A 72,089-nucleotide genomic window follows, 5' to 3' on the forward strand; every position below is an offset into this window, starting at 1 on the left:
ACCCCAATCGACTGAGAGAATGGGGACATGATGAACAGAACACTTTTCATCCTGTTGGAAGTTCAACAAGGTGTTGGTAGCACAAAGACCCTGACTCATGGCTTGGTCCTCCAGTGAGGGTTTCATCTCTCAGTTGCTGTTCCTTTTTAACATTTATACTGCTGCACATACACACTAATGAAGAGGATTTCAGTGCATTTCATCACACAAAAAGGACTTGAAGTCAGAGATCTAGGACAACCTAAAATGGAGAGGTAAAATACTCAGTTTTCTGTAATGCAATTCATCCCAGAGTATGGCACAAAATTTGCTAAGGCAGCCTCCCAAAAACATGGTCCCTCATCTGAAATACTTAGTTAGATTAAAGGTCTGTTTCAGTCATTAATTTATCTGTAATTGTAGGTCTCTTTAGCTTTTAGCAATGTTCTACAGACTCTTTCAGGCCATCAAAAAGACACTTACAACAGGCTTCAGAGTGAACTGACAGAAGTCCACTGCAATGCAGTCATCTCTGCAGAGCAGTGACAAGAAGCAACACATGGCATTTTGCACAGCTGAGTAGCAAAAAGTACTCCTCAAGGGCATCGGGGCAACCTCAGTTCTCAAACTACTGTAGGATCTCAGAGAGCACAGAGGGTGAAAAAAAAATGTTAGCAAGGCTGCCACTGGTCTGAGACAAAGCAAAATTTTCATCCAACAACAGATCCAGGCCATCTAAAAATCTCCCAGCAAGTGAAACAAATTGTGTTTTACTTTTGTAACAGAAATGCAGACCTAAACTAATTTTGCTATGAACTGAACTTGTACTTCCAGCTAATCAAAATATTTCTAACCTGTTCCTTAGATGTTAATACCATTTCTGCTGAAAAACACAGTGATTGCTCTGTTTTTCTAATGCATGTATCCCAAGGTTCACACGTCCATCTGTTAAGTACTTCCATGTATTTGTATTAGAGGATTCTGTGTGTGTAGGTGATAAGAGAAATTCTACAGGTAGTTTTATTGCTGTTGGAGCAAGTAATCGTCTTTTCCTTAAAACCCTTGGCATGATATATCACAAAGATTGTTTTGTTTACTACTGAGTATCCGTAACAGCAAGGCTTGATGCTCTTTTTTTTTTTTCAGGCATATCAAGTTCTGATTTAATTGCTGTGAGCAGCTAAAAACACGCTCATATTAATGGATAAAAATCATAAGGTGATGAGTTACTCCATATTAATGAATGCACGGTCTTGTGAAACAGATGATAATGCCTTAGGAGCTTGAGAAAGTTGGTTAGAACAAGCAAATAAGCACAGAAGATACTTTGGTTCATGAATATTCTTACAAAGAAATACAGCTCATAGGACTGCAACTACATGGTAAAACACAACAGTGATTCCAGGATGACCTTAGTTTTGGCCAACAAAATCCCGTGAAGGCCTTGGGGACATGCGCATAAGTAGCACAGCACAGTAGCAGAGAAAGGAGGGGAAGGAGATCTGGCTGTTGGAGAATAAGGAAAGGTCTCCACTGCCCAGGAGGCAGCAGAAAAGCTTCTTCTCAGTCTTTCAGTAAAAAGGTTACTTGCTGCAAGAGAGATTTAAACAACTGTGGGAAGACAGGGGAAGGATGTCTGGCACAGATGACCACATTCTGGTTTTGAAGTTATTCTTCTTGCATGAGAAACTGTGCAATTTGAGGGAAAAATCTCTGAACCTATAATATTGAGAACCACTTAGTATCTGCACACTCACGCCAGCAGATGAGAAACTCGTTCCTCCTGGTGTCTTGGGAAGAACTGCCTCAGCAAGCTCTCCAGCAGTGAAGAGTCTGGCTTGCCACAGACACAGCTCTAGCTCTATAGGGACAGGACATGATAAACTTTCCCATGAAAAAAAAAACACCAGCAGAGCTTCACAGGAAATCAAGAAAAAGATCAGGAGCTTGGGAGTTGAATGGATGCAGCAGGAGTGGTCCTTTCTCCTGGCAAGCACAGAACATGAAGGGAGCACAGGAAAACTCTGTGCTCCTCTTGACGGAGCAGTGAATCAAAGCTAACAAGGGAAGACAAAATTCAATCAAAACATGTGCTGGTGCCTGCATCATTATTGTCCTAAGCTATCTCATGCTTTGCCAAAACCCTTTACCCTTGTCTCCAGGAGCTTCACACAGATAACACACAAATAAAAATTCCTGGATAGACAAATATCCACATTGTCCTTGGGTGACTTTTAAAATATGCCTTTTGTGCAAAGAAACTAACATTTTCTAAAGCTTTTTGGACTCATTCCTTCTGCAAACATAGAATACCTACTATGCTTTGTAGTTCCACTAGCTTGGTTAATGTTTTTTCATAAGGAATTCTAGCAGGAACCACCATTAGAGAAGGAACTTAGTTCTTTGAACTGCTCTAAATAATATAAGTTTCACTTTCATCCCAAGAAGCGTTAAGGATGCACAAAAACACACAGGGAATTTTGTGCTAGCACCACTGATTATATTACTTTCAAAAGAGAAATAAAATCTTACCCTGAAGCTTAGAATTATTAGAGTGAACAGCCAGAATCTATTATACTATAGAAATATCACACAGAGAGCATTCATGAAAGAATTCGCCAGACAACTTGCTATGGTACGAAATTGTTCATTTTGTACACATTGTCTCATTACTTACTTTCCTCCTTATTAATGATGAAGTCATAATATGAGGGTAAATTAAAAGTCTTTCTGCTGTAACAGAGGAAAAAAATAATCCCAAAATCATCTGGGTTAGGTTTTAGTTACACTGCACGCTCACAACAGATTTAATCTGGTGTAGGTGCAGGTTCCTGGTTGAGAGGTGGTCCCCTTCCTTCATGCCAACGTTAGTTCCCCCCTAGATGGGGCATGAGCCAGACTGAGAAACCGATGTGGTTAAAAGTTGTTTTTTTGTCCTCGACCTCCTACTCCTGGGCTAGTTTGCGGCCGTCAGATTCCTTCACCCAGTCCCTGTCAGTACAACAGATGCCACAGGACTGTGCAGCTAATAAGAAGCCTTTTACTGGGAGCCCACAGGTAGGTACAATGGCATCAAGGGATCCAGAAACTAAACACAGTCTTCCCAAGCCTGGGGAAATCAGTGAAGGAAGCTGCTCATACCACTGCAACTTGGAGAGCGCCCTGTGAGTGTCAGTACTCATCTGCTGCCTCCACCACAACGTGCCACCTTGGAAGAGGCTGGACCAGACCTCTCAAAGGCACCAAAGTGCACTCCAGCATTTCCAAGGTGTCACTCATTTTCATGCTCTGCAAGCCCCCTTTTGTCCCGCTTAACATCTCTTCATTCAGCCAGATCCTAACCCAATGCTGTTAACTTTATTTTTTAATAAGTTGCATTAAAAATGTTACAGCTAGCATGAAATGCACTTCACCATCAGCCTCTCTGGGCAATCCTGCCCCAAGGACTGTGTATCACTCTGCTCTGTCTGAGCTCCTCATCACATTTCAAAGGAACATTTTCATTAGTTCCTGGGTGACTCAGGAACCTAATTCCTGTTTTAAAAGCAACTTGGGAACTAAAATTTCAGCTAAAGTCCCAGGAAATTGACTCTCAGTCACTTTGACACTTCTCCATGCATTCCCCAATGGTTTTGTTCTTAATTTGTCTAGAATATAATAGAAGCAAATTAGGCACTAAGGAATTGCGCCTTATAGAGACACATTCTTATGGAGACTACGTAAAAACAAAACAGGCTTCAAATTTTGTATTCCTCTAGGAAAAATAAATCCTACATAGCACCTTTAAGGAGTCTTTTTAGGCTCAGCCTAAGAAACGTAGTGTCTTTACTCATGCTGTAGGGTCTGAGAGCACTTGCTAGGCACCAGTGCATGCCGTAGATACAACTGGACAAGGTATACACGGACAGTATCCCTCTCTCCATTTTAATGGTAGGGAAAGCCAGACAATCAGGTTGAAAATGAGACCCAAAACACTCCAGTCAGCCCTCCAGGCAAGCCATGTTACAGCCGATGTCCACTCAGAAGCATAGATACAGCTTTGGCAAATGCAGTACAGAATTCTTTTAACAATTATTAGATCGATTACTTCTTTATCCTCTTTACAACTTACCGTATTTGAAGCTAGGAGTAAATCTTCCCATTGTCAACTGTATTTTAAAGCATGAAAAAATACCTTTACATGTGTTTCAGCCTGCTTTGCTCTTTGGCAGTTTTACTATCTGTGTATCTCATTGTTCAAAAAAAAAAAAAAAAAAAAAAGCTTGGATCTAAAGAAAAACCACACACACAAAAAAAAAAATCTGAACATGAAGTATTCCTTCTTTCCACCTCCATTTAGTGAATGGTAGCTAACACTTTTTTTTTTTTTTTTTTTTTTGGTAATTAGCTGAACATGCATCAACTGCTCCAAAGCCTACTGAAGTCAGTGGATTTTTTGCACCAACTTTGATGGGTTCAGATCAGCCTCAGAGCACTTAAATTCACGTTGTATTTTCAATTCTCTCCTGCCCAGGTGCTTCACATGTGGAGATGAGCTGAAATAGAAGTAAGCCCATTAACTGTTCTTCTTCCAGACCTCCTCAATACAGTCAGAACTTTGTCGTGATTTTAAATACCACATTTGTGGCCCTGATCTACTTTTTTATTCTTACTTAACCTTTTGGATGTGCCTGAGTTCACACAGTCAGGGACCTGCTCTTCAAAGATAAACAAATTGTTGGAGAACTAAGCAATACGGGAAATTCACGTGCTTTGCTACTGAATTAAAGGGTGGTAGGCCGAAAAAGTCATTAGTTTTAGTGACCACAGTGGGTTTTATATAGAAGAAAGGTTTCATTCCCTAAATTGGCTCACATGTTATTGCTAATGAATGTCTAACAAAGATTCTTCTCTATAAAATGTGATCATTTTACACAGGAGATTTATCAGTCGAGTTCTTGGAGAGATTGAGGCATTGGAGTCTTTTAAAAGTCCATTTTTTAAGTCTCTACTCCACATATTGCTTTTATGACCTAAAAAGCAAAGGGACTCCACATGCAGTAGGGTTCAATTGAAATTATTGTTGGAACATAGGAATACAACAGTAGGACTGTATTCATCACAAGAGTTACACTTTTTGTTGCGAGAGCTCAAGAAAAGTCCATAAGGATCAGAGTTGCAAGCCAGCTCTTTCATTTGCTCGTTCTTTGTGCCACACTTTGTCTCTCCCCCTCTGCCGGCAAGAGGGTCACTTCGTGCAGGCAGCCTTCTCCCGTGCTTGCCCTGCAAAAAGTTTGCTGGCAATTTGTTCAAAGGTTTCCCCCATCTTGTTAAAATATGAACATACATACAGCCAGGCTGCCGTCCAGGAGCTGGAGCTGCGTGAGCCACGAGGCGCAGGCAGGCCTGCACGTGGGAAGGGGGAACTCACATCACCCATTTTGGTGCTTGAGGTGGGCACGACCTGCAGTCAGGCTGCTCAGCTCCCTCTGTGATCAGCACAGAGAGGTGGGTAGCTCAGAGGGGCAACTCATAGCACATACATCAGATGCCTAATGTTAGTTGAGACAACTGTCCTTTTAATGTAAAATAAGTAAAGGAAATCTTTTCCTTGACTGAAGACCAAATAAGCCTCTAAAAACCTCTTGGCGGGCCACATCAGTGCACACTTCAGCATTATCCAACAATAACAAACACACATACATGCACATAAAAGAGAGACCATGTGGCCACAAGCCATATGAAGTGAAGCACTAGGCCATATCAGACCTCCTGCTGTATGCTTTGTGTTGAGGCAGGAGAGGTATAAATGCCTTGCTCCTCGTACAGTGTATTACAGCACTGTAGCGAAGGAGTCTTGGGCATTAACAAAAGGTTTGTGCTTCCACTCAATAACAGTGACAGAGTGAGAAAAGAGGAAAAGTAGTAGACAAAAAGAAACCATACTTGGATGCTAAATATTTGCAGTTGTGCTCACTCAGGACTAGCACCTCTATACTTTCAAAGCTGCACTGTGGAAGTCAGCATTTCACAATTGCTGCAGTTGTTAGACAAAAGGTATTGGGGCATGTGATTTGTGTTCCATGGAACACTGAAATTTAGGTTTGAACATCTGCATGGTCTTTAACAGCAATCCCATCAACTGCACAGATTCCCAATGTGCAAGTCTCTACACACAATTACCATGCAGTTGTGTAGAAACAGAGTGGGCACTGGCTCAGTGCTGCAGTGGTTGGTCAGACAGCTCAGTCTGCACATGCAGGTTGGGGTAATATAGGACAAGCACAGCCCCAGCTACATAAGATGACAAGAGAAGAACCTGTAGCTAAGAGGGAGTCTTCCCGCGGCATCCTAGTGCACATGAACCATTGCTGGGGGGACAGCAGCTCCCACTTCACCCCTCTAGCTGCTGCTCAGCTCCTCATCTCACTTGCTTCACAGACAAGGTAAGGAAGGATCACAGAACAACACAGGTAGGATGCCCAGCTGCATTCAACGTGTAAAAGGCATGGCCCTACAAACATGAAGACCCAGGTACGTAAGGAGCTGGCCAGAGAAGTGTATGTAAGGTGATGTGCATGGGACTTTTTAGATGGTCATAACTCCTGCGTCTATACCCCCCACCCCACCCCATTTAAGTGCATTATTGGTATTTGTGCTTTGCACAAAAATAAATAAATAAATAAAAATTGACTGTCATCATTGTGGTCTTTAGCTATGTCACTACTAGCAACTGAAATGTGCTCAGGACTGCTCAGTGGCATGGAGGTCCACCAGCACAAGGCAGCCTGTATCTGTTGTCACCCTCCAGAGCCACACATCACTATCATAAAGAGCAGTCTTCAGCAAAATGATAGTCCATTCTGCCTCTTAACTTGCTGCTGTTTGCTTTGGGACTGTAAGTTTTGTTGGATACCATTAACAGGTCTTTGGATTACAGGAAGAGGAGCTAAGAGCAGAAAGCAGTTTAGTTTCAGAAACCTGTTCCAGACTGTATCCATTAAGGCCATAAGACAGAAGAGAAAAGGGGCTGTTGCTCATGAACACATTCTAAACTCTCCGCTTTTTTGAAACAACTCTGCAATCATTATCTTGGCTCTGGCCCCCTCTCATTTAACCTCATCTGCCTGACTTTAAATTCATGGAACAGATTTGTGCTGCCTTGGACTCCCTGCAGTTGGCTGCTGTAGTATTCTTGAACTTAAACAAAAAAAAAAAAAAGCCCACATTTGATACCATTAATCATATTGCCATATGTAATAAATTGGCTGCCGGTGGTACATTGCCTCCAAGTGTCACATGGTTCCAATCACAGCTCTGCCAACTGAAAGTGGTTGCTGGAAACTCTGACTCTTCCTCTCAGGCGCTCCTACCGCGGGGTCTGTGGGGCTCTGTCCCGTTTGTACCACACATTAATGACCTGCTGGCTGCCTAGCAGCACAAAGGCCAAGAGTTACAAGTACGCACATGTTTGTAAGTGCCGCTATACATAAGCAATAACCTGTTTGATATCAGAGTCACATCATTACAAAGTCAGCTTTCTGACAGCATTTGCGAGGTTTGAAGGCTAATTCAGTACATCTCTAATTTGCAGCTTAAGTATCTGCCAGAATGAAAGGTGGGGAAGTGGGGGGAAAGTATTAAATTTAGCTGTGTAAAATAATTCAGGGAACAAGAGCACTGCTCTTATGATTCGGCTTTTGCAACTGTCAGGGCTCTTGTCAAGTCACAGCTGGAATGCTGCAGATTTACAAGAACAATAGAATTATTTGGGGGAGGAGGTGGGGAGAAAGGAATAACATGCTATTTGTAGCACTTCAGCTAACACTTGGACACAGGTTCTCTGGATCTTTTAAAGTAAGCACAGACACTGTTTTTAAAAAAAAAAAAAAACAAACAAAAAAACAAACAAAAAAAAAAAAAAAAAAAAAAACAAAAAAAAACACTTTTGATCCTTTACCAAAGTTTGCCTTGAATCTTTTCTCAGAGCAGCAAAAATAATCTATTGACTTTAGAGCTGGAACCAGAAAAACAGCACTGTTTTTGACCATTGTGAAGTGTCTTTCTACACGGCAGTTGGACATTGGTGAAGGGAAAGGAGGCTACTGTAATGAAATAATTGATGATGTATTATATTAGAGCTCCAGTTGTGGAGCTGGGCCCCACTGCAATAATTATCATGAAAAGGCAGAACAAAGACAGCTCCTGATCATGGGAGGTCTCGCTCTGGTCTCTTAAGCTCACTGACTCAGTTCTCCTCCTTCAAACCTTACTACTGCCTACTCTTACTTGAAGAAAATACACAGATACTTCTGTAGCTGTAGGCAAGGAGTAAAAGAACACCATGGGGACACCTGCTCTCACAGACCTTCAGTCAGGCCAAGAAAAGGAAGCCCTGTAAATCCAAACAAAGAAATGAAAACTAAAATACAGAGAATCAGCAGTCCTCTTTGGTGTCCAGTCTCAAAACCTCTTGGCTAGACCAAGGAAGGGTGCCAGCAGCACTGAAGATGCTGTGACGTGGAAGTTGGTAGACACTAGTAGCACATACACCAGATCCCTGATGCATTCCTATACCAAGAGCTATCTCACTTTCTGTTACTGTTTCTCATTATTCAACCTAGCTAGACTAACACATATAATGATCTTTGTGTACACACAATGCATAAAGACAACTTACAACACCTACACTGGAAGAAGCTGGTGGTTTATAGCTCAACATCATGAGAAGCCCTGGACTCGATATCTGGTATTTTATCACTGGACTTCAGCCCTGGAGTCCTTGGCATCTTTTACATATGTAAACAGAAATATAACAGAGGACCAAACTGGAAAGGAGCATAAGAATTCAAACTCACAAACAAGAAATATTAGCTACTCTTATCCACTTTATGAGGGAGTTTTATTTTCCTGATTGCTCCTCAGCTTTACTTGATTTATTTTTCTTCAAAGAGATTTCAGGTTAATGCCTTGCAGGCTTTTCTTTCCTAGGAAGTTACTCTGAGAGGACTTTTTCCACAAAAGTCTTGATCTTTCAGACCTTTATACCTGCATTTAACTCAACATGTAAAAATCCCAGTTGTAGGATCATTTGTGAAAAGAGACAAGCATGCACAAAAATGCTTATAGGATCTGAGATTCACAAGGAAAAACTGTATAGTTGTCAAGTTGAAAATGCACAATACTGAATCATGCTGTCAAGAAGCTGACACCTCTACAATGCTTGGTATCTTACTACCCACCAGTGACAATTTTTTTTATTTTTTTATTTTTTTAAATGTTTCATGAGCCTCTCTCATGAACAAATGCTCTTGGAAGTAGACTACATGAGACATTGCCACAATGACTTCACAAACATATCACTTTCTGAAATGTATACAATCACGGGCATTATTTTAGATGTATCCATAGATGCCTTACACTATTTCAGCTATAACAACCAGATGACAGTGTTATTTCTGCATTGTACCCTGTAGTACCTTTACCGGGCAAGCTTGTCAGGTGAATTGAGCTATGCACGTTTACTATACTGTTTTAACGCAATGCAGACCAAAATAGAAGACAGAAGCTTCTTCTCAGTTGAAGCAACACTATTTTTTTGGTCTAGACTCACAGGCCTTAAGGGAATTGAAAGCAGCAGCTCTGAGCATTGCTGGAAACCCCTAATTCCCAAGGAGCACACACATTACATTAGGAAGAAACAAGCAACCACTGCGATGTCAGTTAGCCCAAAGTTTCTGCTTACCAAATGCCTTACTAAGAGTTACACACAGAATCTCACTCTAGTTCAATTAATAGCCTTAAAATAATTAATCTGGAAAAAAAAAAACAACAATACACAGTTTATAATTGTATGCAAATATTCCAGAAAGGTGAGCAGGCATCACTCAAAAGGAATGATACTTAACTGGGGAGGAAGAACAGGGAAGAAAAGGTAATTTTTACTTTCACTGTTCCCAAGAATCAATGTATAGAATTAGTCTTTTTTTTGTTGTTTTTTTTTTTTGGGGGGAGAGGTATGGGGAGGGTAAGAGGTGGTATATAGATCCCAGGGAATAAATGCTTAGATCTTGTAGACTCTGCCACGATCTAACTAAAGCAGCAGCCCATTCCTGACATGGTCAGGAATGTTACAGCAGAAGTTACAGCAGAAGCTGCCCCATCCACTCTAGTATAACTTTACATCATACATAAAGTTTCTCACATGTATAGGGCCTCTGCCGTACAATGAGGACACTGACACAACAAATAATTTTAAACACACGTTTAATTTTAAGCTCAGGGCAGGTTAAATGAAGTCAACAAGCCTTCCCTACAGGTTAGGTATACTGGATTGTTTGGTATGTGGTATTAGGACTACTTGTGTCCTAACTGCGTGGACAAGTAGTCCACGCAGACAGCCAACACCACTTTATTGCTGCTCCTATTATCCAAAGCAGAAGAGGTACACTTAACCTGCAGAAGTTTAACCACACCAGAAGCAATACAGTGCAAGTATATAACATTATTAAAGACATAATTGTAGCAAAAGCTATCCAAATCCAGTAAACTGTCATAAAAAAAAAGCTACATAATCCTCCACCCAGCAATATAGAGAAAGAAAAGCAGTACCAAAAAAGTCTTGTTTCAAAGATCTAGTTTTTAATTATATCCATTATATCGAATCTGTTCCTCATAAAGAGCTCCAACTCTGAGACATAACCAAGCTCTGACAACAGGATAAATTTCCAACTAACATGACTAATCACTAGTCAGGTACCCACCTTTCAGTAACCACACATTGTAGCTTTACTATTAGGCTAGGCTGCATTTCTCAAGTCCACCTGTTGACTAAATAAAGACAAGAGTTCTACACTGAGAAACCTAGGTCCCTAGATCTTGTGTTCAGCTACACGCTATCTCACAAACACAACAGAAAAAAATAGATGTTTATTTCAAGGATATTATTCATTTCACATGAACAGTTAACCCCAGCTAGTGGGTCTGTTTTTTGTTACATCTCCCCCCCCATTTTTAAGTAGGATATGCCCTAGTTGTTTCACATTATTCATATATAAACAGCTATGTACGACAGCAAAATATATGCATTAGATTAGAATTTTTAAGATGTAGATCAATAAAAATAAAAACAAACAAAAAACTACACTAAACCCTCTAGGCCTCTATAGAGTAAATTAAAGCACTTAGTGAAAGGAAATACTAGCATATACAAGGGCTTTGAATTTCAAATATTCTTCAAGAAGTTATTAAAATGAGACTCTACTGCTGAGAAAGAGACAAAATACAGCCATATTTCTTGGTATATCCCTTACAATTGCAAAAGAAATAGTCATTACATTAGCTTAGACTCAAAGTCATTTTCCCACTTTTAATGCCTTATGATTATTATAGGTTTCTAAACTCCCCAAGAAGGCAGCAACTCATATGAAGGATCTATTTTCATTCCAGTTTTTGTCTTTTTAGCTGTCTGCCAATCTAAGAGAAATATACTGGGCTTTACCCTATTTGAACCTTCATGGTTTTAATGCAGGGTTTAGCCTGTATTGCTATAAACTGTGTACATGAAGACTAGCATTTGCATTTCCATCAGATTTGGATCCCAAATCACAAACACGTGTACTGAAGCTCAGAGCTCTTCAAAATAGCTTTCTACTTGCTGGTCAAAAGTCTGAGCAGAATATTCCTTTTGCTTATTTAAGGGAACTAGCGAATACTCCTCTGCAAAAGTTGTGATAACATCATCACTGGTAACATCTGCCTGGGGGCTGGCTGTCCCAGAGTCATCAGAGCCTTCATCCGTTGAGAAAAATTCCTCTCTCTTCGAGGAGCTCACGCCATCTTCCTCAGCTGGGAAATTGTGTTGTGACAGATGCCTTCCAGAAGCATGATTTGTTGAGCAGGCCTGCTCGGTACAGTCTCTGACCCAACATCGTGGTGGTTCACGCTGCACCCGATGGTTGTCAAGCCCTGCCAGCAGCTGCACAGTCTTTCCACTCTCTGTCACTGCATGAATTAGAAACAGCCCCAAGGGACGTTCACCAGCGGAGTGCGTGCTGGTAGGTGGGGCACGGCGTGTAAATCTGCAAGCTATGGAAGGCAGGAACAGAAAGACCAAGCTAAAGAAACCCATCAAACACCCAAAACCAAGAAAGAAAGTCCCCTATAACACCTCATCGCTAAATACTTTAAGTCTCTCATACCATTTCCACCCCACACCTTTGATAAGGTGTACTGATTACCCCAAGACTAATATGATCTGTGCATGGTTAGAAAGTGAAGCCTTCAAGGTGCCATTTCAATGGCCCCTGCTGCCTGCCACCCGGAGTTCTCATATCCTTGGGACCTTGTTTCAGTTGTGTTACATGTATGCCCATGGACAAAAATTCAGCTTCAGCAGAACCCAACTGGAGCTCAAGTCAGATTAAACTCATCCTCCTCCCTCCCAGTACAACCACCCCCTTCTTGCTAGTCACCTTCCATGGCCCTGGTTTCAGCTATTTCTTTCCATGCTGAAGTCATCTGCCTGCATCTGCTTTGGGATCTATCTGGCTCGGATCTATCATGCTGCTGGCTCTGGCTATCTGCTTCAGCAAGAACAGGGAAATCTCTCGAGTCATCCTGATGAAACATTTTGTTGGGTTCCACCTAAAGCCAACAGCAAAGCAGCAATGAAAACAGGGAACCAGTGAAGAACTCTTAAAAGACAATGGGAAGCAGATTCCAAAAACTGTAAAAGCCAAACTTATCTTTAATCTAGCAAGATAAAAAGGAAGCCACAGCGATGAGTCTTACCTTATAGTTCACCCCTAACTTTTGCACAAAAAAAAGACCTTCTTTCTTCCTTATTCCTCACTGGGAACAAAATGGCAACTTTACCACCTTCCGCAGGCAGGGGGAGTGGGACCAGAAGAAAGAAGCAAACCCCTGCAGGCGGAGCTAACACAGCACATGATCATTTCAATCAGCAAAGCTCTTCCAGGCCTGGCTAAATGAGAAGCGCACAAAAGCTGTGTGTGATAATTGGGCTTTAAAGGAGTCCAGCATGGAAAAGTTTCTTCAGTCCTCAGAGAAGCAAAGGAAAGGCGAATTTTTCCCTTGGCTGAGCCATGATTGGCATAGAGAAAAGAGAGGGACGGAATAAATAGTTTATATGCATTTGTAATAGGCTAACATGTTTTATCATACTGTGTAATAAGGCTTTCTTTCATTTTTTATCATTATGTGTTTCAGTTTTATCATTTATGTGTATTTATCTGCTCCAACAACCAAATAGGTACTTTTCCCTCTCTTCCTAAATCTGTATCCCAGATTTTTCTTCCTTCTGGACTGCGTGACCCTTGTATTGCCCCTCTTAGGTCCAACTGGATGGTAGATTTTCACTAGCTTAAGTGTTTCTTAAGCTTGTTTTAGCACTCTGTGAATTCCTCTGGTGCTTTTTATAATCCTTTGAGGACCATGACACATAACTGGGAAAAAAAAAAAAAAAAAAAAAAAGGCCTAAAGTAAAGAGGCAGCAAACAATTTTTTGCACTACTTTCCATGTCCTAGGTGCTACACATGTATGAAGAAAAAAGGCAGCTCTGAAAGAAAGGAGTTAAGCAGAGAAGGCTCATCCGATTTTATATTTTTTATTTTATATTTGTTTTAAACAAACGTCACTTTGTGTTTGAATGTGCAAAGCTACCGATGTCTATGAATAGCAGCCTCTTTGTACAAAGACCCACAGAATGAGATATAGTCCAAAGTGTATGTGTGGGGGTGTGCTTTCTAAAAGTACTGAAAGCTTGATGAACTTCTTCCAGCCAGACGCTGGCTGCTTTGATATTTATGATTATAATCATCACCTTACAACAAAACAATGGTAAACCCTGGGTTAGAAATGCAACTGCACTAGTAAATCTCGTGTTTTCTCCTTGTCATGTTTCAGAAGTAGCTAATGAGAAGCAGACTTTCTAAATGACTTGCACCAGACCACAGTAAGCTTGCTCAGTTTCTGGCTTCCGCTACGTACGTGTTCAGCAATAAAATGCTTCTTTCCCTTCCTGATCTGTCAAAGGCAAGGGCATCATATCATGAGTTAGCGCTGGGGGAGTGGGGGAGGGCAAGGAATGGTGGCCCAGAAGTTGAGGTGGGCGAATGCTTGATGATCCAGCTCATATGACCTAATAGACTGTGTCACTGCCTTTGGGAAATACAAGCCTCTTGACACATGCCCTTGGCTGGAAGGTCAGAACAGAAAAGCCCAAGCTCAGAAAATGAAGCCCTCCAGCTGAGAAAAATAATCCAACCCTGGATTGGCAAAAGCACTTCCCCCCACACACACACTTTTTTTTTTTTTTCTTCCCAAATTTTCTGACTTGACATGTTGCTGTAGTGCTCTTCACATCTGATTAAATTAGTCACATTGCATTATGCTGAATCAAACGTGACGAGTTGCAATGGAATGTGAACAGTGTACAAAGATGCACTGGCATCACAGAGCTGCTACCTGCTTCTGCCTCACATTGCTGCGTTAGCAGCAGGTAAGGCAGGCATACAGGCTCCAAATCCTTCCTTGCTTTTAAGTCATGCTTTTGCAGCTCATCACTAGGTTCTGTGTTTACTTAACGTTGCAACAAACTAGTAATCAGCTACTCCTACTCTAAGAAACTCCATTGTTTCTCCTGCAAGTCCCCCACGCCTTCTTGTGATAATAGAGAAGGATGTGTCTAGTCAGGATTCAATCTATCTCTTACAAGCATTCTAGATACAGTAACTAAAAGAATATTAGCAAAATGCTGAATGTATAGACAATTGCAGCCTACAGAGAACAGGGAAGAGGCATCATTTTATTGCTTATGTGCATATTCTGAGTATTGGTCATACACCAGGAATTACTCCATCAGGAAACTCTAAACTGTAGCTCACTGACTAAACACCTCCTGACAATCTCTTATCAGCACAGCTCTTGGTGGGTTCTGCAAGGAATTAAAGCTACTATGCCGATGTAGAGCACAGAGAAACTGTTAATGTCACACTTCACCTTTCTTGGGGTAAATGCCCACTGCCATGCATGGCAAGGTAGACAGATGGAAAGCTCAACCTAATTTAATCTGGACTGGACTGTTCCAAATACACAGTCCAATCTGTATTCATTGTGAACTTGATGTTTTATCTGGGATTCTTGTAGGACAACTTGAAAGAGGTAAGAACAGCATTATGAAGAGGGTCAGATGAACTATCTACCTGCCCAAGAGCTCCTAGCTCATTGCCCTTTTTTTTCTGTGTTCCCTAGATGTCAGTAACAGTACCCAGTATACAGCAAATGACTGAGTCCTCCTATGAAAGTACTACATATGCTATCAGTAATGCCATATGGTTGAGTAATCCACACTAAAAGACCAGAAAAGGGATGTGCAGAGGAGGGGAGAACATCTGTATTATTGTCTCCACCATAACCTGAGCTAGAATTTAAGAGACATCAGTCAAACCATTTACACTAAACCTTCCAATATCCTCCTGGCTACATAGATTATTCTTTGCAACATATTTTTCATAGATTAGATAATGAAATATATTTGATAAACTATGGAGACCTCTTTGTCTTAGTAATCTGAGAATATAAGTTTTTATGCTATAATTGCAAATCACAAACTTTTTCTCTCAAGGAGTACTGTGCTTTTCTTACAGTGCTGGAGGTCCTTGGCTGAGGAGCTTTGGTGAGCCACGGTGTAGCAGAAAGCTCTCCCTACTTGGACAAGGTTCCTGTGACTGAAGGAGTTTAACTGAATGGATGAAATGGGGACTTGCACAAACCAAGACCATGATGTTCTCTACATGAAGCTGAAGAAGTAGGTTGGTGTAGCTGTGAGGCTTCAGTAATGTGGTGTCAGTGAGTCTGATCATAGTACATGCACTGACTACCTTGTGTTCTTTGGGGTAGCAATGTACTCTTCTTTTTTTTTCTCACACTATTCATCTTTCTTTTCCCGAGGAGAGATGGACAATTTTTGACAACACTCGTAGTGTGCATCTTACAGTGGAAGTCCTATTGCCTAAGGTTTCTGGGTACTATATTGTCAGATAAGCACACAGCTACTATATAGCTGTGAGAACAGTGTGGAGGCTTTATTTTATATTCACATCTCTTAACCACAACTTACTTGTTCTGTTTTTCAGATGTTTTCATATCCAAAATTTTTCAATCCAAACTAGAACCCAAATTCATGTTTCAAATGCCCTGTGACAATTTTCAGAATTCCTTTTCTCCCAGTTTCTAATATTAATTTAAGCCAGGTGTCCACAATAAGTGGGAAAAATATGTAATTGTACTTAATAACAGATTTGTATGTAAAAATGTGAGTTTGGCTTGAGAGCATGCTGTCTAGCTAAGAACTTAAAATATCAGGATGCCTAGTCCTACAGACCTGTTGATTTCCAAGGAGTCAAGCCCACTAAATAATTCTAGATCTGGACCTGCTCTCCTTTGACTTATTTATAGCAAAAGCTGTAGCTGACATGGGATATGTTTTTTTTTACTTGTCCCATTCCCTGCAATTGGCTAGTTTTGAATCATTTCCAGTGTGTGGTCCAGAAAAGGAGGACCAGTCCCATTCATAGCTTGCCCTGGCTTCCCTTTTCTGTCTTTCTATCTTTTCTTCTCATTCAATTCATACATATTTAGCAGATGAAATGAATACCAAAAGTCTACTGTGTTGTAATTAATGCACATATGTAAAATCAGTGCCTGCATTGCTGACCTTTCCATTTGTCTAGGTTTGGCTGGGTATAAAAGAAGTTGCTAACACAATTTTCCATTGGTAATGAAGTGTTTATGACTGTACTGAATTGTAACACCTTCTGTTTTCTGGTGGACAAACGGAGTAAGGAGGATGCTGATTGCCAGAGCAGCTCTGGATCTGAGCTACCCAGGGCAGTGCATCTCCAGAGGTTTGAGTCAGTTCCAGGACAGATAAGTTGTACTCTCAGCACTCCCTGTTCTGGACTCTGGAAACTTGAGGGGGAAAAAAAAAAAAAAAAAAAAAAAAAAAAAAAAAAAAAACACCATCAAATACTTGGTTATATACTTGTACTTGCAGTATATCTGCTGGGGAGCAAAATGTTGATGTTTGAAGCAGGCTGGAGAGGACATGTCCCCACAAGAGTATTGAAGGAGGAGAGATTGCATATAACAGTGTTTTTGGTTTTAGAAAATACTGTTATCAGCTCCCTGTGCAGAGCAAGGCCCAGTTTAAGGCTGCTGAAAAGGGAGCAATCCAGAGCTGCCAATCACTGCTACTGTAACGTGCTCTCTAGCTCAGACATAAGCTTCCTACAAACCATGCAGAGCTTTCACTGGAGTCACGAACAGTACAAAAGGAACTGCAAGATGGAGAGCATACCTCAGGTTGATCTTGAACTAGAAACACTATTGCCTTCCTCCTAGGCCATGGATGAAATGGATGAACTTACCAGACAGCATCATCAAAATGCAATACGTCCCTAGTTACCCCCTTACCTACTTACCTTTTTACTGGGTATAGCCATGGATGGGGTTAGTCCTATACAGTAATACAGGCAGACCTTTCCCAAGGCTTAGGAAGAAAGATTGCACATAGGTGGACCAGCTGGACTTTGGCTGGTCACAACTCCACAGGAACCTGGCATTTGAGCAGCTGCAGTCTGAGCTGGTTTGGGATGCTGTAATTCACACCAGAGATTATGCTGGCTCCAATCCAGGCCAAAATTTGTGAGGAGCAAAGCCAAGACGCAGCCTCTGTTATTCTCCTACTTCATGAGATACATCCGTACTCACTGACTAGGCAGCAAAGATGAGGAAATTTAACACTGTAGTAGCCATAAAACTCAGATTTTAAATGCCATTCAGACATTTGCTTTGCCTAGAGACTGGTATGTGTATTTCAGCACTGGGGAAAATAGAGGAATTACCATTTAATGCTGAAACCACTGGAGTGGAAAAGCCACGATGTCCCTCTTCTTCATGCCCTTGGTGCAGTCTGGTAAGCAGGGTACTCCCCAAATGTTTTCAGAAATGTGGGCACTCACCAAACCTGAGGCTGTTTGGGTGTTTTCAGACACTACCAACCCTTGTGCAGCGGAGGCACATATAGGCAAGCCTCTACCTTTGTAGGCAAGGTTTCCAAAGGAAGATTTCCAAAAAATGTGTAAAGTAGGACCGCTGTAAAAACAGATAGGGAAACTAATGTTTGGTCATCCCTGAACTAGGAGAGGATTGCTGCCTACTGGAGGGCTGGGCTGCATGGGCTGTGGGTAAGCCTAGCTAATATAGGGCCAGAAATTTAGCAGTGCAGACATCCTGGACTTCCTGAAGCCAAGAAGAAAGGAGGGAGAGAGCAGCTCTTCCAGGAGACACTTCAAGCCCCACTAGGATGTGGATTGCTGTCTGGGGGTTGTCTCTCTGTCCTGGCTCCGTGCTGGTGACTGCTGCATGACAGGTTTGGTGAATACAAGCCTCTGGGCTCAGACAAGCTAACAAGTTACTGCAAGGTAAGGAGGGACTATTAGGAAATAATCTCAGTGAATTTATATTTCACCCAGGTGTGTATACTTCTGGTGCTTGTCTTCCCTGGGAGCTGCCTGATGTCTGACAGCCTCCCTGGGAGCCACTGTAAGGACAAGTAAGGGTTAGCACCAGCTCTGTAGGGGTGCAGAAGCAGAGGCAATGGCAACTAGGGATAGCACAGGGCCACAGGGTGCACCAGAGGTGGATAGAGGATTAACAAGTGGGACCGACTGTTTATTCCTCCTCCTTAACTGGTAGAGGTTCTTCTGAACCCATCATTCAAAACAAAAGCAGGGCAGGCAGATGCTTTGTGAATACAGTAAAGGAGTGCCTGAGGGATCCCCTTCAGCTCCCCAGCCTCCACCACTGCTTGCCCCAGCCAAGCCCATGGGACTGACATCCAAGCATGCACAAAGACAGCTCCAGAAAGGAGACAAATACTAGCATACGGCCTCGATGTCTTGGCACAGCCCTTTCCTAAGGCAGAGGAGAGAGACTGAGGAGAGGAAATCTGGGTCAGAAGAGCTTCTCCCGGTGCTTAGTGGAGCCTCTCAGCTGCCTCTGCATGCTGGCAGCCCTTCACCTGTTATCTTACACTTCATACCTATGAGGTACATAATAGCTTTGTTAGTAGATATTCAGCCAATATGTGGGGACGTTCTTCAGCTTCTCACAGCTAAGCATTGAAACAGAGTGCAAGCTAATCTGCCAGATATGGAATTTGCATATACACAGACTTTAATATCAAGTGAGATGCACTTTGTGTGAACTCTGTAGCTCTTATACAGCATTTTCAATTAATATCTGTTCACTGGTTTTAATAGGTTTCTCCCATGATGTTTACAAGACTGTATGGCCTCTCTCTTTTGACTAATTAACACATCTTTAAATTCCTTTGACTACAGCTTTTCATTGTTTCGTGAGCAATACTTTGATTTCTCAGGCTTTAGATCCAACTATTTGGGGGGAGGGATCACATGTTCATTAAAAAATAATCTTTAATATGTTGTCTTCTCATAGTAAAGCTACGCAGCAAGTCTTCAGTATGCCATTCGGTATTTTAAAAGCTGCCATTTTATTCGTGCTTTAATTTTAATCATGTCACTTCACTTCATGTGGGGAAACAGGGATAAATGATTTTGCCAAAGAGACGATGACTCCACCTTTACTGCATTGGTCTGATTCTGCTGATAAGAAGTATACAGGACCATGGAAACCAGTTACCTTTGTCCCAGATGCCTGAGCACTACTTTGTGATGGAAACAATTCTTCCATGAAACCTACAGGAAAAACAAGACAAAAACAGCAAGAACAGCAAAACAAACAAACAACAAACAAACAAACAAAAAAAAACAACAGGAAAACATCCTGTACCATCTACCACAGCTTGTGTCAGCAGAGTTGCTGAAGAATGATGGAGACTCAGTTTTCCATACCAGAAAACCTACTCACAGCCTTTACATAAACACTAAATTAACATTCGATGCCCTCCAAACAGAGCTACCTGCTCCACAGTTACAGATAAAAGCAATGCCTAATTTTCTTCGCCAGGCATCCTCAATACTGACCACATCTCTGATTTTTTCATAGTGTACCTGTGTTCTCCACAGAGTGACAGTTCTGGAACCACGTGGTCAACTGTGAACTTCTGTCTCTTTTTAATTCCTCACTTCAGCACCCCTATGCTATGTTAAAAGCTTATCCAAAAGAGTTGTCAATTAAAGTAGATAGCATAGATCTCTGTAAGAGGAGATCTTTGCTTTAAGGAGCAATAAAAACTTAATTTAAAAAAAAAAAAAAAAAAACCAATCACAATTGGTATCTGATTTAGCAGCCTTTGCAGTGAATTAATAAGTTCACAGCATACAGCTATTTTTTCAGGTGGACATCACTGACACTTGGGGGTCATATTTTTCATATTTTCTTTGCTATCAAAACACTAAGAAATTTCTTTTTAAAAAAAAAGAAAAAATAAAGCTGACACTCCAGAGAGAGTGAAGAGGACAATCAGTCTCTTCTAATCCTTGTGTGGCCTTTTGAGTTTAAAAATGTGCAACAGAGTGGTCCCAGAATCTTCAAAAACAGACTCACATATCAATATTCACAGCTAAGTATATTAGTACTGGGTAAATTGAAATAGATTCTGAAAGAATCTGTTTTACAATACACTAAACATTACAATGCATTAAGTATCAGAGTGCTTACACATGAAGGTAAAAAAGCAACAACAACAAAACCCACTAGCTAACACTTTTTCATTGTTTTATTTCCATAGTGAAATTTACCTCCCCACATGGAGAAATAAAGAAAATAGTAATATAGCTCCCTAAATATAGTTTTCATAATGACCTTATAATAAGCAAAGCTGGTGGCCGCATGTGTTATATAGTTCTATTAAAAATAAAAATGTGGCTGCTTATTAAGTTGCCATACCCAGACATTTTTTGCTGAATTTCTCAATACCAGGTGTCTACCCAAGCTGACTGGTTTTAAAAATCTATTTCAAAAATTTTCAGCCATTTTCTAAACTAAATTAGAAAACCAGTAAAGATATTGTTCTTCCAAAATTTAAAATTTTGGTAGCAGTATCTCTGATACTTTTTAAGGCTACTTTCTAAGGCCTTAAGCTTCAAAACAGAGATCTGATATTTGGCAGGGAGTGACCTTTCCAATCAGAGGTAATTTACCATGCAAACCCTTCAAAACACAGTGAAGCGCCAAGCTTCTGAAGAATTTAGGAGCTTCATGTCTCAAGATCTGGTCCCCGCTAGGCATGGTCCAGCCAGAGACCAAGCAGTATTTTCTTGAAGTTTGCAGATTCCTGGCACGGATGGGCTGGGGCTGGGTCAAGACTCAACATGAGCTCCCAGAGGCTCTTTCCTTCCATGTTCATGGTGGAGTCCCGGCAAGGTGCCAGCAGCCTGGCTCAGCGATAGTTGTCCTCGTTTTCCTGTCCCATTGGGAATATCAGAGCACTCAGAGCCATTGATGATCCTAACAAGAATAGTGCTTTGAACATACAGAGTGTTATGTATAATATATGTGTACATAATCACATGTATGCACACTATATAAAACATTTATATATTATAACCTTTGTATGTGTATACACAGTTGCTGATTGTTCAGAAAAATCAGATTCTTGACACCTCACATTCAGTATTTGAAATTCCTGAATACTTTTGATCTTCATTTGTGTGCACTTGTATTCACTATTCATAAAGCACTGTCAATAGCATTTCCCTATTTTATTTCAGATCCTTTAGTAATTTTCAGATATCATAAACTCCTTAAAATAAATTCCTTAATGTTCATGGCCATCCAGTACTTTAGCAAGGAGTACCATAGAAGCATCCACAAGGAGATGAAGAATTTTCTCTTCAGAAAGAGATTTGCGTTGAGAGTTACAAAAAACATGTGGCCACACACCAAATAGCTAAAAGACAGCACTGTATAGCCGTTCATTCCTTCAGGCACTGAATCCAGCAAAGATTCTGTGGAAGAAATAGAATTTGATCAGCTAACGAAGTATCTTATTTAAACATGATATTGATGCAATGTCAATCTGCATTCTGGATTTGAGATCTTATGAGTGCTTGCTTTTTCATCTATAAAATACCTTGTATTTTATAACATTATTTTAATTTTGTGCATGTGATACAGTCCAAAGCATGAAGGATCACTTCGGCAAGCAAGCACTGCCATTCATCTGTACTGTAGAATTAATTTCATTCTGTGTCTGCTGAAAACAAACTGTGATGAACATTCTCTTTTAAAGCATGCCAGTGTAAAATGACATTTAACATAGGAGATAACTACAATTTAAAAAAAAAAAAAAAAAAGAAAGAAAAATAAAAAGAATCATGGAAGAAATGAACAAAAGAAACAGTATGCCCAAGGAAGTACTAATTTAGCCTAGCAGAGGGCTGAGAAGAGCTATTGAACAATTTCATTATCACATTCTTTTCAAAGAAGGAAGACTCCTGCTTTCCTATTTCATGATAATTGGATGAAGAAATGTGGGTGGGAGCACAATTCATTGCAGAATTTGATGAATTATTTACTAATTAAGGAGAGAAACAGGATAGTATGAGCTATATTACTTTGATATGAATGTTCATTTTATTATATTATTTATACACATGCGATTGTTGCTTTTATTAACTAAGAGGTTAATCACTTGAATGGGATGCTTTGCATTCTTTACAATTACATACACCAGCAAATTGGCTAATTTTATGTGAAAAAAAAAATAACCTAGCAATTTTTCTAGTACTTATCTGTATGGTGCAGTTTAATAACATTTTTGCACTGTGTAAAATGAATAAACCAGCTGGTCTCATGTTTTGGCAGCAGCACTGCACATTGCAATGTGGCACACACAGGCCCAGGAGCCCTCTTTAGGGCTTAGGCACACTGCAGAGGTGATGACACACAACTCCCAGAGGGGTGGAAGATGAACCTGATGATACAGTGAGACTCCAGACAGGCTGCTTACCAGGCAGGCTTGAGGATGACTTCAAAGGTGGCTGCCTCATTTTTTCAGCAGCTGGGAGTGCCATTTTGTTCTAGGGGTATTGTTTCTGCAGAGAACTAATCACTGTCTAGACTGGATGAAATCAAACCCGTGCTGCTGTATGTATTGCACCCTGGTAGGGCGGCAGACCCAGGGAATCCCTCCTGCACTCAGCAGTCGAGTTTCTGGAGCTGAAGGACTGCTTGCTGCTACAAAGCTTCAATGTCTCCATGTGCAGAGCGCTGTTGCCATTCATTAAGTTGTCCTCGAGCCTTTTGCTCCATACCCTCACCCTGACAAATGTTGCTAAACCCTTTGATGACAGCTCCACTCTCGGTCTGCTCCCCAAAAGCACATCCAGTTGCTCAGGCTTTTGCAGAATGCCAGGAGTTTGTGGGATTGATGCTGTTCAGACAGAATCAAAATAGAGGAGCATGTGCCTGAAGGAAAATGATTTTTCATCTGGACAAGTCTTCATATCTAGATCACCTCACCAGAACTGCAGAGGAGCCTGTACTCTAGCAGTCCATACCATTTATATATATTTTTCTTTATATACATACAGATTGTTAAAAAATAACTGAACATATGGTCTCCAGACAGAAACACCTACCTCTATTAAAAATATATAAAAATATGAAGGACCCTGTTCAGAGTCCTCGTTCACATGCTCCACCCTTTCTTCCCTGATGCATGTAAAGCCATTGATATGTAAACTTCAGTTGCTAGTCATTAAAAAAAAAAAAAAAAAAAAAAAAAAAAAAAAAAAGTAAAACTGCATGGTTTGGATCGGTGATGTAATAAGTCATTTAATGATTTTCATTGATTTAATGGAAAAATATACCTTATTGTTCACTAGAGATGGGGGATGGGAGGTTAATATACATTTTGTTTTAGATATGAATCATTTTGGGAACATTAATGGATTTTTTTTTTTCCAATTGTAACCACATGGGGTTTTATTAAATTTTAAAATGAAAATGAAAAAAAAAAAAAAAAAAAAAAAAAAAAAAAGCAGATGGGGCAGCCCAGCCATGTACCTTATTGTTCACATCTTCATAGCACCACGGTGCAGCCAAACCAAGCCTTCAGGACTTCAGGAAGGCCCAGGCCCAGTGGTGAAATAGGCCCCGCTCCAGGAGCAGACATTTTCTCCCTTTTGTCAGACTCTTCCCTTCTCAAGGCAGCATAGGAGAGCTCTGTCTGGCACACTTGTCTTATGTGGGCATCTTTCCTTTGAAACATGTAACCGGGACACAGCTGAAAATTACCCAGGAGCTGTCAACAGCTGAATGCAGGAAAAATAAATAAATAAATATTTTTTAACTTGCCCCAGGCTGAGATGACTGAATTTTCGCACTGTTTGCTAGCCATATTCTGAAGAAGACATGGGTCAAACATCCAGTGTGCCCAGAACACAGAAACTAAGGGGTGAGGAGATAATGGTGATAGTAGGAGAGAAGCACATTCTGTGTTGCCTGGTCAGCCACGGAAGAAAGCTCCTTTATAGCACAGAGGCATGACAGAACTCCTAATTGTTATTAGGCTTGGCTGAAAAAGAAATCAGTGTCAGAGGATATCTCTGTACTTTGAAAGAGCTGTGAACTGACCGAGTACACACGTAAGAACAAGAAATAAAAAAAATTCTTATGGAGCAGAAGTGGAAAACCTTCCTATTTTGCAATATCTAAATGTGCTAAGGAAAAACGTAAGCATTGATTATATTAGGAATATCTTTCATGGAGCTGTGGATGTGAAATTAAAAGAACTTATTCAAATGAATTTTCCTCTACCTTGCTGAAATGCTACATTTCAAAAAGATCACATGAAAAAGTCCATCAAAACTGACATCTCTCCCCTAAACATTTACTCATTAACAAATCCATCTTCTTCCCTTTTAAAATGAAAATCCACCCTTCAGAAATTTTTTTACTTGCCCCTACTTTTCTGTCACCAAAAAAATGAGCCCCTGGCCTGGGCTAGGAAGCAGACCTGTGTGCGTGGGGCAGGGGCCCCCCCAGGAACGGGCACCACCAAGCAGGAGAGCCAGGGAGGTCTCATCCCCTCAGGCACCTCCGCTGATGTTTTGCACAACCTGCTCTCGGGTTTTGGGGGCAGCAGCAGCCTGACCTTTCCTTCCCGGAGACTCAGCGTGTGGTATTGCAGCACAGGGGCAGAAAGTTGTGGGGGGTGGGAGGTGTTTGTTTCGGAGCTGTGCCCCCAATATGCAAGGATCCAGCCATGTAACTCCATTTTTGTGGTCTTATTCAGCTCAAGGCTCCTCTTAAAAAGGAGTGAGGAAAGTACCAATATGGGCTAAGGCACTCTGCAAAGAGGAAAATCAAGAAGGCACAGTTTTCTGAAGGATGTGCTCACACACTGTGAATCCTGAGGATGCCATCTCACTTTTTTTCCATCTCTCCCAGCTTTAAGAGTCTTGCATCTGCCTGTGTAAGTGCTGCATTGGTCAAACGAACCCTCTGTGACACTTTGGTGTGGCTGGGCCAGCTATATCTGCACTTCTTAAAATGAAAATTTAATAAAAGCCCATATGGTTATAATTAAAGAAAAACCCATTTACATTTTAAAATGCACACATTTTATTGAAAACAGCTTACATAAACACATCTGGAACACAGCTTTAGATAAAAAGCATATGCAGGGTCTGATCCTGTTATTGCTTATGCTGGAGTAAGTAAAAAATGACTCCATCAAAGTCAGTTCACAGGTGTAAGGCCAACGGGAGATCAGAATCTGACCTAGGGCCTTTCGTTTCAACAAACAGAATATTGCCAAGTTTTACTTCGATCTCACAACTTGGAAGAGAAGGGAACCAAAAGTTTATAGCCCATGTGAAGAGTTATTGTATTACGAATGACTGAAGTTTATAGAAAAATTGTTTCCAATGGTTAGAGCCGGGGTTCCACTCTCCACAAAAGCAGACTGAGAAGCAGGCACTGACCTCTCTGCTCCAGCAGGTTTTTATTGAGAAGTCTGTACTTCTAGGCAACGTCCAGATTCCTTCCATGCTCTGCTACAAGCAGTCCATCTCCCATCCTACCTTTCAGAGTCAAAAAAAAAAGTAGCTGCAAATGATCATATGGGCTCTCAAAGTGCATTTTCATATAAAGTGTCTATTTTGCCGTACATTTTTCCAAGGGCTTCCTTTCTGTTTCAGGGATTTGGTCCACGCACAGATGAATGATACATATAAATAAAATGCCTGAAGCTCTGCAGATTAAGAACCGTTACAGAGGGCCTGGGTATTTGCAATATTTACTGGCAAACAGGCAATACAGTCTCACATCTCTGATCAGAACAGGACTTCAGCAGTGACAGACAAAGCAGGCAGATGGGTACACTGATTTGCAATAGCAGGTAGCTCAGGATTAAATGTAGTCCCCTTTTTAGGAAAATTCCAAAAAAAAAAAAAAAGTCAACCAAAACATTAGGAGAGGAAGTTAAACCTGCAGCATATAGCATTATGGGACACAGCACATTCAAGACAAATGTAGTCCTTCTTAATTTTTGTCAGGTATATGCTCTGCGTCTGGCAGGGCAGTAAATTAAAAACACTTCACTGAGGTAATGGCAGATAATTTATTCGTCTTTTACACAGTTTTTAGTTTCCAGATATGGGATAAATGGCCTTCCCTTTGCAGCCAATGCTCTCTCTTTTCCAGTGGGATTGGTCTCTCTACTGACCAGGGGTCTCTAAGATGCCAGATTTATAATTTCATAAGAGTGTAAAAATAAAAGCCTTGTAACGCTAAGTGGGCTATATGTTTTGTTTTGTGAGTATCTCTGTGTGTGTGTGCACATCACTGTGCTGAGCCAGGCTTGGTCTGTGCCATGGTGTGGCCAAGAGGACAACATGTACTTACAACATTTGTACTTGTGCACTTCATTTAATCCACTGTTAGGCTGCTGTAATTTCTGGGGTAGAATGTGGCAGCCAGCTAGCAGTCCACTACTACATTATGGACACTGGAGAGAAACCCTGTACCTCATATTAAAAGCTCAGGGTGAATATGAAGGTGGAAAGAGTTAGTTACTCAGACTGAAATTTGGTCCCGAGACTGAGGCTACCACCTCCACCTTTAGAAGCATGCCATGGGATCCTTAATGACCACAGATGGTCAAGACCTCAGTTTTATGTCTCATCTTAGACAGACAGAGCAGCCTTTATAGATCTAGATGCAACTAACTGCTGGCAAAAGCTGAAACTTTTACATTTAATGAAGCTGAGGATCTAAGAGCAAATAGCAACTATTGAACTTGTTATGGGCAAACCCAGAGTCTGATTAAGTCCATGGAGCATTCACTAAAAAAAGGAAGCCCATTGTGGTTTACTTGTCAACTCTCCTTTACTGTTAAGAAAATCACTAAGTTTTGCGTGGGCTGTGGACACAAAAATAATAAAAAAGAAAAGGAAAAAAAAAAGAAAAAGAAAAAAGGCATCTGTTCTGCATACCAGGACTGAAGACTGTGCACTTACAGCAAAACCTGTAAGCTACATCGGGAATAAGCTCCTGTGGGACTGAGTATCTCAGCTGGATACTCACCTGACAGAAACACAGTTCAAAACAAGATATTTGGCTTCTGCAGTGCGATCACCTTGATACTGTCATTAAAACAGCGTAGCATGCCCTAGGAGCCCTCCAGGGCAGGAGTCGTAGGCTAGAAGCTACAAGGTGAGGGATGACTTTCAAGAGTCCCTCTGCCAAAGGAGTAACACATCCTTCCCCTGAGATCTGTGAGATAACTTTCATGCTACAACAATAACATGTGTTACCTTAAACAGCTTTAGAGGGCAGGGCTGTATGGCAAGTCTGACAATGCATACAGACAATCCAGGGGAAGAAATGAGGGTTTATTTTTTAGGCTCATTTCCTGACCCCCTTCCCTTCCCCTCCCCTCACCACCCCCACCCACACCCCACCCTCCCTGCAAAAAGATAAATCACCATCCTGCTTCAGGTTGAGATTTTTAATGTATTTATTTTTGCATTTATTTTAATAATATTGGGCAGGGTTGGCATAATATTGGGGTTTTCTTCTGAACTGGGCCTGGCTGTATTGACTACAGCCCCCCTAAGCTTGCACGGTTTGCAGGCCACTCCACAGCTCTGTGATGTTTTTGTGCTTTGCAGTCATTTTCTGCTGCTCCTCTGCCAAGCTCTGCAATTAACTGGAATGTACAAACATTTCTCCTGGGTTTGACGGGAGCAGAGACCTGTCTGTATACTGAAGGTCATGTGAGAAGTTTCGGCAGGGTGCACTGTCTGAAGCGACAGCCTCATGACATCCCCCTTGCAACCCAGTGTGCTCATTCTAGATGTTTTTTGACCAGTTTGGCTGCTCTCAGTGTTTATTTTGGAGCTGGAAACTATACCCAAAAGGCGAGCGGTGTTTTTGCTGCCCAGTGGGAGGCTGAGCCTGCGAATCGGATCTGATCTGACTCACCACTGTAGGAGAGAAAACAAGCACATCCTGAGGCTCAATCCAAGTGTGGAGTCCTTACCTAAGCCCCCAGCCCCAGGGGGCTCCAGAACCTAGGGTCTGGCAATCCTTGAGTGTCTGAAGAGCTATCCAGAGATTTTTCCTATGCGATCAGAGTTTCAGCAAGGGCACTTCCTATAGCAATTGGGAAAGATAAGGATTACTTGGATTTTGTATATTACATGTAGTCTGAAGCAGTTTTCTTTGTAAGCAGAGTGTTTCCCTTATATTTTATTTCACTTACAGTTCTGGTTTATAAACCTTTTTAATTTTCCTTATGCATGAAAGCATATATTGGAGGTTGTGCAGTGTATATTGACTGATCTTACAGGTCATTTAAAAGGTAAGATACTAGGAATTATTCATATCTAAGTCTTGCCTGTGTAAGGGCAAAATAATTCCAGTGGAAGATGTTGATACTGTCTCATAGCAAAGGAACTACTCAGGGTTGTGCATCTTGGCCATCAGGCCCTGGCAAGGAGGGCTAAGTTTGAAAAGCTCAGCTTTACCATCTGTGCACTTCTGCCCTATCTACCAACAGCCTAAAAATAACTTCTCTGTCTTTGTTAAAGCAATCACACATCTACATACAAAAGTAACTATAAAATGTTAGGCATATTATTACTGTTGAGCACATATAATGTTGACTTTGAAAGTGAAGTCTATTCACTTTTCACCATTCAGAAAGATGATATCAAGAAAAAAAAATTATAGGGATTAACCGAGGATAACATGAAAGCTATGAAGTGGTCTCCAAGGGAAGTGCTGCTCTTTCCCCTCAGTTACGGACAAAGGAGAATGACAAGCACAATGAGATTAACAGAAAGTCTTATTTTAATGCTGGAGACATAAGATAAAGACTCACCTTAAAACAAACCAAATCAAAACAAAACAAAAACCAACAATAGCAACAACAATAACAAAAAATGCACTCTAGCCATCAGGATGAATAAAATGCTGAATTCATAAAAAATAACAGTTCCCAAACAGGAAAAAAAAATCAACCCTATTTTTTTTAATTGAAATTTTTAGTTTTCTGCTGTTCTGAACATGGAAGCTCAGAGGCTATGTGTAAACAGACAAGTTTTCCGCATGTAATTAAGAGGGTAGGTTGGTTCCAAAATGTGATATGACAGACATGGTGTATTGTGGAATACTGCACAGGGTCTATTTTGTCTTTCTAAAAACTGAAAAACTGTACAGTATAGCGCTGAACTAGTTTTGCTCGTCCCTCTGATGGATACAAAGTGCAAAAGTGGTATCCATATGGCCCTATGGAAGTATAACATCACATTCTTCTAGCTTATACAAGTTTAATGGCACTGAATTAGCATGGGCTGCCCTTTGGTGCTAATTCTTTCTGCACTCAGGGGGTTAAAGGAGCTTCATACTATCCAGATGTTCAGTGGCTCCTGCAAATGAAAGATTAGCAATTTTTGCAACTGCTGCTCTTTCTTCTGCTCCCTTTTTAAAGCTGATATTTTCCTTAAGAACTTGCTTAGTATCTGAGTCAGAGGAATCTCTTCCCTGAGGTAAATCAATCAATAGGTTGCACAAGAAAAGGAACAAAATGTAGAGGAGGCAGGCCTGAGTTGTATTAATTTGTTTACAAGAATTGCCTTCTAGGGACCAATATATTTGTCCCAGGGTTTCATTTTCCTCTGTGAAATAGAAATCAAACACAGCATTATTTCAGGGTTCAAAAATAATAATAATGAAGAGGTGCCAAAATTTCTGCCCCTCCCCACCTTTGAATGCCCTTTTTAAAGCTAGTGAAAAAGTGTCCCTTTTAATTTTTCAGATTAGACTACAGGTAAGCGATGCAGGTATAAGAAACAGCTGTCCTAGCTCCTGTATGCCACCAACAAGGATTCCTGGACACAAATAGGAAAACTGGCCAAAAAGAATTCCAATAAATGAATGCCAGTTTAACATCTACTAAGTCTCTTTTGTATACATAGGTTTACTCAGGCTCCTGCAGCTGCAAGAGCTGTTCAAGCATAGAGTAAGTAGAGTTCCAATGAGACAAAACCTTCTGCCTCAGCTGGCATTTAACAACCTGCTTTCTTGTTGCAGCTCAGCCAGAATTTTTCTAGCCTTAACAGAATTGCTAGATTTTACATCTTGCTCTAGTATGTACTTTTCCAGTGCTCCAGTTATCACACAGGAAGTGATGAATTGTCTGAAGTGGAAGGCAGTGTCAGGTGTGTGTTACAAGCACCATGACTCTGCTTCATGAAAGCTCCCTAATGATCTGAGCATGAAGACACACACCACACTGCTCTTGCTGCTCCTCCTTGGCCTTTCATGGGAGCCAGAAACGTACTGTGCCTGAGAACAACCTCCTTCTTGTAGAGCTCCACCAGCCTCCATGAATAAACCAGAGATATACTAGCACCTTGTATTTGTAAAGCCAACATAGGGGTATGCTGGTAAATAGTTATCTTAATAGTTATCCCTGCCCATTGCTCCAAAACAGTGAGCATCCCAGACCTCATAATCCCCTTGCCTATGAGGCACACAGAACAATTTGGGAGCAATCAGTAAGGTAGAAGATAAAAGACACTTTGAGGTAAAGGGTTCTTCCAGAGCAGAGGACTTGGGTATGGACTTCCAAAGATTTCAGAGTGTGCCAGAGGAGTTGCATCTCTGCAGCCCGAGGCACAGAGCTGGTTGTAATTGGTTCAAGCCTTGGACCATGTGCAGGGTGGACTGTGACACATAAAACAATAGGTGACATGTGCACTTCTTACCCAGTACTGCCCCAGGAGGGGTATTTATTTGCATGGAGGCAGTTGTGTGCTGGGGACTCAAGGTTGTAGTGAAACTGAGCTGCAGAACAAGGTAAAGAGGTAAAATGCTGGTCTCTTTGTGGGAAATCTCCAAACTCTACCAGGCTTCATGAAATCAGATTTCTCCTTTGCTTACATGCTTACAAAGGCAGTAATTGCCCCATCCTTTTTCACAAAAGAATAACAGACCTTGAGCTTTGAGAATTGAGAGAGAGAGAGAGATAGAAGGGGAAAAAAATAAAAAATCAAATCTCACAAACAAGGACCTTCCATTTATTTCACCCATGTGAGGATCTCAAGAAATGGAAAAGCTGATTCTCTGGGACTTCTCCCTAACACTTCTACCCTGCTAAACATCTGACATTTTAGTGGTTAGCTATGCCTGTATATATTTGTACAGAGCCATAGAGTTCTATTGTGGTATGATGTGTTTAGCAATAATTTTTGTCACAGGGCAGGTTTATAATCAGACAAGGTCCAGTGCAAGCATTTGTCCCTTGAAACCAAATGTTTGATTCTAACTCTGGGAGGTGCCATATCTCGAGTCAAACAAAAGCAAAATCTTAACAATGAGAGGGCTAAACCTTAACACATTACTTTCTTCTAGCACAAAAGCTCCTGAAAGCTGCCTCTGTAAACCCCAGGATTTGGAAAGGTGGTGGGATTAAGGGACTCCTGGCTCTTACCACTCCAGTAGAAGTAGCAGTTTGTGGATGCAGCAGAAAAGAGTTACAGCAAAGGGGACAAGGAGTAATGGAAAACGTTAATGATGAGATTGAAGAACCCCACTTCTGAAAACTGATAATATCAGAGCATGGCAAGTGGGTGAGTGCGATACCTGGCACAGGAAGGTGATTTGGGAATTGTGCACCACAGTGACGAGAGGCAGGTGTTGGGAGGGCACTGAGTCAGCAGTGGATGACACACTCACCACAGAGGTCCTGCTGGTCTATCAGACAAAATCTGCTGTTGCCCAAGCAGCCTGTTCAAACCCAAGGCCTTGTGGGTTGTTTCTATTAGGGGAAGAAAATCACTGTGATCTAGTATTTTTCACAGAATCACAGCATGGTTGAGGTTGGAAGCAATACCTGGAGGTCATCTGGTCCAAAGCCCTGCTCAAGCAGGGATACCTAGAGCAGGCTGCCCAGGAAAATATTTTTGATACAGTTCCTTTTATTTTACAGAAATGCATGAAGTCTTGCTTCCCAGAACACAGGCAGAGAACCAGACTACAGGAGCCTGCTTCACTTTTTACAGCTCCTGGCTTCTTTTAGTCAGAATTCAGCTCCCAAACTCTCCAGGTAGCTGTTTTGTTTCAGGGCCACATCAGTAGTGCTCTTGCATCTGTCTTGTTTTACCTCACTGACTCTTCCCTCAGTCACTTTGGTTTTTCTGCTGTTTCTCAGAGACACTGAATTACAGCCCCATGTAACAGTCCAGGGTTTTCTGTGCCAGCCACCAGGGACATTGCTTGGCTTGTAGCTAATGCAGCTTTGTGCAAATTTTGCTTATTTTTCATTTTAGGGAATGGTCCTTTTCTATCTGTACCTGATATCACAAAAAGGACATTTGTGGTTTTCTAAAAAGAAGATGGAAGAATAGTTTCCATTGATGGAAATTCAGTCCTTCCTGTGAGAGTAGTCTAAAACTTTGAATGTTCACTAAATCACTTTTTTTCTGCCAGCAGTCTAATAAAATAGGTCTCCTATCCCAGTAACCCCAATAGAAAACAAGTACTTGAACCCCAAGCCAGTGTCATGGGATGGCTTTATATATCCACCACTACCTTCCAGGCTGTAAATGCAAATCAAATATTTGCACAACAGAATATTCTCTCTGAAAGACCAGATACAATGTGAGCTCCACCCCACATAACAAGCCTGTGCAATTCAGGAAATACCTTGAGACAATCAAATTCCACTAGGAAGCTGTGGTCACTAGAAAAACTTCACAACCTCATCTGTTCTCCACTCTTAATATTCTCTATACAGTGAGAAACCATTTTCTGTCTATGTGCTCTATACTTTTTTGTATTTCCCTTCTGCTTCTCAGCTCAGCCATAGTCCCATGGTGTTCTTCAAGTCTCGCTGCCTTCCTTTGATACTTGGGATCCCTCTGTCCAGGGAATCCCAGGGGATCCCAGAGGATCAGACAATACCAGTCGACACCTCAGGACAAAAACAGTATCTGCCATATCACAGGATTACCATAACGTAGGTAATAAAAATGAAATTACCAGTAAGCAAAGTCACCTTGGCTGTCCAGTTTCTTCCCTCCTTGAACTCCAGTGGCTCCTTGGCTTTTGAAATAATGTAGCACAGAAAGAAGGTCTCTCAGGCACTGAGCTTCCTCTGCTGGGCTCCAGCCAGCTGCTCTCTTTGCCTGCTTTCTCTCTTCATTGGCAATTTATTGGCTGCCCTACACCTATTTTTTTCCCTCTTAAATTTTCCCCTTTCTGGGCAAGCTGTGTACCTGGCTCACCTGGCAGTATATTTCCCCCGTACTTGAGCAAGAACATGCCAACTGCAAGGAAAAAAGAGCCGTCCCTCACCGAACCTGCCACAGTGCCACAGCCGTGCCTGTTAACATCAAAATACAGCGTGCCTGGGAAATGAAACCGCTCTTCCATTTCAGTGCTACCTCCTGCTCCTACCTTTATACTCGGCTTACTTGGATCATCTCGCAAGGCCCTGGAGGATGGTCTCAAACATCCCTGCCTCCCACCTCACCAGCGGGCTCTCCTTGTGCTGGATGCCAGGCTCAGGTTCCCTATTCCCCCTTCCAATTGCCATGCCCAGCAGCTCCCATGGGCATTCATTTCCATGCTTGGCTTCGGGAAGCATGCTTAAAATCACTTTACATTTAAATTAGCTAAGGGTCCTAATGTTTGGATTATGACTAAAGAGCAAGCGTGTCGTAACTCTTTCCTCCCCTTTGGAATTCGACATCTACGTTAAGGAAAGGATGGAAGTTTCCCTCCCAGGCTCTGCCTTCATCCTTTCAGCAGGTCCTCACCTCTAACACTGGCAGGAATAAACAGCCTGTCCGTGCTTGGGACGAATCAGAACTGGCCACAGGATGTCACTATTACTCCACAAACACACGGAGAATATGATGTTTGTTTATCGAAGGGCAGGGTTTGATTTTTCGTTCTCTGCAACTCATATTTTGCCAGCACGCTTAGCTCTGGCATGGTGCTTCAGGAGACGTGTCCTGATGTTCCTCAGCACAGCCACACTCCCATGAAAAATTCAGCGATGTATGATAAAATGTAACCTCTGTGTGTATGCGTGTGTGTGTGCACACGCTAGGCTCAATTTGCCTTAAGTTTACACAGCCCTTGGATTTCACCTTGGGTATGGGATTCAGATGACCGAAGTCAGCCAAGGATTACTTTGTTTCAAGCCAAAATCACATTAAGCCTCTGAGTATCGAATGGTTCCCTGTAAAACCTTAAATCAGCCCAGGTCCCCTCCAACTCAGTCTAGGCTCATAAAACTTATGGTAAAAATCAGTTGCAAGTTCATAACAAAACCCAAAGGCGGGTTTCAGGTTCACTTTTGGACTTTGTTCTGAATGTTTGCCTGGCTCTGCTCAATACAAGGTCACACAGACTGGAGAGGAGAGAGGCTTTTTAAAATGTTTCCATTCCCCAAAAAGGAGATATGCACATGACTGGGAGCTGGTGCAACTATGGGGTGAAAACTCAAACACAGCAACAGATAGAAATGTCCATGTAAATCTTCACAAGTGCAGACAGAAACCAGGCTGTCAAAAGAAAACTTCCTATCCTGGGATGACTGCTATCGAAACATCAGCATTCTTACTTTTGTTGTCCTTTCCCTCCTGCCTCTTCAGCATCTTGTCCTTTCATCCTCATTGCCTGAGATGTATGAGCAGCTTGAGCTGCTGTACCTTAACCCTGAAGTATTTGGGAATCTCCAGCTCCCTTCCATGCCAGTAAAGTTTACTATTCACATCTTGCTTGCAAAACATCCCAAGTCACTAAAACATGTCCTCTGGATATATATTACCCTCTATTTCCTGAGTTCTGTGAACTTACACTATGTTTACACCTTACTATATTGAATTCAAGGGGCTTGTGATCATTGCTATCAACTTGTTTTTCTAGAAAAAAAATATTGTAAGGTTTCAAGTATTAATAACAACTGTGAGATATTTCAGAAAAAAACAATAACAGATATACAGATGTACAAATACTATTATGTTGTTAATTTCTGCCTCATTTTGCAGAACTTGAGTGACTGAGTGAGACCTCTCTTGCAATTTGGGAAGTTTTTTGATAGCACTGGACATAAATTTCCCCTTTATGTTACAAGGTAGCTAATACACCAGAGGTAATTATAGAACAGGAATGTTTTTTCTCAGTATTGTTTTGGGAATACTCATTCTACAGTGCAATGAGTAACAGGCAGCAAGACACCCGTGTGGAAAACAGCCTTCTACAGAAGACCAATGAAGACAAACCTGTGTAAACATGTCCTACCCAGGGAAGGTTTTACAAATGCTGGGAACATCACCCTGAGAACTGAACTGCACTGCCAGGATGTTGGTGGGCTAAGATCAGTTGGACAGACTGGTAGAAAATTCTAGAAGAGTATTCTTCTGGTTTCCATGGAGAAGGGATGTGTACATCTTTGTAAGTTATCAGAAGTGGAGAGGTTCCACAAGTCTTATTCTGTGTCTTTTTCTGTATTCTCTTTGCTCTGTCACCAAGTCTCATGGCATTTGCTACATCTTACTGTGCAACTTGAAGCACTCTTGATTTGGACTCTCCCAGTTCCTTTAATGCTTCTTGGACTGGCACCTGCCACAAGGAGATAGCAGGAAACATCAAACACCATGCAGACAGATGTCTTCCCTTCTAACTCCAGCTTCCAGACAGAAACTGATGGGCCAGGGAAGAGGCTCCACTAGGGAGAAACTGCAGCTCCAGCCTAGCAGAATTACAACTGCCCAGCTGAACTGACTATGAGCAAGCTTCCTTTGCAACCCTTTCTCCTGGTGTTTTATATGTCTGCTTAGGTACAGAAACTGACAGTAGGTGGAGAAACCCTGAGCCAGGCTGGTCCAAAGCTACACGGGTACATGAGTTTAAAAAAGCTGCTGCTAGTGCATTTAATAAGGTAAATCTGAACCTTTTTGTTGTTTGTTTGTCTTTTTTCATGTTATTATGGTTACCTTCAGTCTAGGAAAGTATTTGTAACATGGAGCTGTCTGCCTGGACTAGTTTCAGTTCTATCAAAAACAGCTGAAGTGGCAGAGTTTGCCCAAAAATCTGGGTGAAAAAATAGCTGGTAAATACCTACACTGAATCATGTGCTCCTGTGGCTGTATTGCTAGCAACACTGGAGGCTCACATAAAACTAGCTGATACACACCTCATGATCTATCTTGTCATCACAGAATCACAGAATGGTTGAGGTTGGAAGGGACCTCTGGAGATCATCTGGTCCAATCCCCCTGCTCAAGCAGGAACACCTAGAACATCTTGTACAGGATGGCATCCAGGCTGATTTTGAATATCTCCAGAGAAGGAGACTCCACAACCTCTCTGGGCAACCTGTTCCAGTGCTCTGTCACCCTCACAGTAAAGAGATGTTTCCTCATATTCGGCTGGAACTTCCTGGGTTTAACCTTTTGCCATTTGCCTCTTATTCTGTTGCTGGGCACCACCAAAAACAGTCTGGCCCCATCCTCTTGACACAGACCCTTCAGATATTTCTATACATCAGTAAGATCCTTTCTCTGTCTTCTCTTCTCCAGACTAAACAGGCCCAGATCATTCAGCCTTTCCTCATAAAAGAGGTGCTCCACTCCCCTAAATCATCTTCATAGCCCTCTACTGAACTCACTTCAGTACCTCCATGTCCCTCCTGTACTGGGGAGCCCAGAACTGGACCCAGCACTCCAGGTGTGGCCTCACCAGGGATGAGTAGAGGGAGAGGATCACCTCCCTTGACCTGCTGGCAACACTCTTCCAAATGCACCCTAGGACACCATTGGCCTTCTTAGCCACAAGGGCACATTGCTAGCTCATGGTTAACCTGCTGTCCACCAGGAACCCCAGGTCCCTCTCCACAGAGCTGCTTTCCAGCAGGTCACCCCCCAGCCTGTAAGGCTGTATGGGGTTATTCCTCCCTAGGTGCAGGACCTTGTCACATCCTCAGCCTTCCTCTCTTTCACTCCAGAGCAGTAGGACTCTGCTAGAGATCCATAATCTACTCCAGTACCAGTTCAGAGCTGTTAGAAACAGAGGTTCAAGGCACCACAGCACCCTCCCCAACATTCATGTCTGCTCTGGAGCTGAAGCAGCCACCACAGGCTCAGTACATCCCTGCAGGGACATACATACTATGTGCACATCCCACAGCACACACAGTTTACTGTGGAGATAGGGAAGGTTAGGGAAGTTTAGCACACAGCACAAAGATGCTTAGTGCACAGGACAGCTAATATTTCCATTGTTTAAGAAAATAAACAATTTTAGACATACATATGGTTCAGTTAATAAGGTAGATCTGTATTATGACTCATTGTCATTAAACAATGTCAAAAGACTCTGAAGTCACTATTGCAGTGAGTTGCATTGTCTGATCAGAACGGAGCATCAACAATGTAATTCACAAGCCTGATCAAACAGGCTCTGCTTTTTCTATTTGTCTTTCTCTCTGATATGCAATTATTTTCTGTAACAAGTATCTTCATCTAAGGAACCTGGTCCACAGCTCTTTATCCAACAGTTTTGCCTTTAATACTGTGTCTTTTACAACTGAGTTGCAACTCTCAAAGTATAAAGACACATGGATGCATTCAGCAGCTCCATTCCTCTTCTATCTGTCTGGTTGCAGTGATGATTCCACCAACTTAGATTAGACTCAGGAGTCATTATTTGCATGACATACACTTGTTATTCTTACTTACATCACTTAAAGCACGTATCATACATAGAGGTACATCAACATATCAAAATGCTTCTGAGGCCTTATTCCTCCAGAGGCAATCATGGCAGTTCAGGTTAGAAATCACTCCACTGAAGCCAGTTGGGCATTGCAGAGATATAAACAAAATAGGACTTGTACTCCTTTCTTAGCAATTGCTGAGTCTTAACTATGACATTGGGTATTTTATGTTGTCCCTTTAGACATGTGACATGATATTTGAGTTAAGTATCTTACTTGCATATTTTGCCTTAGACCTCTCTCTGTTTTACACCTTAAATTACCTTGCAAGTACTAACATATGGCCATATGTCTGTATCCTGATACATGTAAATGAGGAATAGGGACAACTGTCAACTGTGGTATTATCTACCTCATCTCTTTTAGCTTTGGGACCAGCAGAGCTACTATGAAGTAGCAGAAGAGAGATTTTCACAGCAAGATTTTTTAAAAATCAGTTTGAATGGTTACATGGTCAGAGTGCTTTCAGGTGACACTTCAGCTCATATGAGTTGAATTGATTTTCTTTGATTTAGCTATTCAAGTCACAAAACAGGTTAAATACAAATGTAATAATTTTACAATGCATCCACTAGATGGTAGCCTATCCTTATCCTTTCCATTTCGCCAATCACAAGACATTTTGTACGATGATCAATGATCCATCTCCAGAAATCTCATTGTGTGTATTTCTATTGTCCACGAGATACTTGCCCAGTAGCTGCTAGTATGTGAGCAGGGAAATGTAAGTCATAAAAATGCCTCCTTATCAGAAATCCATTTGCCCACTGTCCAACATTGGATCTGGAGGAAGTCTGAGTGATCATTAGAAAGCATCTGAGTGGCGTAACCTCATTATCCTGGCATCTGCAGTTGCATTCTTGTCATTTCTTCAGTTTCTGAAGTCTTTCACATTGGTATTCACAGTGGTTTCCCTGCTTATATCGGTACCAAAAATTATGATATTTCTCCTTTACAGCAGCTTTTCTAGAGCAGGATTAGGCTTTTAGTAAAGGTCAGATTCTATACAGAAAGCCTAAGAGGTTTTCTTGAATAACATTTTTTGAAAGAGATAATCAATACTGGGTCAATGTATAAGTCTTCCTCTGAGCCTTCCTGTAAGATTAGGCCAGTTGTGCATTTTTGTGCCTGCTAAGCAAAACGTACTTCTTTGATCCATTTTTCCCAAAACAAACAAGAAAAAAGAGAGAGAAATACATTATTAAGAAGTACCATCCCTCTTCACTTTGGTATCTATGTACCAACAAAAAGAAATACAATTGCTGAAGACTTTAAAGAAGAATAGAAAACAATAAAGATAACAGTCTTTTGTGCTGTGTGTGGCATACACTGGTTGGAATAAAAACATGTCACACAGCTGCTTTTCTGCCATGTGTGTCTCTAATCTCTGTCCTCACATTGCTGCCAGGTAGGAGGTCGCAGACAGCAGCAGGTGTTTGACAGACCTTTCACTTTAATGACGTTATATCAACATGCCACAAAACACCACGGCTACCTCTAATTAGCTGCATAAGCATTTTCTACTTTTATATATATATATATCCTCCCAGCAACTCCATTCCAAGCTGGTTCCACCAGCCCCCATGAGGGACTGCAGCTGTGTCTGAAGATCAAGGCTCTCCAAGGCAGTTGACAGGCCTCAGATACTGAGGCTGCAGGTATTCAAATGAAAACTCAGGAGAGAAGACGTCTCGGAGAGCCAGCGTGAGCTCTGACTTCTGTCCAACACAGGGAGGTGACCATCAACCACTACAACGTGGCACAGATTGTGAGCTATTCTTAGCCTCAAAAGCACTTTGACTAGATACAAGGATATTTCCAGTGCTGTTGTGTCACAAATTTCTCTCCCAAAACTTTTCCAAAAAAAAAAAAAAAAGGCAAAAAAAAAATCAGAAATGTAATTGGCAAGATGTGCAGATCTGGAAGTGCATTTACACCCTAAATTGTTTTTACTCAGCAACTGAAAATGCTTTCCTAGTTTCTGCATCTCATTTGTATGATACACGGCAGTTAATAGAACACTTAGGAGAGTTATTAAAAACGCTCATTCCGTACCATCTTTGCCATTTTTATATTATACCAAGGGGAGTGAAGCTCACTAATGCAACACTAAAGCCCTTCAGAGTTCTGACGACTGTACTTTTTGTGCTTGGTTCATGTACCATGAGTTCATATAATGCAGTCTGAATGAAAATAAGAGAAATATAATAAAGAAGGTCTCCTCTGACTTAAACTTGTGTTTGGTCATTCAATCAAGTTCAGGTAGAAAGGAAGCTGACAGAAGCACATGGCATGTCTTTCCATATTCATCTACAGGAAGGCAATTATTCTTATATATTACAGATTAATGTATCATTTATACATTACCTACCTTTTCACCACATCAAATAAAACTCTTCATCTTCCTAAATTTAGGATAACTACAGAGTGACTTGCCCTGCTGAACTAAAAAAATGCCTAGTGGTTCTCCTTCTCCTCTGCCTCTGATGCACAGATATTACAGGCCTTATTGCTGCTCCTGGATAATTCACGGTCTGAAGGACTGTCTCCTTCATTTCCTACATCCCCCGCCAGGGATATCAAAATCCCAGAAGAGAATGAAGTGGAGAAACGCAGCCAATTCCAAAATGTGCTTCTCAGTTGTTAAATTGTAAGTGCTAATATCTGACACAGGGAAATGGAGGACTGTGCGGTGCAATCTTGGGCATTTTGTACTGGCACATGAAGAATGCAACTATGCTGATGTTTAAGGAGAAGTCCCCAAGCTGCACTGTTGATCATTTAATGAAAAGTCTGCTCAGAATTTAATTGCCTTTAAAAGAAAAATAGTGGAACACTATCCTGATTTTTAAAGAGAGGAAAAGAAAGTAGCGATTACACAGTCCCACAATAAGTATCAATCACGCTCATGCTGCAGCTACAGCATTCTGTACACCCAGCTTTTGAAAGGATACAGCAGAGGCAGGAAACAAGATGAATAGGAGCCTGATGTGGTTTCTGTATGAAAAGAGCCAAGGAGAATGGGATAGTTTAACACAGAGAGGAGATGAATAAGAACAGACAAACTGCTGTACTTGGAGTAGTATGCTATAAAAAAAAAAAAGGGAAATGAGATGCTCACAGTTATCATAGAGTACATTGAATTATTCTGAAAGGCTGGTGTAAGGAAATACCTTTTACATAACCTGCAATTAATCTCACCGTATGACAATATTGATGTAAATCACTAGTATGATCCAAAACAGGACACCTTAGAGAGTCCAACTCCTGATGTGAATCTGAACTTTGTAGCTAGAATGAACGTGGAAATACTTGTTGTAAAGTATTAAGACTTGTCAGAGAAAGTATAGGATGCAGAAGCAAGTATACACAAATAACAGCAACACTTCATGTTTAGCTGCTTCTTTGCACTGTACATGAAGGCCATAGTTCCTGTTTAACATGACATCATTTATCAAGGAAGTCTGTAAAGAGTGCTGCTTCAAAGGAAACCTTTGCCCTTGACAGTGGCAGTGGCTGCAGAGGCATCTGTAAATGGTTACGGACTTATTTGCCTAGGGAGGTCTTCAGAAGTAGAAGCTGTTCTTTAAATTTGTATCTTATTTCATCCAAAATAATGTAGAAAGGTCAGAAAGGCCCAAATTCCTGTGCTTACACAAACCCTGTTAAGTGGCAAGCACAGCAGCACAGCACTGTGCAATGCAGACAGCTGCACCTTGTGCTCATTACAGGCCATTGATCACACCAGTAGGAACCCCTGGAGAAGCCACGTCAACAAAAACTTCCACCTTGTTAAAACAGAAGGCCAGTCCCCCTTTCTCAGGTGATCTTTCACCCCAGCATTGGCATGCCAGCAGGGCTACACATGAGCATCCTCCTTCCAGATTTAATTGCAAAAGATGGTATGCCATCAATAATGGTTTGGATTAGTGATAGCTACAGTGGGGCAAAAGCAAGCCCCCACTGTAGACAAGCCCCAGCTGAGCTCTATGAGGCATTTAAAGTGGGCTAGGATGCTTTAGTGGTAAGGCAGGTCAATCAACATGTAATTGATTTTAATTAGCACTCTGTTAAACTCTTCACGTGCAGCCAGCTGTTAGCTCCACCACCAGCAGGTGAGTTTCATTTAAAAAATATGTACAAAATACTTTCCTGTAACTTGAAAACTTGAAAGTAAGTGATTTCAAAGCTGATCTTCAGATGTAGAAACTTCCACCAGTTGTTCATTAGTAGGAAGGACAAACATTCCAGCATCACTGCCAGGATTTTTAAGGTAGCCTTTGATCCCTAGGGGTCTAATGATCATTAAATAATGACGTACAAACCCAAACCACATTGCATTGGATAATCTTTCTACAAGCAGACAGTTATATACATATAACATAGTGATGTGACTATTGATTATATTACAAGCTCAGAAACAGCTATTTAATTAATTTCTGTTAAGGTCTACTGGCTAACTTGCTGAGGTGTGCTTCACAGAAAGCACCATCACAGCTGCTATATGCTGAGTTTCAGGGCCAGTAACTCTGATAGCGAGCAGCAGTTCTTCTCTAGGAAACAGGGAGGATGCTAAGAAATACAAGATCTCTGCAGGGTTACAGGAGATGGTGTCTTGGTGCGGTCTGTGTGAGATGTACTCAGGGCCCAAGTCAAGTTGAAAATCTGCTGCTAAAGTAATTCTGGTTTAAATGCTCATTTCTTTTGCGTTAAATGGTTCCTTTTGAAGTCATTCAAGTCTCTTGTCTCCTCTTGCCTATTTCTGAACATCTCACATGCTTTCCCTCCACCACATGGTGAGTCAGGGAAGTGCTATTCTTTACAGTACCTTGTTATATACTGTCCCATGTTTCCAGTGGAAAGGTGATACCCTAAAGTGAAGGCTCTTAAACATATGCAAGTAACTCTGCCCAGACAATTACACCAAGGTTTATAAATTAAATCCATTCAAAAATTCATGCAAGATTTTGGATTTGGAGCTGTCAGTACCAAAATCCTACATTTAGATCATCCAGTAGCTTCTCAGCTCCTGTCTCAAACCCTTTAAGAGTTTTCTATACAGAAGTGTCTACATCTTCAGTTTTAATTTCATTAAAAGCTTTGAAGAGCTGCCCTCGAGCACTTTCCTCTTGACAGAGCTGAGCACGTTGGCACCAACTCGTGCATCAGCCTGGCTGCTTCTCACAGAGCAGACATTTCTGCACACCTCTCCTGTTCACATAACTCAACGTAAAAAGCCATCTGAGTGCCAGCCAGAAAGCTGGATGCTAAATAAAGGCCACTGAAAAGAGCAGTGTGGGTAGTGAGGGCACTGTTCCCTGTTTCTTTACTGAGGTGATAGCTGTCATGGGGACACAAAGGTATAATCCTTCCCCTGCCAGAGAAAACTCAGAAGTGGCCTTGAGACAAGCAGGTGGTAGCTGAGGGTAGGGGAAGAGGAGCACTCATTCCCCTCCTGGGGAAGCAGACCCATGTATTGCGTAGTACCTATACATAAAACAGGTCCCAGAGAGAGGGAAAAAGTGTGCTGTCAAGTGTGAGATCTTCTGTGCTCCCCTAGCAGGAACCGGGCTGCTTTGGATATTCCATGACAGATATTTGGAGGCTACAAAGAGCTGCCATCTTAGGCTCTGAAAATTCATCTTTGGGTCCATGCTGAGAGCTCTATGTCTGGGTCCTGAGGAGCTTCATATGCCTGGGGCATGCTGAAAGTCTTCAGTAGAGCTATCAGTTCACCCTGAACCTCCAGCTGGAACAGTGGAGCCACAGCTCTTCCTTCTACAACTCACTGGGGACAAGGGAAAAATGAATTTCAAATTTCATATTTAGTGCTCAGGTAGCCCCTGAGTTGTCACAGATTTAATTCAGGTACACCAATAGTTGCATCAATTACCTAGTGCTACTGTGGAAAAGTACCTGGTGCTTTTTCACATTTTTATCCATGATAAAAACACAAATTTTACCAAAAAAAAAAAAAAAAAAAAGAATAAATAAATATCTAAAGCTGTTACCATTTTTTAGGGGGAAAAGAGTTTGTTTTAATTTGTGATATATTTTTTTTTTAATATAATTATTTTTTTTTAATGAGAACTGGTAAGGGATTATGCAGGCTTCGTCCCAGGCATGCAATAACTACAGTACGGATGCAGGATTTACAGTCAAGGCAGTTAATCTGGAACTTTTCACACATGTTCATTTCAAATACGTAAATAATCTTGGAAGCAGCTAAACTCAATATTAGCTTCTGAATTAAGCCTGCATATTTCTGAAGTTCATAGTCCCATTGCCTGAGGAAAGAGTAAAAGAGTATGAGACATTATATAGTGGAAGGGAAATACTGAATTGGTTGGAAAGGATGCCTTTCCCCTTCTGGTGCTAGCACTTGCTGTGACAGCACCCAGCAGGGCTTGGCTTTGGTACCAGAATGACATTAAAATGTAATTGCTACGAAGGTGACCAGACTGGTACAGGGGCCCATGTTGCTGAAATATTTTTCCCTGGACGTGAAAGAGAAGAGAAACCCTTAACTGAACCAAGCCACAATGAAAAGGCCAGGGTCCACAGCCCAGACAAGCTCAGAAGAAAGAATGTAGTTAAGAGACATTTTGTGTTAGATCCATTTCACCCTCTTCTCTGTTCACTTAACAGCACCTATACAGTGACTAGTTAAATCCTTGTGGGGATAACCGCAGCATAGATTTTTTCTGACTGCTGAAGTGAAACTTTATTGATCGGGCAGCATCTCAGATAAATCACATACAGATCTAGAATGCAAGATTTCCCTGACAAAAACCACAGTTTGAAGGAAACTCAGACAACTCCATCAATAGTGACTGGTACAGTTGAATACCCGGAGGAAATTTATAAGGCAGTAAAAAGTTGTTTTTTTTTTTCTTTTTCTTTTTCTTTTTCTTTTTCTTTTTCTTTTTCTTTTTCTTTTTCTTTTTCTTTTTCTTTTTCTTTTTCTTTTTTTTTTTTGGGGGGGGGGGTCAGAAATTAGTCAGTAAGAAATAAATGTAGATTTTCAAATGCCTCTAAATTTGATTGTGTATGAAAGTTAGCTGAAATGATGAATTTGACCAGTTTTGAAATTTCATATTCTGTTTCAGCAACATGTATTTACTTACTTGCTCAAAAAGAAGGCAAACAGTATAAGACAGCCCATAGATATCCAAAAGACAAACTGAAAATAAGTGGCAGCAATATATACTTTTATAACTTTGTGTGATACTGTGCGAAGCACAGCCAAGAAGAGACCCATTTTAGGCATTGTTGACTGGAGAATATAAGATGGTTCCTATCTGGAAGAGTTTACCCTGATCAGCTGGGTTTGGGACTCATATTTCTTTGCAGTTTGGCTTATAAATATATAAAACAGGTCCACTGTTACTGTTACTATAGTAGCATCATAACCTATTATTTGATCTACAACTCTCACTTCACTTCTGCTCCAGGAAATAATTTTGCTGTGGAGAAGCAGTTTGAGTATCTCAGAGCATTTCCTCCCTGGAGCAGGGGGAGTACAACTGGAAGCCATGGTCTGCTCCTTGGTCTGCTCTAGGGGCATGCAGTTTAAACAGGTCTTGCATGTGGAAATAAATAACAGTTTTAGAGTCCTAGGAGTGATCAAGCTTCTTGATTCATCACAGCTCTAGCCCACAGCTTTCTCAGACACTACTGTCTGAAAAGTTCTTTCAGAAGCTCACCAAGTGCCATCTCCAAGTTCATTGGGGTTTTTGGCCTCACATTTAAAGGTCTGATCCAGAATCTATTTTTGCTAAAATCCTTTTCTGCATTTTACTCCCTCCCACCAGTATATTTCCCTTCCCTCTCAGCTTTCATTCCCTGAGCATAAGTCCTCCAGACTGTTCTATTACAAGCTCCCCTGCTTCTCATGTTGTTGTAGAATCCATCCACAGCATATTTTCTACCTTAAATCCATTCTTGAACAGGAATGACTCAAACTATATGCGACATTCCAGTTTAAAACCATTTCACTGTATGTATCTAGGAATATAAGATGTGGCTCCAGCCCCTAAAGGCTCTCAACCCACATGTTGCTCTAAAAACACACCCAAGAATATATGGCAAGACTTTTGGTGAAGAAACAGTTATAAACACTTCTAAGCCTCCAAGTTTGCATTTTGGTCAGGCTAATTGCTCATTGAAAAGGGGATATGTGAGTTCATTTTTGGAGAATTGATCTACTTGGTGACAGTTCTAAAATGATGGTTACATTCCCTTGATCTCTTCTTAATTTAATATGGGAACAAATAAGTCTTCTTTTTTTTTTTTTTTCCACTTTTTAATCTTCTTTTTCTAAACAACAGACTATTCTTCTGAAATGATTATGTTGGTTTATTTGTCAATATGTATTTTGGACAGTGTATTTGTTCAACTGGAGTGGTGAACATGGGAAAGTATTATTATGTCCGTGTTTTTCAGGATAACATTAATTAGCCACAGCAAAGAACGAATAAAATTAATTAGCTCGGAGCAAAGAACAAACTTCCCTGCTTCAGTTGTCTTATACCCACACTATCTCAAATGTAGTAATAACTTACAACTGTTCAAAGAAACACCATTTATCTAGTGGATGGTCTCTAGGCAAGAAACCCGAACACAAACTGTTCCTAGCTTTCTTGCTTACCTACAGTATGAATAACGATTCTCTTACCCTTCTGTTGTTTTTCTGTGTGTGCCTATGCGTATTTTCTTGTTGCTTCATCTCCTTGAATTTAAAGGTGATTTGGGTAGAGCAAACTGCATAATAAGTTACTTAGCACAACAGGTATGTAGCCATAGAACAAAACTGTAAGAACTGGGAGACCCAAGAACCACGCTATTCATCTTCTGTTTTACGCAGCATATTTTGTTCTCTGCATTTTATTCTAGTTTGATTCAAAGCACCAAAAGCCCATTACAACCAGAGTACCTATGTTTCTGGTTCAGTTTCATTCAGAAGCAAACCAGTTTGCCTTCTCCAAGGCCATTCCTTTCTACAAACATTTTGTTAATTTTGATTGTGATATTTCATAAGTAAATATTTCAGGGCACATTTAGCCAGAAATTGGCACTTCTATATTACAACTCCAAGAAAAAGCCAGTAATTCAGAAGATTTCAGAGTTTTCTTCCCCAACACTGAAGCCATCTGACCACAGGTGTTCCTGACTAGCAGAGCTGGGCCTGACCACTGGGAGTCAAAGCTCTCAGTGATGCAAGTTCGATCTTCTTCCTTCATCAAATGTTGTATAAGCTTGTTGATGTTCTGGAGTGAAGTAGGAGAAAGTTGTGCTGAGGAGTAGCTGATTGCACAAAATTCACTTAATCTGAAATCTTTTGCTTCCCTTGGATTTGTTCACCTAAGTGGTAACTTGTGAATCTGTCTTATTAGACCATTTGCTTTTTGCCATTAGGTGTAGAATGTTTTTCAACAGCCACTGTCGCAGAGGGTAATGTTTGTATGTAGTAAATGGAGGTTTAGCAATTGCATATCATCCTCTACCCTGGAGAAGCAAAAAATGATGATTCCTGAAGCACACAGATGGCTTTTTATCTTCAGGGAAATACCAAGCAATCCTCTTTGCACCAGCCTCTGATGCTGTTAATGTTCATAATTACTATATGTTTTCATAACAGCATATTAAGTTTTTTTTCTTCTTTATGAGCATTTTCATTAGCCTTTGTTTACTTCCTAAAATGAACCCTGGTTCATTTTAGCCTGTTGCCACACTTTTTTTTTTTTTTTTTTTTTTCCAAGCATGCAATTACCAATGGTTGCTTTGTTTTAAGCTATCCAAGAGGCTAGAAAGGCCAAAGATTTGCAGGCTGTAAGCCAGGTGCATCATTTGCCAGGCTCAGGCATCCAGGAACAACTTAAAGGTCCTGTGTAGTCAAGGCTGGGTGGACAGGCACACAAAGATTGTATCTACAGAGAAGATCATTTGTTCTCAGGATATTTACCTGTGGGTGTGCAGACTATTTTGTTTTGGAAAAAAAAAAAAAAAAAAGTTTAAAAAGTGAAAAAAATGCCTCCCTTCTGAGACATCTAGACAGGGGGTGAATTTATCTCATTTTCTGTGCACCATCAAGACATATCTAGTGGTATATCAGATGTACTGTTCACACACCTTGTAAGAGTCTCAAGAGTAATGCAAACCAAGAAGCTTACATATGAAAGCAGCGGGAATGTTCAGAAAGACAATGTTTCAGCCTATCAGTCTTGATAAAGGCCCAGAAGGGTAAAAATGTCAGCTTTATGTGTGTTCCAGCCACTCTCAATCAATCTACTTTTGTATGTAGGTTACTGAGTGTGTCTTCCCCAAAGCCTTGAAGGCTTTAAATCTTGTGCCCAGAGTGATGCCATTATTTTCATGATAAAATTGATCCAGGCAGACATCAACTTTCATTTTCATGGTACTAGACTGGTGGGATTGTACTTTTCAGCTCAATGGTTCTGGAAATTCACATTGCAGTGGCAATGTATTAAGTTGATTCTCTTTTGCTTGATATATCACTAATGCCACACAGGAAGAGTGGGATTTTTTTCCTCTTCTGCTCACATTTGGTATGGTATAACAGTTGCTCAAAATTGGAAGAATTAAATAATTCCTTGGCAAGATCTTACAATGAGTGTAATTAATGAATTATAATGCAATTATTGTATTATTAAGTTTCCTGAAAGTATTTAAGGATGGGATAGAGTGGAATAACATTTTAAAGCCCCATGTGTAGCACACCTAACCTGTTTTCTTGTCTTTTGCCAATGATTCTTTCCTTTTGTTTTCTCTTGGAAGTTCTGCCCCCACTCTTATAGCCTCTACTACCATCATATATTGTATTTATAACAGCTCATAAATTCTTTTGTCTCCTTGACATCTTTTCACTCTTCTCTCAAAACACTACTCACCTACTCTTACCTCTACTCTATTGCAAGAAAACTTCATCTGGCAAGTTGTCCTGTCCTTGGACTCCTCAACACTGGTATGTTTCCAAATTCACATAAAATAATAGCATAGCCCTTGGTATCACAAAAGTGAAGTACAGGACAAAATCACTAAATGTCTCTACTGCATGAGAAAAAATAGAAGGAAATCTGCAAGCAGAAAACAGTCTCTGTTCAAGGTAGCAGACAGGATGTTCAAGTACAGCGTTGTCCAGTTAGAGAGGGATGGTTTTCATAGCGTGAGGGCTCCTTGGCAGTCAAACGACATGCAGAGGTAGGAAACGCAGAAAGCTACTCTTAACAGTATCACGCATCACAAAGCCCCTGGGGATTTTCAGGCCACCAGCCAGTTTTGTTTTATATTTACCTTCTTGTTAAATACTGAAGTAACCTTTTCTGCGACATACTCTGAACTTGAGGAGTTTTCCCGTAGACTTAAGCCTTCACAGATCCCTAGGGAGCTGGTCAATGAGTGGTATCTTTCTATCACCTGCAATTCCATGCTGTGTTACCCAGATTCCTCCTCAGAAAATAACTTTAAAATTAAATACATTCTAAGGTTTTAAAAATTTCTGGAGGATATGATAAGTATAAACACATACCTCTGCATTTATATGCTTATCTGCAAGCATCCATGATAGCCTAAAATTGATATATTTGTTGCAGGGAGAATAACTTTCTCCTTAAATCCTAGAGGCACTGAACACATTTCCAAGGGATGTCTTTTGGTTTCTTTGGAACCCTGCTGCTTCCATCTCCATCAAAGTCTGTGGCACTTCTCCTGAGGATTTGCTTTGCAGAAACACAGGTGTTAATTCTCAGCAACTCTGCATGTCCAACCCACTGTGAAAATTACAGAAACTTAGAGCTGTTCTAATTTATTCTATGCTTCCCACTTCCACTGAGGGAGCAGCTCTCCAGCATTGTCCCATTTCTTCTCCCTGTTTCATTACCTAATATCTCTTGGACTTTACAAGGGACACAGAAGTCATAATGCATATCTACAAAAAGAAGGGAGTCCCTGAGTGCCACAGCTACATCCTACTTATGAAGATCCACTGCCACCAAAGGTCCTTAACCTAAGGAAATTGATACTCAAGTTTCCTGAAGGAGCAGAGACTCAAGTCCATGTTATTAATAGAAATATGTGTTCAGTAGTTCATGAATCTGAGAGTAGATAGATGTTCATGTTCAATTTAAAAAGGGTTAAATGGAAAATTGCTTGCCTTTCTGACCAATGTTTTAGCTATCCATGCAGACCTTTTACACTTCCCTGAATGGGGCAGGAAGATCAGACTTTTACATACATTTCCCATTTCACTAGTCTTGTACTGGAGTTTTATATCTAAAATTCTCCTGCGTAATTCAAATAACCCTAGAACATCACAATGAATCCAACCTCCCTTACTAGGACCATGGGATGCCTGAAATTATAGATCCAAACCTAAACTGCCCCAAAGTTCTAAGAAGTTAAAAAGTGGCCCACTCATTGACTAAGACTGGACTTTTTCTCATGTACCTCTCTCAGTCTGGTGCTTAGTTGGGTGCTGTCTAACCCATAGGATTATTTGACTTGAAAGCCATCTTATCAGGTGAGAAGAGCATTATCTTATATTTGCTACAAATCCATTTGTAAATGAGTCTTGTCAAGCCATTCTACATTAACATTGTTCAAATTGGGAACTTTTAGCAATTTTTCCACCTCGATTTCACTTCTAAACAATTGAACTGCCTTCTCTTAGTGCATTCTTTCATCCTGTTTTCCTTCAGAATTCTCTCTTCTTCCTTTTTCTTATCTTTTTTAACCAGCTCTTAAAAAAGAAATTGAATTAATGTGACATTTACCACTGCTATGACATATATCCTCTTGGTTGGCCACATCCCTTCCCAATACTGTATCTGGCTTGTTTTCATAGATTTATGGCACATATTATATTCCAGTGTCTTCATGGTATAAGACAACAAGGCCTGACTTTTCAGTTGGCCTTTATGAACTGTGGGTAGTTATTACTCATGATTAACAACATTAAAATTTCTAGAGCATACATTCTCACCAAGATCTTGATCCAAAGGTCACTGAAGGTAGAGGAAAGACTCCTGCTGGTGTTAATAGTCCTTACATTAGATCCAGACACTGTAGTTGATATAGCCCAAAATGAGAACTCAATGCTCAGGAAGCTTGTGCAAACTATATCAAATCTTTTGAGGATGAGTCATCACTATACTCAGCTCTGCTCAGTGACATTTAATAATAGTGTCACAGATTTCCCAAAGTAGCCTTTTATTTCTGCATAAAAAGGTAAAGAAGCAAATACTGAATCAGCTTGTTGTATAATGAAGAGGGTAGAATTGTTCAGCTTTTACCATTGTGATTCTTTTATCTCCTTTCAATTTAGCATTCAGAGTTGGTGGTTTTGAAATAGAAAGTAGTTTTCTTGAGGGATGACAACACTGCAGGGCTGAATAAGAGTATTGAGAAGACTGTATACATCTCCTAGTCAAACACTTCCAAGTAATCATCATTGGTAACTGAACACAGTCCCCCAACCCATCTTGATGTGAATGTGGTTCTCAGAAAGTACTGTCTCATGCAGCACTTGCAATAAAAACATTTATTTATAAACAGTTAATTTTTTTTCTATGTCACAGTTGCAAATTCTGTCTTCTTTCTCATGCCTCACTAGGGTATTATTTGCTTATGGAGGAAATACAGAAATACAAGGAAAACAATACATTAAAAAAAAAAGTCTATTTGATTTCATCATTTGGTATATGCTACCTTGTGTCTTTCCAAAGGATGATGTAAAGCATCAAACCACAGTTGTCCAATATAGCCTACAAGTTCTGGGATTTCAAATGGGTTGGTATGTGCTAACTTCTCCCACAGCCATGCTCTATAGCTGGGAGTCCCCAGGGTCAGCTTCAGAGTGAGATGGAGATGTTTCAGCACTTCATGCATTTTGTGTTGGCCATTGTGCACAAGAGGACTCTCCACCTAATCAAGCATTGAGGAAAAAGACTTGTGAGGGGCTGTCCCCAAAAGTAAGATTTACCAAAAAAAATAGCAGTTCAGGAGGAAAGCATGAGGTTGATGGGCAAAGAATGAGGTTGATGGGCACAGAGTGGAGAGAGATGCAGTGACAAAGTCACAAGGACTCAATACCTCTGAATAGCAAGAGGACAAAAATCCACAGTGAAACTCAGTCTACTCAGATAACGTGAGACTGTCTAAATCACTACAGAGATCATGATCACTAGATCATTGTAAATGTATCAATGACTTTAAACAAAATTTAGGAATCTAAAAACTAAAATGAGTGAACTGAAGGACCCATTTTAAAATGAAAGTATCCTTATACTCACACCGACTACTTAGAAGCATAAAGGTGATCAGCAACACGTTGTAACACTATGATGCAAAGGAGACTCAGTCAACAAGTGGAGTCATTTTTTAAAGTATTGGGGAGTACAAGACTAAATAATCATCTCAGAAATAACTTGGAATTTCTATGGCTTGGAATCCCATGCACAATTAGAGATGCAGTGCTACAGTCTTCCACAAGCCAGTGAGGATGGAAAATTAACAAATCTGTGAAGGTACACAATGATTAGAAGCTCCCATAGCTCCCATATAAACATGTTAAATCTCTGAGGCAGTTGCAACACAAGGGGTAATTTTTCAGACATGAGAAATGTCTCCTTCTCAGAGCAACTAGTCTATAAGAATTTGCAAGAAGATGGGCTTTTGCTGTTGGTGTTTTTTTTTGTTGTTGTTTGTTTGTTTGTTTTTTAGTTTTACTTGGTTTTAAATAGGAACTTCAATAAGGTTTCAATATGCAACAGTGATTCTATAATAGTGACTATAATGCATTTAAATCCATGTCAAAAATATTATACCATGTAACATTTGTTAGAAGTGATGTTACACAAAGATGAGGAAAAAAATTAAAACAAAATAAAATGAGCTACTAAGAGAGATAAATATTTTTTGGTGATGTGAATCTGCCTAAAGACTCTACACAGGAGGCTCAGATTAAAGGTACATTACTGATTTAGAAAAAAAAAATAAAATAAAATCAAAAGATCCAAACATGCCAGCATGGATAAGTGTCAGAATAAAAGAGACTAATATGAGTAAAAAGGCACTTGTCAAAAGAAGAAAAATCATACACAGATGAGGAAATAAACAAAAATGTGATATTTTAAATATAAAATATGCATCTAAATATAAAAATAGGCATAATAAAATACAAAACATACTAATGCATTACAAGAAAAACTGAGGAGTATCTATACATAGATATTTCAAGCAGAAAGCCTACAAGATAGTTGGGTCAAAAATCATCAAAGCCAAGCATATTACAGAACGCTAATTGGCTTTTTTGTATTAGCATTTGCATCAGAAGCCATGAAGTTTTCACACCAAAATGACACTAAATGGGGAATGAATGTGATATATCAATAAAATAAAATAATATTTTATTTTAAATAAATATAATATATATAAATATAAATTAATAAATATAAATAAATATAATATAAATAAATATAAAAATAAAAATATCCAAAAAATAAAATAATAATAATAAAACATCAGCGAACAGGTTTCAGAAAAAAAAAAAATCAAATGGCAACAAATCAGGAAGTAGGTGGGAGGGGTTGTTTTTTTGTTGTTGTTTTATTTTGTTTGTTTAATTCAAAAGCTCCAAATGAACTCTGATATGGAACATCACAACTAACTTTGTTTTGAATAATAGGTTATCCGTCATTCCTGATTGGTAACATGAGACTGAATGATGGGAGCCAAGACACCAGTCTTTAGGAAAGTCTTGCAGGGGTGATTCTGAGAATTGCAGACCATTAAACCTGATTTTGCACCAGCAAAAAGGAGTAGAATTAGTGACCCAGGAATAAATTAATTTTGGAAAGAGTCAGCACTTACTAGTCTTCTTGAACCAACTTTGAAAAAGTCCATGAGCAGAAGTCCATGAGTCGAAGTGGCATCCAATACACTTAAGCAGGCTTTATTTATGACCACTAAACATGATGAAACCTCAAGCTTACAAACCCACTGAGCTTCTGACTGATAGAAGACGTATGCCTTTTCTGGTTTTATGAGGCAGCACACAAGAATTTTCTAAGGCTCCCAGTAATATTCCAGTATCCACTCCACCAAAGTGAATGGGAGTCTTGATGGGAGCAGGACAAGGCTGGGAGCTTTTAAATTTTATTCTGTTTTGCCAATGCATTTACAGTAGCACATCTTTCTTCTTTTTGTACTTCTTCCACAGGCTTTTTATTTATTATCTTTCTTGTCTTCATTTTAATGAGCTATTTTAACTTGGATCCTATTTTTCAGTTGCTTATCACCCCAAGTGCCTCTGCAGGAGAGTGGGGCATACTGTGCCCTTTATAAATTAAGTATTAATTACATTATTAATTATTATTATGTTCAGTTCCCTGGAAGGTTTTATACAAAGACAGTTAAAATGCATATATTCTCCGAGGTATATCTGTAGAGTGATTATGGACTTCACGCTTATGCAAAGCTATTGATTTTTCTCATGTACTCGAGTCTATTATAACATGTTCTATTTCAAATAGATGCTATTTTAATATATTCCTCCTGTTTATCTTGAAGTTTTGAATAAAATTTTAAGGAAAGGATAAAAAGAGACATTTTCTCACACAGGTTTTTTTTCTTTTTTTTTTCCATGAAAAACATATTCCCTTGGGAAGCAGAGAAATTGTATTTAACCTTTGTTTTCATTAGTTGCTCTATATTGCTATTTTGCTTCCATGCAATGCAATGATGACATTAACGAACATTGTGGGCAAAGAAAGGATTTGCACTCCTAGGTAATCTCTTCAGAAACCTTATAGGTATTTTTAAACATTGTCTACTCTGGCTGTCGTTGCCACCTCAACAACAGCCTTGGGCCACTGGGAGTTCACACTCCTAATTTATTTCAGAGGCACTTGTGAACCCTGTTGGGGTTTTGTGCCATCCACTATTTATTCAGTTTTCCTTCAGAAGCAGAAGAACAGCACCTGCATGTTGGAGGTGAGTACAGATTTCCCTGGGCATAGGGCACAGGTGGTGGGGTCACCCTGCGTTTGACCATCACATAGGGTTCACAATATTCAAAGGGATGAACCTCCCTCCAAGCATTTCCTCCCAGTCACTAACACTAAGTAAAAAAAAAAAGACAGAGATGAAATAAGGGTCATGGAAATCCAGGTCAATGCAGGGGTGCAGAAATCATGGGCTGGAGATCCTTCTCCCCTGGGGCTTCTCCGGGAGGGATTCACTTCATCCTCCTCCTATTTGACTTGAGTGCTGCTCTGTTTCTGACCCTCACATGGGAAGACGGGAAAGTCTTCATTAAAAGATCAATTTGGGAAGCAATTCACATTTTCAGTAATACCTGGAGTTTATCTAACCCTAACAAACCTCATTGCTACTGTCATAACACACATTTATCAACAATAATCAAAACAATGCCATACCACATGAGGAGAAGAAAGTTCTGATTTGTGGATTAGAAGTTTTTTTTAAATCCAAAGATCAACATAAATTCCTCTAAAAATGCTCTTTCTTGACAACTTTCAAGTAGAGAATTGCCTCCCCCTTATGCAAGAACATGGATGCCATTCACCTTGCTGACAATTAATCCTCCACCCTGGAAGGAGAAATCCATCTGCTTGTATGTCTGTGCTTTAAAACATTTGACACTGGTAAGCTTAGCTAAACAACCCTTCCCATTTGTCAGCTGGAGTCTGTGTGTGATTCTCGAGGCATTTTAGAAACCATATTAAAACTTTCTGCTGCCTTTCCTCTAGTTTGTGGCCACTGGGCAAGTGACAACAAGATGACAGGCAAGATCATTGTGGTAAATATTTGCTCTGTCATTTTCTTTGTTCCACTAGTTCTTTTTTAAAGATGTAGTACAATATTTATTGTGCGCTAACAACCTTTTATTAAATTAGTTGCTTTATTGGAAATCTTGTAGCTAATTACCTCCAGTTATTTGCATGTGTTTATTTGCAAAATAATAAATTATCTTATTAACAACTGTTGTGTGGTGAGGGCAGCTCTCTCTGTCTGTCTGTGTTATCCCAGCAGCACAGGACCTAGCTCTGAATAGGTCCAGACTCAGGATTTCAGAAATCTAGACTTCATACAAAGACCAGATACTGATATATATGTATGTCTTAAAACTATCTCTTTCTTGGATATCAGCCTGGAGAAAGTGGTTTTCTTTGTTGATGCCTGCACTCCCACTGAGACAAGCCAGAAATAAGGGAGACAAGACTTCTTTCATCATAACAGCAGGGCTAACCACTGCCAGGAATCAGTGCTGAAATGTGGTGTGGTGGGTAAGGAAGAGCAGCCCTCCATAAAACAATGAACTAGCACAGCCCAGCTGTCACCATGGAATTTGAAGTCCCATTAGAGAGATGAGAAAACTGCTGGAGAGCGAGCAAGCCAGTCATACATTAGGTACGCAGCAGACCAAGTAACCATCCCAAAATATCCCGTGTCTATTGAACATCTCCACTGTCCTTATCTAGGGGGTGGAAGAGATGATCCTCAGCTCCTGAAGCTCATCCCTGCTCTCCCTCAGCCCCTTGTCCTGGCTCTGCCCCCATGCCAGGGGCTGCTGGTGAGCCACCCCTGCTCACACCACCGCCTCTGCTGCCTTTCCAGGAGCAGCTGCAGGAAACGATAAGTAGCAATCGTAAAGCAGGGATGTTCACAGGCTCAAACTTTAAGCTCTGTCCCTAAAATGAATTGGAAGCATCTGGCTGCATTGCTGTCAGTGGGTAATGATGCAGCCCCGTCGCAAGCCCAGATGTGATTCTACATTCCTGCAGCTGTTCTGGTGGGAGTTTCAACACCCAAAACATCTGCTACTGGGAATCAGAGGCACGATACTTACATGATCTTTTAGGGCTGTTATTTTTGTTTGTTCGTGACTTTTTTTTTCTTTGCAAAATGCATTTTTTTTATATAACGTCATTTTCTGTTTGTTCTGCAGTGACCACTCCTCCAGCAAAAGGGGATCTCCATGTAAATTTGTGTTACGTGTCTGTAGCACGAGGCACAAAACCCAGAAGATTCAGGACATGTGCTGCTCTCATGTCACATCTGAGGTTTATGGAGGTTGACACTGCAGAACATTATGGTCTGTCATGTAAATATATATGTAGGGAGCTGCTAAAATAAAGTAATTACTGTCTGCTCCATAAATAAGTATTTAGACCATCTTAATACAGAAATGTTAGTCTATCAGGTAATTATATTTGTTTAGACTGGGAGAAAGGTCTGTTTGACATCCTGTAGCTACTTGCAGCCATTAAAAAAAAAATCAACAAAAGAGCGATCAGAAGATATGATGACTTTAAAAGAACAATAAAAGAAAGATGAGAGGGAGCAGGCAAAAGCAGTCTCTGGGCTGCAGGGAGGCAGTAAAGCTCTATAATGCCCAAACTAATCTACCAAGTTTTGTAGGAGAAAAAAAAATGCTGCCTGGCTGGAACATCGAAATACCAGGATTGATCTGGAAGTGAATACTCATGACTGTATTACTGAAACCCACACATTTTTTAACGGAAATGCTGACTGTGCACCACAACACAAGCAGTCAATACTATAATTTCTTATTTTCTGTCACCATGGATAGTTAATACACTGAAAAGAAACAGAAGACCTGCAAATTCTATACAATAGACTGTCATGCTATTCGTTCCCATGCTGTTAATTACACTTCGGTTCCCACTGCGTGGCTCAGCGCAGGCTCACCAACCTCCTGCATCTGGAAGCCATCCCCTGCTTTGGGCAGCTACTCCTATATGTTTTAGGTGCAGCAGAGGATGCTCTGCCACAGCAAGTCTTCTGCTTGCTGGTCAATTCCAAATACCCACAGAAGTGATAATCACTGTGCCTCTGATCCCCGCATTTTTGTATGGACATGAGGAGCCAGGAGGCCATAGTGATGGTTGCAGGGCTGGTTGGAGAGTCTGTCTGTGAGGGGCCCGCAGGAGGCACAACATCAAGGAGAGAGGGGGAATAGCCAGAGATGATGGTAGGAAAAGTTGGGGACACTAAGGAGAAGGTAAAAGGGTGGCAAGAAAATGGGTAGGAGAAGGCAAGGAATGAAGAGATAGGAAAGGTGGTTCTGAAGACAAAGGAAGGCAGCTGCGAAAAGCTGCTGCCCTTAGAAACATTGCCTCATTTGTGCACCTGGAGAAGAGCCATGTCTGGACAGTGTAAGGGCTCCCAGGACAAACTGAGATGCCCTGAATTATCCACCCCAACACAGGAAAGTGAGGAGGTAACGGAGCTGAGGCAGGCAGGGAAAGCAGAGAGAAAGGTACATCAAAGAGACAAAGCAGAAGTATTCTTTTCTTATTCAGTAGGGGAGGAAGCCCCAGTTTAACTTTTCCATGTTTTCTTTGGCTTGTTTTCAAGTGAGGCACCCTGGGTTGCATGCTACATCTCAGGCAAAGAAACTCCAGCAAAGCAAGCCCGGCTCCTCGCTTCAGCATCTCAGTCAGCAGTAATTTATATTGCTGTTCCTCCTTAATAAAATCCATCGTGCACTCCAAAAGAGTAACTAGGACACTTAGTTTTTATTCCACATGCATCTCATTTGTCTTCAGCAGGTTCTTCCATAATCTCATCATTATTGCAATCACCCTCTGAGGACAGCTGACTTGCATTAATCAGCTAGGCCTCTCATCCCTCACTAGATTCTTTACAGTTTTACGGTGCCCTTGGGCATCCTAACTTTACTTGAAAAATTAATAAACCTCCCCTCTCTTATCTTACCTTATTAATGTCTGTCTTTGTAACCCATTATCCCTGCATCTCTTCGGTGACCATTTGAGGATGTGGTTACCACCAAAGGATTGTGCCCCGGTGAGGCAGCACACAGGAGTGCCCTACATAATTGAAAAAAAAAAAAAAAAAAAAAAAAAAAAAAGGAAAAAAAAGGTATGTGTGTTGGGGGGTGTTTAAAAGAAAGAAAGAAAAAGACCATAAAAACTTTAAAGTCCAACATCACTGTTTACAAGGTTGGTTGACAGAATAGAAATACGAGAGCTGTTAAGAAGCTGAGATAGGCTGTTAAGACTCATCAAATTGTTCCTCATTCCTCTTGACTTGCAAGCAGCCCCTTGCCCTGCTGCCCCCCATGCATATCCCTGTTCCCACCCATCCCCTTCTGCTCCTCTTCCCTCTCCTGCACCCTGTGAAATCCGACTCGTTAGTTGTAGATGTTTTGAAATCCTGGTACATTAATCACTTGTGTTTGCACACGCTTTATGTGGGTTGTTGGTCATGGTCTGTAGTTATACTGGCTGTCTCCCTTGCTTACTTAAAAGTACAATCCAATTGAAAATAAAGATTTTGCAGGTTTGCTCATTTCACACAGTGATAGCAGCTGGTAAGTGTCTTTTGCAATTCATCAGAGGCCTCCCAGACCACCTGCTCTTGGCATCCTGCAAACAGCTGGCTCTGTGTAAGTACCATAAGCTATTATCTTACTCAATAAATAATGAAATAAAGAAAGAAAGCAGGACAAAACCATGTCTCTGTAAATAACATACATTTGTGACTAGCCATCTCTCCTATTTTGGAGAAGAAGAAAATCAAGTTGAAATCTATTGCTGGATTTAGCAGTACCTCATAATAGAAAATGGAGATAAATCAACACCAATAGATAAGGCTCTGTATTTTCTTTCTTTCTTTCTTTTTGAAACCTGCTCTATTTCTGAAAAGGCCATGGGGAGCTTTTGTGAAACTTTGGCTAATGTCACCAGATGTCCCACTATTCAGAGGTGAATCTCAGTCTTTGAAGGACTGCCCCACTTAACTTTTTTTTGAGGTGAATTTTTGTCCTCTCTGGTCCCAAGAGTAGACACAGGTCACCTCTTCCTCCCCACTGCCCTGCTGCCTGTGAGGCTGCTGTTGGATCTCTGCCATCCCAGGGGGATCTGCTAGTTGGCCAGGCAGGAGATGGGCAGGTTGGAAGGGCTGCAGCAGCTGGGGCAGAGAGAGCGTTCCTTTGCTTGGGAAAGGATTTAAGGGATGGGAAGGAGGAAGACAATGACTAGGGCAAGTGATGCCCCCCTGAGGATGAATAAAGATTTTTAATGGGAAAGCACTGCATTTTGGGCACAAAGCCTGTATCTCATAAGGATTTTTGTTTTTCAATCTATGAATTCTTCAAGGGGCATCTAACAGATTTCTCGCACTGCAAACAAAGGCGATAAATAAATGCAATCTGTTGTATGAATGATTTATATCAGAACAATTTAAATTTAGGGCCTGATTCACTTTATTTTTCTTTAAATGGCCTCCCATTTGATGTTTGCCATAAGCCAAGGGTGCAAGAGATGGCAGTCAGAGCTGTGGCTGCCTGGGCTGTGCAGAAAATTGGGAAGTTCAGTGTCTGCCATGGTTTGCAGACACAGAGCTACTCTTCCTCCCGCAGAGGAAAGCCTCACTCGGCAGGAAGTCTCATTCCCTTTAATGGCAGTCCTCTTGTAGCAAGGTATTAATCACTGCGAGAAGGGATGCCTGACCCCAGCTCCTATTACTGTGAGTGAAGACTGGGAGAAGAGCATTTAAAAGCTGGCTTTTAACATCCTGTAAAAGAAAGGAAAAAAAAAAAAAAAAAAACTTGTGATGTTTTTCAGAATGACTATTTTCTCCCTATAGCCCTGCAACTGCTGGAAGGGATTTGCTACTGAAGCTGCAGACCTAGGTATTGTTCCCTCTCCGTAAATTGGATGGAGAGGTTTGCTCAGGAAGGCGGTGGAAGGGAAGGAGCTGTTGTCTGATCCCATCCGTGCCGGGCAGCACAGCTGAGCTAGCACTGGTGCACTGTAGTTTGCTCCTGTCACAGCTCAGTGGCAGGTTAATACCTTCCTGACACGGTGTGCAAGCAGAGGGGAGCAAGGCAGGTACCGTGCCTCGCAGAGGCGTCTCTGATGGGCCCCTTAAAATCTTGTGATTGACAGGGCCATGCCAACCACTTCTAATGAAGCATTTAAATGCCTAGGTAAGTACAGCGACTTTTCCCTTCCATTTCCTCCTCCCTGCCCTTTTTGGTCTTTCTCTCTCCTTCCTCTCTTTTTTCCCTGTATTAATATCCAATAGCAGTACATTCCAGAGACCAGCACAAACCTAAACACGAGGTGCAAACAAACCTTCCCATCACTCTCCTTTTAGTGGGGACAAATAGCCACAAAGAAAGTCCTTCAGAAACCCCTGGTGCAAGCACTACCAATGGCTGCTGTTTCTGATGATGCTTTTCAGGACTGGCTCCCAAGCCTGCGACATGACAGAGCATCTCTCAGGCTGGTTGCTCTCCCAGCAGCAGGGCAGCCCTTGCTGGGGGTGTTGCATTTTTAAGCCAGGGTGTGCGGGCTCAGCTGCCCCTGGGCTCTCCCCTCTGCGCTTGGTGATGAATGTGACAGCTGATGGGGCAAAGGACTGGGTCACGCAGAGGGAACTGACATTTTTCTGATGGTTTTCTGATGAAAAGGAGCAAAGGGCTTTGGTAAGCATCAAGCAGTCTGCCTGCTTTGAAGACTCCCATGGGGCGTCAGGAGAAAAATAGCAGAATGGGTGGCAGCATCTCCATGGGCATTAATGGGATCTTCGGAGGGTGGGGAGAAAGGTCTACATTGGTCTCAGATACTGATTTGTGATTGCTCTTCTCTGGCATTTATATACTTTTGCCTTTAAGGAGATAAATACTGTCATACTGAACATTATGGTAGTATTAGCAGTAGTTTCTCGTGCTTGCACTAAACCGGAGCCTGAAGCAAAACCTAAATGTTCCTCCATTCCAAGTATCAGATTTTCTTTATGCCCTATATCTTGCAGCTTTTTCACTTTTTGCCACTAAGCATTTTCTGAAACTTGTGGCTGGAAGCTATAGGTTTTATGGTATTTTTAGTACACTGCATGGTTGTTTAAAGTGCACCTTATAAAACTTCAGTCCTCAGCCAGCTCCCTATAAACTGGTTCTGGTTTACATCAACAGGCTTCAAACCTTTCTTGCCATTCTCCACCCTCCCCTTTTAATAACAAGGCAATCTATAGCAACAATTTCTCTTGCATGTGCTGATGCAGCTTACTCAGAATTCAAGACAGGAGGCTTTTACTTTATTTTATTATTTCACCAAGACTAAAATCCTCCAGGTACTATTTTCATTTTTAAGAGCAGCCTGGGTAAACACCGAAGATGGAATTAAGAATTTTTCTCTTGACAGAAAGAAGCTTGAATAAAATGAATGCTGGACACAGCATAACCTCGCCAGGAGCCTGGTGAAATTAGCTAGCAAAAAAAAATAATTAAAAAGCAAGCAATTCATTATGAGCACAGCCCTGCTCTATCATCACGCAGGCTCCAAATGTCCTGAACCACATGGGCAGTTCAGATATCATTTCTGTTCTGGCCAAATTTGTAGCCAAACTAATCTTTCAATATTAGTTTTGAAGGGTTTGGCTTTGCAGCCTGCAGCTTGTGTTTTTCTATAAAAAGCAATGATGGGAAAAGCTTGAAGGGCAGGAGATTTTGTTTGTATCTGTCCTTCAATATCCAGGATACTTCTTTGAGAGTTAAACAAACTACCTCGAGCACTTAGATGTGCAAAACAAGGTTAGAAACACTGTAATTTTTCAGATGACATCAACTTCTCCTTTTCCACCAGGACAAAACTATCCAAGTATCCCCTCTTTTATGATACGGATGCCTTTAACTAGTATCTTATATTATTTCTGTTTGAATGCCTAGAACACGCAGCTAGAACACTAGTGGAGTCGGCACATGGTATGTATATGTAATAAGAAATTTAATTCTCTGGAAAAATATTTGTCATTGAATCCCTTTCATTACTTTTGCACTGACGTATCTCAGTGGGGCTTCTTCTCTGCTTGGATGCGGGGCACATACTTACAAAACTGAAACTCAGTTAGACCAAGGATACCAGAAATAAGGTATTTTTATTTTCTCTGACTGTCTTGGTTATTGTTAGGATTTTGTTTCACTGTTATTTTCACTAAGGGAATGCAGTATCAAAATCTCACTTCTGGAAGATCTTCAGAGTCTCTTCTGAATATCGTATTCCACTCCAGCACTTCAGCACTTATCTCCCTTCCTTCAAGCGTCATCATGAACAAGACAACATGTTTTTCAAGCTGCATGCAACTGCCGTTGAAACTCCCATACTTTAGTTAAAAACCAAAAGTAAATGGAGGATATGGAGTATCAATGGGAGGTAGCACTCAAGCTGATGGTGCAGCACTGTTAATTACACAATACTTTTATTGAGCAATTCAGTGGTAATTCTTACTGCTATTCCTCCTTAATAAGATCCATTGTGCACCATAAAATAGTAACTAGGACACAGTTTGTATTCCACATGCATCTCATATCTCTTTAGCAGGTTCTTCCATATCCATAATCTCATCATTATTACTATTACCCTCAGAAGACAGTTGACTTGCATTAATCAGACAGGCTGCCATTCCCTTGCCAGATTTTCTGCAGTTTTATTGTGCTTTTGGACATTTTAATTAACTTGAAAAATTAATTAAAAATCTTACCTTATTAATATCTCTTACCTTCCCCCTACTCTGTAATCTATTATCAATGTTTATTATCACTGACCATTCAATTCCAGAATGGTCTTGTGATGGAAGAGTACACGAGAATGCCCAGAATGCCTAAAATTGTAGGGTGATTCTGAAAATTCTTAAAACACTCAGTTTGGTCTTTTATTTACAGTATACGTGACTGTTAGAGAAGCAAAACCAAACTGCTACAGCTCATTAAAACCTTTCCCAATTCCTTCACACTGACAATTCATTTTAAAAACTCAGGTGTTTCTTCTGTTTCTTGTATAGTTGGCTGTAGATTGCCAAAGAATTGACTGAATGAAATGAAAGTCAATTCATTTAAAGATGTCATGACACATCCCTGAAACTTGGTCACCAATCACATTAGTTAAGAGTTTTACAACATTCTTTTTGAAACAAAATTAAAAAAAAAAAGGGTGTGGGTGTGGGGAGACCTCTAGAAATTCATAAGAACTCCATGGAAAATACTTTTAAATACAAATATAGTTTAATAGAGAAAAAGAGCTTTTCCACCTTCCAGTGTTATTTTTAAAACAGGCTATAGAACTTGGTAAAGAACAGTTTCCCCAACACGAAATTCATTAGGCTGGTTTAAAATTCACAAGAAGCTGTAATATTTTGTACAGAAAAAATATAATGCTTTGAAGAAAGGAAATTTTTCATACATTTTTGTCTTTTCTGTTATGCTTTTCTCAATTGCTCATCACTTTTAATATGATTAAGCTGTGATAGCATGAACGGTTTTGCTGAAGCCAGCTAGGCAGATAGAAAAGAGTTCAGTGCACCATAAGGGTGCACAGGTTTGTCCTCAACATTTCTGTTTGAGGTGCCAGCTATGATCTCACCTCTCTTCTGGTAGGTGTTGCTATTCCATCTTAAACAAAGTGTGATGCATATGCTCAAATATTTTCCAAAAGAACAAAGTATACAATTTATAAAAACTTTTTTTTTTTTTTTATGAATGTACTATTATTTTGAATTCTCTACTTTCAGCAACCATCCAACAATATGTCAGTGGAGTTGTTACAAATTACTTCAACTTTAAAACTTACTCAACATTGCACGTTGGTCGTTTGTTAAGAAGGGCTAAGGGACTCAGCCAGTTCCTAAAGTTTCAGAAGTTTGAGTCCTCAAGCTGCTGAAGTGATGAAAGATTATCCCCCTTCCAAGGGCTCATCTCCCTTTTCCCTGCAAAGGAGAGACCACACAAGTAACTGTAGTAACCCACATACATGTAGGTTTTCTATAGGAAACATAAAAGAACAAGATCAGGTCCTTCAACAGACACTGATTTCGTAGCTGAACTTCTTTTATGAAGAAATGGGAGCTGCTGGAGATCTGGTGAGATTCAAGCTTTGCTTTCCTGAGAGTAAGGCAAGCTTGTCCTGCGGTAAAAGCACTTGGCTCAGGATTTAGGAAACATGAATTAAATCCCACCGAAGGTTGATGTGTGTGTGCAAATAATTTAGACATTGTCCATCTCCTTCCCTCCTCTGTAATCAGAGATATATAAGCAGCTTTAACTAGCTCTACTGTGCAACAGAGAAAGCCAACAGTCAGGGAAAAGTTAATTGACTACTGATGATAAAAAAAATAAAAGTCTCCATCAGATAAAATACACATACCCAGAGTCAGCACAGCACACTTGCAGCTCCTGTCAAATGGGACCATTACAAGAGTTCTCCATTTAAGAGGATGATCCAGGGAAGGGATGCCCAAACTGCCTGAGGTTTTAGTCCTTCGAAGAAACAAGAACTTATTTTTTTTTTAATTACTGTCAGACTTTCATGTACAAAGGCCCTTACCCACCTTTTCTCCAAGTAAACACCCAAATTACCGGAAAACAAAGGAAAAGGAGTGACCAGTGTAGCTTAATTCCCAACAAAAGCACTTTAAGGTAGTTTAAAGCTGTGTATCCTATCACAGCCAGGAGTGAATCTTCTGAATTATTTAGTAACCTCAGACCTTTCAAAAGGAGAAGAAACTCATTGCCTGGTTCCATGGGACTTAGATGAAGTTGTGTGGGTAGGAGTATTAGATATTTATTCACCATGGACTTTGATAAATAATTTACCACTTCAACTGTGACTAACGAGATAGCTGAATGGTGAAATCTCTGCAGTAAGCAAATAGAAACGTTTCCTCTGTCGACTGCACAGGTGAGATCCCTAACTCATCAGAAGAAAACCAGGCTGGATTTTGTAAAAATTGGCCAAGTAGCCAGAAGTCTTCACGGAAGTAGATTAAAGTAGTATTTTGCTTCATAGTCATCTCTATGGGCCCAATCTTAACTGGTTTACAGTAAATTAATTGGTTTATTAATGTAAGTTGGGCTTAGATCAGAGGGGCATTCTGTCCAACATAGCAATGTTTTCACACAGAAATGTCAGAAAGGGGAGGAAATGTCTTGTTCTTATAATGCACAAGTGAAAAGCTTACAAATCCTTTTACTCAAAACCCAAGACAGAGGGCTTTCAGCCTTGCACAAAGGAAAAGAGTTCTCTGCTAACAGTGCAAACTGTACAGAAACAGAATTTATGTGCATTCCTAAATAGTGTATCTTTCTCTTTCTTTTTAAATAGATGGCCCAGAGGCCTTCTTTAAACCCCGTGTCCCACTCTTTTTTTGAACTAACCCCATTTATACTCTTGCAGTTGCATGTGCACATTATCAAGCAATAGTGACATCAAGTGGTCTAGCTTAGCAGATTGCTAGCTTTATTTTTTCCCCACTCATCCCAAGGGCAGATATCGATTGTCATCAATCCTTTGTGTAAACAGATCTGAAATCTAATATCAGACATTTATCCTGTTGAGGGTATTGCTCATCAGCTTGATTTAAGTTATGTTTATATATGAATATAGTATGATTTATAAGAGACCTTCTAACTCTTCACTGAATGGTAGTTTAAAAGTTCTTTATCAGAAATATACCTGTATAGTCCTGACAGTAAGAAGATTAAGGGCCTTCTTCTCCCATCTGATCTATAGCACTAGTAGACCAATGCAGCAGGAATGAGCATTATTTATTGATTGTATTTTTAGAGTGCCTGATATCCACCAGCAGAGATCAGGGTTCTGTTGTATGAGACACGGTGAACACATGAGAAATAATGTTCCCAGCACCAAAAGACCTTGTAGTCTCCCCAAAGAGAAATGAAAAAGGCAGAAGCAGTCAGCAGATAGGAGAGCACAAGACTATGAAGAGATAAAAGCAATATAGCAATGTAGTCCTGCCCTACCAGCACTATAAGAAAAAAAGGAGGAATAAACCTCTCATTCATGGCTACACAACCCCTACAAATGTGAAGACCAGCATTGTTAGCTGATGGTATCCGGCAATGAAACAAACTGGCAGAAGGGATCCAACAAATCCAAGATCTAACCATTCCCTGGGACTACAACCAAACCTTCTTCCCCTCCTGCTTTTACCCACAAAGGCAGGTCCACCTCTGCTTCTCAGAACAACAACAGAAAATGTTTAGACTTTCCCTCAAACCATTTGAAAGGTTTTTGAAAATTTCAGAATGTACTCACTGATGAGTACAAACTATTCTGAAAATATTTGCAGCACATCCATAATGATGATTCAGTTTGCTATTTATTGGGAACAATAAATCACCTCATATATTCAGATGGTCACAAATGCTACTTCAGTAAACTCTCCTTCAGTACTGGAAGTTTTCTGGACCAAAGGGTGAAATTCACAACAACATCCATTTCCCAGATGTATTTTGACCAATATCAGATGGTAGGACATGGAAAATTACTTTCTTGGCAGACAGTGACTCCACCACATACATTTTTGTCTAAATCTATGAGTTTATGAGCAGCTCAAAGCATACAGCTTCAAAACACAGTTTCGGTCTCCTTGGAGAGAGGGGCTCAGAACAGCCTATGAGGGGGTAAGCATATACTAGGGCATAAACTGAAGGTGTCAATACAGAAAAATAAGAATAGATGCTTTCAAAAGTAGAATGTTTTCCATCGTACTCCTACACCAGTGACTGTGATAGTGTATATGAAGTATACTTAACATCTTCTCAGATACTTCAGGTACCTGTGTGTTTCAGCCAAATGTGTCTGCAAAACAAACAAAAGAAGTGATATGATGAGGATGCCAGCTTTAACACAGTAATGCCAGTGCAAGATCATAGAAGACAGAAGGGAAAAACCCTGAGAAGGGTGAATATACTAAGGGTGGGAACAAGGAGAAAGGGACATGAGCAGGGGTGCCTTTGTCTGCTTCATCCAAGGTGGAGGTCACAACCATATGAGTTCACAGCCCCTCTAGTCTGACTGTGGCTGTCCAGCCTCCAAGCTAGCCACCCCAGTCCCTGGCTGCCAGCATGTGTTGAAGCGTGCTCAGGGCACCTGCAGCAGTAATGGAAGGCACACTATCTAACTGGAACCTGGCACTAATTCTTTTTATACTAAAATCACACTATCATTCCACTATGGAGGTACACCCATGGTACAACTATTTGTTTCCTCCACATCAGAACCACAATATGAGGGAGCTGGATTTCCTGCCAGAGTGAAGTACAAGGAGCTGGACTGGTGATAAATTTGTCCTATTTTTCTTTCCTGTTTCTTTACATTTAAATAAATACATTTATAATTCCATTTCCTTCTCCCAGTACTGAGAAGTCACCTAGTTTTTATATGCCAGTACCCAGCAGCTGAGGTCTCACACGGGTACCTGAGGCCACGAATCCATCTGAGTAAAACGGTGCTGCCTCGTGGCACACAGAGACATGGTGCACACTCTGAGTGACTTCATACTGCGCACACACAGCAAATACCATGCAATGGTTGAGGGTGCAGGGCAAAGAGACCTTTGGAGCTGGGAGGTCCAGATTATGGGCCCCACCACCCCATGTTGTAAGACAGCCCTTGTTATTGCTGAATACAGGTGCAAGTGAGAGAACGTGTTCTTTGTTATTAGCTATTCACCATGTGTGCTCCAACATTCATTAGTCTCCTGTTTAACCAGAGTTATTCAAGTAAGGAGCAGAGACAATACCTTATGACTTATGTGAACACTCACACACCGTGCATAATGAATAGTGAATAGCCAAAGTGAACCTCTCACCGGACTGAAAATGTTTTGTCCAAGCTGTTTAGCAAATACTTAGAAATAATATTCCCATTGACAGAAATTGGATCTTATTGAGGAGTAACTGATGCACACTTACAAGAAAAGAAGAAGAAGAAAAAAAAAAGTAATCTCCCCCTGCCCACAATGTACTGAGTTTACTCAGAGGGGGTAATATCAGTTGGCTCTATGTTCCTGTATCTGTGGGAACCCCCCTTAGGTCCACAAGAGGGGAAATGTAGCTTTATATATCTACACACCACACTTTTCATTGTTGTTGTTGCTGTTGTTACTGCCTTTTGTAGTTTTCTACGCAGTAGCAGCACTGCAATAATTTCTTCTGACAGCTGATGGTTAAGTGGCGGCACAGGGGAAAAGTAGGGCAATGCTGCAGGCTCGCGGGGACTCGTGCACCCTTTGGGGCTTCGGGGAAAGCAGTGAGTTGCTCAGGTAGGACGTGGGGACTATGCAAAATGGATGGAGATGCCCAGGCACAGACCCGCTCTGCCATTTGGGCCTGTCAGGGGCTGACATATCCTCCGCCTTTCTCATGTCGGGTTGTCATGTCCTGTTGATTTCAGTGTTCAAGCTAGAAATGAGAGGTGGCAGGATCAGAACTGCGAGACAGCTAGCAATGACGATTACATGAGCTGGAAATTATCTTTCACAAAGCAAAAAATGAAATAAAACCGAAGCTAGCCATATCTCCAGGCTATTATACTGATAGCAGGTAGGCTGGACAGATAGGCATGGAGCACGCATGAATAGATTGGATACCAGCTTGAAAACTGCTCCAAATGGCTTCGGGGAGCTGCTGGGAAGAAATTAATGTGTAAGACATTCAAAGTAAACAAAACCCTAACAAACTCTGAAATGGCTGTGTCTTCTGCTCTGTGTTCTGTCACAAAGGGCTATGAGCCTTGAAATAAATAACTGAGGCACAGTCCAGAAGTAAGGAGCTGTAGCCACAGCTTGATCTTAATATGAAACTTACCTCATCCCAACAGAAGGATCTGGGATAGTGTTATAGCCTAAATTTCCACATCCTCTGCTCATAGCATCATCATTGGAAAATACGTGATCCATAGGAAAAAAAAAAATGTAGACCCAGGATGCCAAATAATTGACCCCTTGTTGACCCCCTACAATCAGGATCAACTTTTGTTCTTAAAGTGAATTTAAACACACTTTTTTGTCAATTTTATTTCTTATTACTCTGTTTTGATTTTTTTTTTTTTTTTTTTTTTTTGCACAGGAGGCATGGGTAATGCTGCAGATAGCAGGGAAAATCCCAGCGCTGTGTTAAAAAAAATCCAGATGTAAAGCAAAATGGATTAATACACTTTTCTACAAAGTGGTAAAATGAAAACACATCTGATGGACTTCCACACAGTTTGCCTCAGGCAAAGAGCATTCCATTAAAATAAAAATACATTTGGTTAGAGCAAATTAAACATTCCCAAGGAGGAATAGTCTGAGGTCAAAGGTGAAGCCACTTTACTTGCACACATGTTTTCAATCTGTTTGACCTCTGTGATCAGCAGAGCTCAGATGTGCAAAGGGGAAGAAGCTTAAAAGAAAATGGGAAGAATAAAAAATAAAATAAAAAGAAACACATAGGAGATCTGCATAATACAGCTGTAAACTCCCCATCCTGAAAGTGGAAAAGTTGTGAGGAGTTTTTCCGTGATCCTTCTCTGGGTAATAAAAGACCTGGAACATCTTGACCACATCGCAAGATAATGATTTTTCTCATCAGCTGGGACAGAAAGTACAACTCTTTAGCTGTTGAGGCAGGGATTTGTGTGGCTGATGGTGAGCATGCCTGAAAAGACTCCAGGGAAGTGGATCAAAAAGAAGAAAAAGAGCAAGTGAAAGACTTTCTTGCTGCTGAACCAGTGCCCTGCTTTGTGCACGCTCCCAGCTAAATGTACCATGGCTGTTCTCTGGCAGGCAGGCTTTTGGGGTAGGTTTGTGCCCCCAAAAATACAGGGTCTAGAGACATTCTGTGGAGGATAACACCCTGCCAACACGCCAGGGGACAGAAATCTTCCACTGCACACCTTGCAGTTAGGGGAGGAAGAGTGAGCAGGAGTAGGGTGTTTGCAGTTCAGCTGCCTCCCTTCCTCTCATCCTTATCTGGATCCCTGAGCCAGGATCTTCTTCAGCACGATGTGAATGTTTTTAGCCTGGGCTCAAATGCGGCCAAATAAAATCAAACAAACCCCAGCTGAAGGCTGTTCTGGAGCCTGCTCACTTCAGTATATATGGCCCAGGACACTGCAAACTACAGATCCTTTTTTTTTGCCAGCCCTAGATTTACAATACCTGCTAAGACTGCATGTTTGCTGCCCTGGCTTTCCCCTGCGGCTGGTGCCTGAGCTAGGGTCCCTGCAGCAGGGACTGTTCCTTGCAGCCGAGCCTTAATCGGGTCAACAAGAATGGATTTTGCATCACACTCCCAGGGAAAGGCTGGTGCGTGAGCAGAACAGAAGCCCACAGATCCTTTGGACAAACTAGACTTAGCCAGGAGCCACATTTGGTCAGATTGCTGTTTTGAAGCCAGCCAGTTTAGCTACTCGATATTTCACAACTCATCTGTTTGCTATGGCTTAGCAAATTTGCTGGCCCCTCTCCATCGATGACAGCTGTGTTATTGCCTGTCACCGCAGGAAGAAAAAAAAAAAAAAAGAGAGAGAGAGAGAAAGGTGCTTTAGATCTTTCCCAGGTTATTACTGTAGATTGATCCACCCACAGTGCTGCAGCTGCAGGTTGGGTCCCTGGCAGCTCACTACCCACCCACACACCAGCAGGCACCAGTACATCCCCTGTGCAGAGCCCTGGGCTCAGCTGGGAGCTCAGAAGGTACGAGTGGTGTTTCCACTGGGGCTCTCAGAACCTTTTTGTCTCCTCAGCTGCTTCAAAGCAGCAGATAACCACAAAAAGGAGAGTGTGTCTGAATCTCTGCTAACTCCTCACCAAGACAAGCAGCACAGCGTTTGTCACCAGTCCATCTCCTTACCAGTCTGGAGATCCCAAAGCCAGCACCTCAGCCAGCATGAATGACAAGAGCCAAATCAAGTTAAATTCTGTGAAACGTTAAAATCGGCTGAA

Source organism: Netta rufina (assembly GCF_964035555.1).
Source record: "Netta rufina genome assembly, chromosome: 2".
Classification (NCBI taxonomy): domain Eukaryota; kingdom Metazoa; phylum Chordata; class Aves; order Anseriformes; family Anatidae; genus Netta; species Netta rufina.